We start from the raw sequence: 72,089 nt of genomic DNA on the forward strand, positions 1-72,089 counted from the left end.
GACAGAAGGGAAAGGAGCCATGGTGGTGTTGCTGTATATATCCATGATGACCTCACACGCCAGGTCTTACTGTCATACTCAAATTCAGTATGTGACACTCTAATTGTATACAAAAGACAACACAATATAGTCATATGCAATACATATTGTGCACCGGATGCTCCAAACCACACAGGCAAGTTTGAAGATTGCCTCACAAGAATTAAAGAAATCCTCATGAATCTGGAACACCACGTGACCATATTTCTTATGGGTGATTTCAACTCCCCCAACATCAAATGGCCTGAAGGCCTCATGCTCTCAGGAATGACTCATTGCAAACAAGCACAGGTGGAGTCCCTGCTCAACCTCACCAATGCCCTATTCATGGAGCAAGTTGTACTCAGACCAACTGGGGTGAATAACATTTTGGATCTCTGCTTCACGAACAATATGGACATCGTTCATGATGTGAAAGTGACACCGACATTAGTCTTGGATCACAACATAATAGAGCTGTCTTTGTTTTGGTCGAAAGTAGCCAGAGACATACAGCCTAAAAGAAGCAACCGAAACATCTCCAATCTGAACTTCCACAAAGCAGACTGGAATTTATCCAAAAAGAGATCCTCAGAGAGGACTGGCCGAAATGTCTCTCCACACCAGACATTGGCATGAAACTAGAATATTTCATGTCTGTTATGCAAGCCATATGCCAGAAATATGTCTCAGAGCACAAGACCAAAACAAATAGGAACAAGATTCCAAGGGAGAAGAAGATCCTCATGAGACAATGGACGAAGGTTGCAAATCGCCTCAACCAACATCCCAAAAGTAATTAAATGTCCCACCTAAAAACAACACTGATGGAGATTGAAAAAAGCCTGCAACAATCCTATTTGAGGGAGAGAGCAGACAAAGAAGCCTGGGTTATAAAAAACATTAAGTCAAACCTAAAGGCCTTCTTTCATTATGCTAAAGAAACAGCCTCAGTATGCTGCAAGACAGGACCTCTCTTCCAAAAGGATGACTCTCTCACAAATAGTCCAACTAGGATCAGTGAGGTACTGAATGACCAGTTCAAAAGTGTCTTTACCACCCCGTTGGAACACAGACAAGTGAACGAACCAGTGGACTTCTTTGCCACCTCACTTATAGCCAGTGAGGCAGTTACGATGGAATACATCAACATTAGAAAAAGAGGATATACTATTAACCATAGCTGAGGTGAATGCAAACTCAACTGCTGGTCCAGATGGTTTCCCAGCAATCCTACGTGCCCTGGAAAAACCCCTCCAGATTCTCTTCCAGAGCTTTCTTGCAAATGGCAGATTGCCAAGCAAGCTGAAGGCAGGAATATGTCCAATCCATAAAGGGGGAAGCAGAACAGATGCCAAAAACTATAGGCCTATCTCTCTGACTTTACATATCAGCAAAGTCACAGAACAGATAGTCAAGAGGGAAACTAATCGCATTCCTTGATGAAAATAACTTGCTAAGTGATACTCAGCATGGCTTTCGACCAGGTAGGAGCTGCCTGACCCAGCTCTTACAACATTATGACTGGGTGTTGAGACATTTACGCAAAAACTTAAATGTGGATGTAATATACCTTGATTTTGCAAAAGCTTTTGACAAGGTGGATCATGGTATGATATGCCACAAATTGTGTGATCTCGGCATAGTTGGAAAACTTGGAGAGTGGTTACATGACTTTCTGAAAGATAGAAGTCAGACAGTAGTGGCCAATGGAGCCACCTCAATGAAAACACAAATAGTGAGCGGTGTTCCACAGAGCACTGTCTTGGGACCACTGCTTTTCATAGTGGCCTTCTCAGATATGCCCTCAACTGCCCAGATAGCCACCCTTACTAGCTATTCAAATGATATGAAAGTCTCACAGAAAATATAGAACCCCAGCGATGTTGCAGCAGGAGTTGGGCTCTATTTACAGATGGGCTGAGAATAATAATATGCAGTTTAATGCTGAAAACTTCCAAGCCCTGCGCTACCAGTGTCCAAAACTGAATATGAAACTTACAGGGTACATTGGTCCACAGGGAATTACAATTCCAGAGCCTAAATCAGTGAGGGACCTGGGTATCGACATGAGTGATGATACAGTTATTTGAACTGAATGACTGATGGTGACAGTGTGAGATGCCATTGCAACTTCTGCGACTATTATTTTACATTTTTCATCTGTGTTTTTCTTGATCAAGAAGTTTATTTTACCGGCTTCTTTCGAAGTAGAGGCATTACTACTTTCGTGCTTTGCTGTTTCTCAGTGTTGCTTAGTATCAGACTTCCCGCCAATGTTCAATACTGAAAGTGCAATTACATGCACCATGGTTTCCTTTCTAAAGAGCTTCTGCTTTGTTTGACAAATGTCCTTTCGCTGGAATATTCATCACGAAATTTACAATTACGTTTTGGCATCATGGAATGGATGGATTACTGGGCTGTGACAAGTGGCAAGAAAAGTGGGCTCTGGCAAATAGTAACAACACATGTTGTTGACAGTATCAAGTTGCAAACAGATCCCACGTCGGTTTTGTGCAAACTTCTAGCAACAAGAGTTTCCTAGTTACATTTAGATTATTTTCTGCAAGAGAATATGAAAAAAGAAAGTATAATCTTTATATATAAAAGTGAGGTTGTGTGCTGTCTGTTTCCTACGATTTAGATTCCTAACTACTCCCACATTTTGCAGTGCAGTTTAACCAAAACCGGGTATCTTATAGTCGTGATTCATATCGAGCCCTTCTGGGTATTAGCGCGCGTCTACAATGAGTCTACGATTTAAAAAAAAAATTACCATCATTTTTTCCATTTTAATGCATTTTTTCGCTATTATATAAGGGAAGTAACTCTCTAAAAATCATTTTTTTTTTCCATTTTTGACGTATTTTTTTGCTATTTTTTGGCTATAACTCTCTAAAAATGCTTATATAGTTATTTCCCTTACAAACCTGAGCAACGCCGGGCGATACTGCTAGTTACTTATAAAGTTACAACTAAGAACCATAAAAAGGTAAGTAAAAATATTTTTTTTTATTACGAGATTTGAAAATGAACTAAATACGGGACATTTGGGGTGTCCCTGAAAAGTCAGTATGGGACAGGGGATAAAATTATCAAATATGGGACATGTCTCGTATATATAAGGGACGTCTGGCAACTCTAAGTTAAAGGTATGTTGCGTTTAAATAAGGGGACAGTCAAATCCTACGCTACGTCACTGATCTTTATTCAGATTAGATATAAACATTAATATCTTTATTCAATTCGAATATAAAGATGCAGTAGTAAATAATGAAATGTTAATTATGAGGATTTTGTTGTTTTTTAAAAATAATTTTTCAAGGGAAATAATTCCAGCACGTACATTCAATATCAGACTTATTTCCCTTTAACTGCTTATAATGGTTATCTAAATCCGATAGATTCGTTCCGTCCATCGGTTTTTTTTTTTAATGCTGGAATTGTTCCAATATATCACTTCTAAAATTTCCATGCAGTTCATTCCATGTGAGATAAGCATTAACATCGATAGATTAAAACCTATATAATGAAAGGAAATTCAGCTAAAATCTGTGTGAGTTTTCTTAAATCTTCAACATGGTCGATAAGATTTCCGTCGATCACGGTTAAACATATTTACTAGCAGTATCGCCCGGCGTTGCTCGGGTTTGTAAGGGAAATAACTATATAAGCATTTTTAGAGATGTAAAGTATAATAGCCATCTCAATATGGCTAACCACAAGGGGGGGGGCGTTACTGTAGCTTTTTACGTTCTGAGATTTAATAATAAATTTTTAGAGAGTTACTTCCCTTATATATGCCAAAAATGAATTAAAAATGGGAAAAATTGATGGTAAATTTTTTTTTAAATCGTAGACTCATCGTAGACGCGCGCTAATACCCAGAAGGGCTCGATATGAATCACAACTTTAGGCAAGAAGTTGAACATTTTTTTTTGCCCATGAAACTACATGGACCCTAAGTAAGGCATGTATAAAATTTGAATGAAATTGGTTGTGTAGTTCTCAAGTTTTAGGGAATCGTAGTGGAGAAGATATGATATTGCTGTGGGCTCGCCCTAGGCAAAAAGTTAAAAATTACCATATATATATATATTTTTTTTCTATAACCTCTGTTGTAGAAAACACAGTCCCGCCTGTGTGGCAAGAAGCCTGTTGCTTAGCTATATGGTTCTGGGTTTAGCACCACTGTGTGACACCAGATTTCTCCTACTATAGCTGCCCTCTGTGTGTGTGTGTGTGTGGGTGGGTGTGTGTGTGTGTGTGTGTGGTGTGTGTGTGTGTGTGCGCGCGTGTGTGTGTGTGTGCGCGTGTGTGTGTGTGTGTACGTGCATGCGTGTGTGGCTGTGTTTGTGCTTGTCCAAAAACCTGAATGGGTGTCATTGCAAAGAGATTATCTGTTTTGAACAAGAGAAAAAGAAATTGGATCTTTTCCTTTTGAACGGCACATGTCAACACAATTTCTAGTTAACTAAACACTTCGTATACTGGTAGAATGTGTTTATAAAACATCATTTTTTCTTGGCTTTATTGAGAAAATTCTATAGTTTGTAAGATATTTCATCTGAAATTTCGAGCAGTTCGGCAATTTTAACCAATCGCTGACCTCCATTTGGGGTGAAAACATTCCGTGCTGTATGAATATGTCCCTCGTTTAGGAAACAGATTGGGTTTATTTACATTTGCGAAGAAAAAAAGATACCCTTCCCCCGCCTCTAACTCTAACCCTAAATCTAAAATAGATTGAAATGCAATAGATCGATACTAGGGTTATAATTATGGGTGTCATTTTTATTTGACACCGCTAGAAAAAAATCCCATTTTCCGTAGCGGTGTCGTATGAAATTGTCACCCATAATTATAACCCTAGTATCGATCTATTGCATTTCAATCTATTTTAGATTAGGGTTAGGGTATCTTTTTTTCTTCGCAAATGTAAATAAACCCAATCTGTTTCTTAAACGAGGAACATATTCATACAGTACGGAATGTTTTCACCCAAAATGGAGGTCAGCGATTGGTTAAAATTGCCGAAATGCTTGAAATTAAAGTGGAAATATGTTACAACATATAGAATTTTCTCAATAAAGCCAAGAAAAAATGATGTTTTATAAACACATTCTACCAGTATACGAAGTTTAAAAGTGTTTAGTTAACTAGAAATTGTGTTGGCATGTGTCGTTCAAAAGGAAAAGATCCAAGAAATTTTATCTCACCTCCTCCATCTCTCTCTCTCTCTCTCCCACTGTATACACACACACACACACACACACACACACACACACACATGCGAGTGCGTCTGTGTATGTATACAATTCACGCACAAAAAAATACATATACGTACAATCATACACATACAAGCATAAACATACGCATACATTCACACAAAACCACTAGGAAAAATAATTAAACTTCTAACCTTTATTTAATTAACCATGTCTCTTTGACATAAATTCCTGTGGCCAAAATACTGAGCACCGAATTCTTTTACACATTTAGCCTTTTGACTTCATCACTTTTGTTTTATTTTTTGCTTTCTTTAACACACAAATAAAATACACTTTATTGAAATAAAAAAGTTTCCGCAAAATTAAACATATATAAAGTATATTTATTTATAGCAACTCACACACACACACATACATATATATTTGCATATATATATAAATCTTTATATATAAAAGTGAGGTTGTGTGCTGTCTGTCTCCTACGATTTAGATTCCTAACTACTCCCACATTTTGCGGTGCAGTTTAACCAAAAGTGGGTATCTTATAGTCGTGATTCATATCGAGCCCTTCTGGGTAATTAGCGCGCGTCTACGATGAGTCTATGATTTAAAAAAAAAATTACTATCAATTTTTCCCATTTTTAATGCATTTTTGGCATATATAAGGGAAGTAACTCTCTAAAAATTTATTATTAAATCTCAGAAAGTAAAAAGCTACAGTAACCCCCCCCCCTTGTGGTTAGCCATATTGAGATGGCTATTATACTTTACATCTCTAAAAATGCTTATATAGTTATTTCCCTTACAAACCCGAGCAACGCCGGGCGATACTGCTAGTATAATATATATACATACATACAATTCACCATACACTTACACAACCACACACACACACAAATATTTTACCTAAGCATTTACATTCCACAAGGTTGACACCCAAGCAATTTTTGATGAATAGATTTATGTTTTGGTATCTTGTGTCTCTAAAGTATAGAAAGTATGTGTTTTTTTTATAAGGAGCATTTTTATGTAGTTTTTTTAAAACTTCAGGAGATCACCTTCATGAAATTTCGCGGAGTGGTTGTGTGGTAAGTAGCTTGCTTACCAACCACATGGTTCCGGGTTCAATCCCACTGCGTGACACCGTGGACAAGTGTCTTCTACTATAGCCTCGGCCGACCAATGCCTTGTGAGTGGATTTGGTAGACGAAGACTGAAAGAAGCCCGTCGTATATATGTATATATATATAAAGTTAATCCAAACAAGAAAGCACAAAAAACACAACAACGCGAGGACGTGGAACAAATACAGTATTATTGGACGCTCAGGAAAGAAGGAGGGTTTAACGTTTCGAGCGGAGCTCTTCGTCGGAAACATAGGAGAAGGAAAGATCCAGAGAAGGGAAGACAGAGGGAAAAAAATCGCCAACGGTACACACGCGGTCACATTTTGAAAGACTGTTTGTGTGTCTGTGTTTGTCTCCCCTAACATCGCTTGATAACCGATGCTGATGAGTTTACGTCCCCGTAACTTAGCGGTTCGGCAAAATAGACCGATAGAGTAAGTAGTAGACTTACAAAGAATAAGTCCTGGGATCGATTTGCTCGACTAAAGGCGGTGCTCCAGTATGGCCGCAGTCAAATGACTGAAATAAGTAAAGAGTAATGAGTATAGGATGTGACCTCCTTGAGCGCAGGATCCGATTGGGAGCAATCGATCCAATTGGCTTAAGGCCAGCTCTGCTTGGCTGTTCCCACGCCTCAACCTCGTAATTATTTATGGTAATGCCGTCAGTATTTTGACGACAAAACTACAAGAGTGTGCACCATGGCCCCAACTTAGTTTCCCCATAACTTTCTGGGAAATTATATTTCCACCTCCCCGATAAAGTTTTTCGCAACAAATTTCGATATATTCGTAATCTACACCATCTGAAATTAAAAGATTTATTTAAAAATATCGAATATTGTTCCATCATAACTTCCTTCAGAAAGTTATGAGGGAACAATATCCGAAGAGGGAACACTTCTGAATTATGTCGACATCTCTTATTGTGGTGTAAAATTGAGAGAGAGGGTATAACTTTTTATTTCATCTATTTATTTACTGATTTCTTTTGTTAGTTGTAATTCTATTAATTGTTTACATACGTAAATTGTCTTATTTTCCTATGGACAAATGTGTTTTAATAGATTTAGCATTCAAATTACAGTCAACTGTAATGCTTATTTACTCAAATTATTTTTAATATGATGATGTGATTGTTTATTTTTAGGATGATATTGTAGGGTAGGTGTGAGAGCCCGGATCTGGCCAGTTTGGACACAAAAGAGGCAAAATATTTGAAGGTGACACGTCTGGTTTTAATGCTAAAGGCTTAAAAGAGAAAGGAAACCTGTCAGTTTACCCGGTCCAAATCGGAAGTGGATTATTTTCGGTCGACACCGGCCACCATTTTTCTGACTTTATTTTGACAATTTCAACCAAATCCTTCTGAATGAACATCTGTTTATTGTTGTGGCAAGTAAGTACACTTTATTTCATGTTTCCTTCTGTAGTTTCATCTTTCATCTGTCTGCTTCTATCCATATCTCACACAATTAATGGCTCTACAGAAAGAAAACGATTCCCCACACACAGAGACATAAAGTGGAGAAGTTGTGACATTTATGACTTTCTCAAGAACATTTGCAGGACGTTCGAACTCCCCGTTTGCTTTATTCCCTTAAATCTCAAGGCTGCAAATTTAACAATATAACTAACGAGGCAAGAAGTTACCTGCAGGTCTTTTTATAGTGTATGCAATGTTTTAGTTGACACATCTTTGTCCCGAAGATCCCCAAAAAATTTTAAAAAACGAAAGTATTCGCCTTGTCGGCGGGGGGGGGGGGCTTTCCAGGTCAAAGTGAAACTACTTTTACTTTTTGAAACAAGATGTGTCCTCCCATGGCAAATTGTTGTTGATTTGTCGGTGTGGACGAAAAGGCGAATACGACGAAGAAGATCGTAATTGTGCCTCGTGTCTTATATTTACTCTTCATCCTTCTCTCATCTGTTAAACATTCGATACACTTATTTATCGAAGTCAATAGCTTCGCTTTGCTTACGTTAATTATGGATATAATCAAAGTTGTCAAACATGTACGAAAACAGTGAAACGGTATACTACCATTCACACAAATTACAAATATTATTTTCCATAAGTAATTATTAAGGATTAATTAAACTGAGTTAATTACCGTTCTATAGTATATTTGTCGACAAATATTTAAACATATGCACAGTCTTTATTGAAAATAATAATCTAATATAGTTTAGCTAATTTAATAATTACATATATAACGCGCATATACGTGGTGTATGTATAACCTAATACAAAATCGCATTAAAACACAAATCCCAAACCAAAGAAAACATAAACAAGAGCAAAGAGGGGGGGGGGAAGAAAAAAGAAAGAAACATCAATAGTATATTTTATAGACGAAACACAATATAATTTTTGTAGACATTCTGGGATTCCGCACGTGTAATGTAAAACATACGGCGAAGGTAAAGAATACGAGTTAGGGTTACGCCGAAAATGGGTGGTGTGCGTATTCTTAACCTTCGCCAAAAATACTTTATGATTAGTAAGACTAATTGAACTAAACTGACTTATTTACCTGTTTTACCTTACCTTTATGGTAAATTTTTACATGAAATTTACCGATTGTATTAATAAAACACCATATTTTAAAATTGTTGTAGATATTCCATGATTTTCACATGTGCTGTGTACATAATACTTCATGACCCCGTGATTATTAAGTCTAATTAAATTGACTTTATTACCTGTTTTATAATATATTTTTATTGACAATAAAACACCATACTTTAGAATTTTTGTAGAAATTCCTGGTATTCCCTCATGTAGTATATGGCTCTTTCCATGTTGTATCGGAGGTCGTTGTTTACGTATACATTCGACTAGTTAGCTTATATATATATATATATATATATATATATATATATATATATTATATATATATATATATATATATATATATATATATATATATATCAACTTTAGTTACATCTTGTTGTATGCTTCATGGCCGACGGAGGGAGCTGATGTTGTAAAAAGTAGCGGGACAAATTGTTATTCAGAAAATTAAGATGGTTTTTAAATATGTCCAACACAAGGGCTTAAAGAAGAAAAAGAATTGAGAATTTCTCGTTTAAACAAAAAACGAAAGGATTAGCGTTTTGCTTTGTAACCTGAAATAACAGTGGTTTCACTTTCCGGATCGTAAAACAAAAGATTACTGAGGAATTTAATTACCCTATTTTGTTTTCTCGTTGATAAAGAATGAGTTACAGAGTTTTAAAAAAAAATCCTTAATGTTTTCTGGGGAGACTGAAATTTGCCATTTTGTGAAGCACTGCACTTATCTGAAATCAGTTTGACGAGGTAAATATCTTCATTCAGATAGGGTCCTGAAAACGAAATATGGATTTATTAGTTTTAATTCGGCCTATTTTATACATACAGGCTGGACTCTCTATTCAGCAACTCCACTCAAATCAATTCCAATACAATAAGTCCTGATGATAGAGTTGTGTTTTATTTTGGGACGGTCATTATACTAATAATAAACACTGCTTGGCACCTTGAGCAAGTGTCTTCCACTATAGCCTCAGGCCGACCAAAGCCTTGTGAGTAGACTTGGCAGACGGAAACTGAAAGAAGCCCGTCGTTTATATATATGTGTGTGTTTGTGTCTGTGTTTGTCCCTCCAACATCACTTGACAACCGATGCTGGTGTGTTTGCATCCCCGTAACTTAGCGGTTCGGCAAAAGAGACTGATAGAATAAGTACTAGGCTTACAAAGAATAAGTCCTGTGGTTGATTTGCTCGACTAAAGGTGGTGCTCCAGCATGGCCACAGTCAAATGACTGAAACAAGTAAAAGTGTAAAAGAATATATATACATACACACACACACACACACACATATATATATATATATATGTGTGTGTGTGTGTTATCAAGTGTTGCTGTAATTTCTGCCTCATATAAGACGGATTTAATCATGCACCCCTAGGTGGGTGGGTAGCTTCGTGAGTCTTTACAGTTACAACAGGTGTTTACCGGTAATGATGCTTTTTAAACTGAGCCAGCAGCTATAAGATAATTTTACTGATCACCCATTCAGTATACACCCACACATACATATATATAGATATTCACACATATATAAAGAGAATGTAGAGAGAGGTGAGAGACAGATATATATTTCTTTACTACCCACATGGGGCTTAACACAGAGGGGACAAACAAGGACAGACACACATATTAAGTTGATTACATCGATCCCAGTGCGTAACTGGTACTTAATTTATCGACCCCGAAAGGATGTAAGGCAAAGTCAACCTAGCGGAATTTGAACCCAGAACGTAATGGCAGACGAAATATGGCTACGCATTTCGCCTGGCATGCTAACATTTCTGCCAGCTCACCGCCTTAAGAGACAGATATATATTAATGCATATTGACAAACGTTTTTGCACATTTAAAGTAATCCCTCACCATATCACAGTTTGTTATTTAAGCTTACGTTGATTCCTCTGTGGTAGTCTGCATTTATCATCATCGTTTAACGTTCGTTTTCCATGCCAGGATGGATTGGACGGTTTGACTGAGGTCTAGAGAGCCAGCAGGCTGCACCAGGCTCCTGTCTGATCTGGCAATGTTTCTACGGCCAGATGCCCTTCCTAACGCCAACCACTCCAAGGGTGTAGTGGGTGCTTTTTACATGCCACTGGCACAGGAGCCAGTTAGGGGCCACTGGCATTGGCCACGTTTGGATGGTGCTTTTTACATACCATCAGCACAGGATCCAGTCAAGTGAACCTGGTATCGACCATGTTTGGATAGATATACAAATTATAAAAATAATTTTAAAAATGTATATGCAATACAGTACTGTTTCTACTTCATGGATTTTCACCTATTACGGAGGTGGGGTGGAACATAACACCTGCAATAGTCGAGGGATTACTGTGTGTGTATATATATACACACACACATGTATGTGCGCTTGTGAGTGTGCCTACCACATCAGGCCAGCCCCTTGCAGTATTTCTTTCAAACTCATAATATTGAGAGTTCCAGTTCCACCAAGGTCAACTTTGCCTTTCATCCTTTCCCTATTGATAAAATAAAGTAGCAGTCTGAAAGTTCGGGTCGTTGGTCTCGACCAATCGCCCCCCGCCCTCCAAAGTTCTGGTCTTCTGCCTAAATTACAACCCATTAATAAACAATCACATCATCGAAATCTCAAAGCTACAAGCTGTTGCATGATTAATTTAAATCAATGTGAATGAATAAGCTTTGCATTTGACAGAGTAATCTGAATGCCAAAGGGTTAATCAATTAAACAACCGACAAAAACTGCAGCTGCTCACCATATATATTAAAGATCTGTAGCAATTAGGCGTAGGAGTGGCTATGTGGTAAGTAGCTTGCTTACGAACCACATGGTACCGGGTTCAGTCCCACTGCATGGCGCCTTGAGTAAGTGTCTTCAACTATATAGCCTCGGGCCGACCAAAGCCTTGTGAGTGGATTTGGTAGACGGAAACTGAAAGAAACCCGTCATATATATGTGTGTGTATATATATATATATATATATATATATATATATGTATGTGTGTGTGTATATGTTTGCATGTCTGTGTTTGTCTCCCCCAATATCTCTTGACAACCGATGGTGGTGTGTTTACGTCTCCGTAACTTAGCGGTTCAGCAAAAGAGATCGATAGAATAAGTACTAGGCTTACAAAGAATAAGTCCTGGGGTCGATTTGCTCGACTAAAGGTGGTGCTCCAGCATGGCCAAAGTCAAATGCCTGAAACAAGTAAAAGAGTAATTCCAATGTCACTTGTTAACAATGAGATATCAATTTATTATAAGAGATTTTGCTTTTCAAAATCTATGTCAGAATTCATTTTTTATTACTGCTCTAAATAGTCACACCTTGTTTGACCTAAAAAAAATTATTCTTCTCAAAATCCTAATTTTCTTTTATTTCTCAATGAAAGCAATCAATATAGTTTACTTCCCACTCTGTCGAGTAATAATTATTTTTTGGAAGGTTTCCATGTTGTGGATGTTTAACCAAGTGCAATGACCTTGCTGCTTTGCATAAAATTTATCGGCCATAAGATCAAAAGCCTGTTGTTATATTTATAAACGATTTTGATTTGTTCTAAGAATAAAATATATTTGTGTAATTGTGAGTAGCAGAGATCAGAGTAATTCTTGTTTATTTGAGTCTTTGACCTAGTTTTGGTCTCCATTTTGCTAGAAGTCTTTTGAAAAGCATTGCTTATCACTTTTCCACCCTCTCTAAAAATCTTGGGCTTCGTACTTGCCTGGAAATAGAAAGAAGCCACTTACAGATATATATATATATATATATATATATATATAATCGGTGGCAAATAATAATAAGAATTAAAACTGCATACCAGTATATATATAAAACAGAATTATTAGTGATGGATTATCGATCCTGGCAAAATACTGATTATGAACTTTGCTAACAACATTGCTTAGATTAGTAAAGAACTACATATATGTATGTATGCATGTGTGTGTATGTATGTGTGTGTGTATGTATGTATGTGTGTGTGTATGTATATGTGTATGTATGTATATGTATATATATGTATGTATGTGTGTGTATGTGTATCTGTATGTATATGATGAGCATGGGAAGTGAACTTCAAAAGAATGCTAATGATTATATGATGGGCTTCTTTCAGTTTCCCTTTAGCAAATCCACATACAAGACTTTGATTAGCTTGGGGGCTACAATAGAAGACACTTACACAAGGTACCACGCAGTGGAACTGAACCTGAAACTATGTAACTAGGAAGCAGACTTCTTAACCACACAGCCATGTCTGCACTCCTCTCTAAAGCACAAACCATTGAACAATAAAACAGTAAACAGACAACATGGTTGATATTCTGCTCAACTTGGCTACAATTACTGTTCTGAATCTATTTTCATTCTGGACGCTATCCAATCTGTCCTGTAACTATATAATGGGTAATCAATATTTTTGTATTGATTCACCTTGGATCGGTTCTCTGGTGTTATAAATACGAGTGCAAACACCATTTTTGGCTTGTGGATGGCTCGTTTCATTTTGTTCATACGTAGGAATTGTGACGCTGGGGAAATGTGAGTCAGGTACGATTTGTCAGCTCTGTAATATGCATTGACATGAATGGTGGTGGGGGTGTAGTTTAGTTGGAAGTATTTCTTGGGTGTTGGCCAGTAGGTGCAGAAGAGGAAGCTATATTTCTAGCAGCGTTGTCGTAATCGTTTGCTTTAATGTCCACCTTTGTGTGCTTGCATGAGGCAGGTTTTCTACGACCAGGTTCTCTTTGTTGTGAATCCTTACCTGTTTCAAAACAAAGTAATATTTCTCCTTGATCGGACATATTTTCACAGAGATAGGAAACGAATGACACTGCTTGTATGACAGTGATGCTCATTTACAACAAATCGCACACTGTCAAGACAAGGAGGCAAAAATGCACGCATGGATGGGGATAGCTGTGTAAAGAAGTGCCAGTCTCTAAGTGTAGAGGGAACTTGTGGAAGAGGTAGATCCAGGAAGACATGGGATGAGGGGGTGAAGCATTTTCTTCGAAAGTGGGGTCTCACAGAGGTGATGACATGCGATTGTGACCTTTGGCGATTTGCTGTGCTTGAGAAAACTCATCAAACCAAATGAAATAGTTGTGGCCAGTGCCGGTGATTCAAACAGCATTCATGCAGATGACATATAAAAGCACCCGTGCTGGTGTCTCTTAGAAGGTGTCCACCCACTACACTCTACGGAGTGGTTGGCATTAGAAAGGGCATCCATCTGTAGAAACCAAGCTAAGTTCAGACTGGAGCCTGATGCAGATCTCTGGCTTAGCAGCTCCAGCCAAACCGTCTAATTCAAGCCAGCATGGACAATGGATGTTAAATGATGAGGAGAATGATATATGCTTGTACACACACACACACACACACACATATATATATATATATATATATATATATAAGAGGAGAAAATGGAGATTTGGAAGTTAATAATTGTTTATTATTAACGACTGAGGGTGAAGATGAACAATTATTAACTTCCCAGTCTCCATTTTCTCTTTTAAAGGAATATAAACCAAATGTTTTTTTTATAGATACCTATTATTTTAAGGAAATTCTTTCCCCTGAAATACTAGATATTGAACCAGTATTTCCTTGGATGAAACCATCCCTTCATGAGGTTAACACAACCTCTAATTAAATTCAAATATATCATCATCCATCATCATCCTCATTTAACGTCCGCTTTCCATGCTAGCATGGGTTGGACGGTTCAACTGGAGTCTGGGGAGCCCGAAGGCTGCACCAGGCCAGTCAGATCTGGCAATGTTTCTACAGCTGGATGCCCTTCCTAACGCCAACCACTCCGAGAGTGTAGTGGGTGATTTTATGTGCCACCGACACAGGTGCAAGACGAGGCTGGCGAACGGCCACGCTCGGATGGTGTTTTTTTTTATGTGCCACCGACACAGGTGCCAGACGAGGCTGGCAGGCGGCCACGCTCGGATGGTGTTTTTATGTGCCACCGACACAAGTGCCAGATGAGGCTGGCGAACGGCCACGATCGGATGGTGTTTGTTACGTGCCCACAGCACGGAGGCCAGTCGATGCGGTACTGGCTACGCCCACGTTCGGATGGTATTCTTGTGTGCCACCGGCACTGGTACCACAAAGATACAAATTCCATTGATGTTCATCTATTTTGATTTGGTTTGATTTTCACTTGCCTCAACAGGTCTTCACAACTGTCACACACTTGCCTCAACAGGTCTTCACAAGTGTCACATACTTGCCTCAACAGGTCTTCACAAGTGTCATAAGAAGGAAGGTATACACAGGTGGACTGACTACGTCCCAGGTAGGGGCCACGGGTTATGGCCTGACTAGTCTTGCCGGTCTTTGGATGGTGTTTTTATGTGCCACCAACACAGGTGCCAGATGAGGCTGGCGAACGGCCACGATCGGATGGTGTTTGTTACGTGCCCACAGCACGATGTGGTACTGGCTACCGCCACGTTCGGATGGTTTTCTTGTGTGCCACCGGCATTGGTACCACAAAGATACAAATTCCATTGATGTTCATCTATTTTGATTTGATTTGATTTGATTTGATTATGATTATGATTATCACTTGCCTCAACAGGTCTTCACAAGTGTCATTTGATTTGATTTGCACTTGCCTCAACAGGTCTTCACAAGTGTCATAAGAAGGAAGGTATGCACAGGTGGACTGACTACGTCCCAGGAAGGGGCCACGGGCTATGGCCTGACTAGTCTTGCCGGGTCTTCGGACAGGTGCCAGATGAGGCTGGCGAACGGCCACGATCGGATGGCGTATGTGCCCACAGCACAGGGGCCAGTCGATGCGGTACTGGCTACAGCCACGTTCGGATGGTTTTCTTGTGTGCCACCGGCACTGGTACCACAGAGATACAGATTCCATTGATGTTCATCTATTTTGATTTGTTTTGATTTTTTGATTTGTTGATTTTCACTTGCCTCAACAGGTCTTCACAAGTGTCACAAGAAGGAAGGTATGCACAGGTGGACTGACTACGTCCCAGGTAGGGGCCACCACGATCGGATGGTGTTTGTTATGTGCCCACATCACAGAGGCCAGTCGATGCGGTACTGGCTACGGCCACGTTCGGATGGTTTTCTTGTGTGCCACCGGTACTGGTACCACAAGATACAAATTCCATTGATGTTCATCTATTTTGATTTGGTTTGATTTTCACTTGTCTCAACAGGTCTTCACAAGTGTCACACACTTGCCTCTGCCTCAACAGGTCTTCTCAAGTGTCACACACTTGCCTCTGCCTCAACAGGTCTTCACAAGTGTCACACACTTGCCTCAACAGGTCTTCACAAGTGTCACACACTTGCCTCAACAGGTCTTCACAAGTGTCACACACTTGCCTCAACAGGTCTTCACAAGTGTCATAAGAAGGAAGGTATGCACAGGTGGACTGACTACGTCGCTGGGTCTTCGGATGGTGTTTTTATGTGCCACCGACACAGGTGCCAGATGAGGCTGGCGAACGGCCACGATCGGATGGTGTTTGTTGTGCCCACAGCACGGAGGCCAGTCGATGTGGTACTGGCTACGGCCACGTTCGGATGGTTTTCTTGTGTGCCACCGGTACTGGTACCACAAAGATACAAATTCCATTGATGTTCATCTATTTTGATTTGGTTTGATTTTTTGATTTTCACTTGCCTCAACAGGTCTTCACAAGTGTCACATATATAATATATATGTATGTATATATATGTATGTATATATGTATGTATATATATGTATGTATGTATTTATGTATATGTATGTATGTATATGTATGTATATATATGTATGTATATATATGTATGTATGTATATATATGTATGTATGTATATCTATGTATGTATATATATGTATATATTTCCGTTTTTGATTTTACTTTACTCTCCGCCTACCAAATCCATTCACTAAGCTTTGATTGACCTAGTGTGTAGGTGAACTTGTCCAAGGTACCATGCAGTGGATTTGAACCCCAAACCACCTGGTTAGGAAGGTGTGCATATCAAAATTAGCATTTGAATGACTTAGTGGTTAGAATGCTTGACTCACAAACCTAAGGCCGTGAGTTCCGTGTGCTGTGTCCTTGAGCAAGACGCTTTATTTCACATTGCTGCGTTCCACTCAGCTGGAAAAAATGAGTAAACCTGCGATGGACTGGCACCCCATCCAGGAGGGGAATATATATTCCATGGAGACCAGCAAACCAGCCCTTATGAGTCAGTGTCACTCAGGAAGGAAAACGTTGCGCCCCCCCCTTTTTTTTATTTTGAAAATTTTGTTGTTAGGTGTAGGAGTGGCTGTGTGGTAAGTAGCTTGCTTACGGACCTCATGGTTCCGGGTTCAGTCCCACTGTGTGGCACCTTGGACAAATGTCTTCTACTATAGCCTCGGGCCAACCAAAGCCTTGTGATTGGATTTGGTAGATGGAAACTGAAAGAAGGCCGTCGTATATATGTGTGTATATATGTATGTGTGTGTGTATATATATATGTTTGTGTGTCTGTGTTTGTCCCACAAACATTGCTTGACAACTGATGCTGGTGTATTTACATGCCTGTAATTTAGCGGTTCGGCAAAAAGACACCAATAGAATAAGTACTAGGCTTACAAAGAATAAGTCCTGAGGTCGATTTGCTTGACTAAAGGCCGTACTCCAGCATGGCCACAGTCAAATGACTGAAATGAGTAAAGGAGTAAAAGAGTTAATTAAATTTTTTTTTTTTAAATCAGTTTAAAATCTGGACTGTCCAAAGTTTTGTCTTCGATCTCAGCAACTGACCATTAAATGTGTTTATGGGGAGACAGATATTGAAAAACGTCAATAAGTCTGACTGACTAACAAAGAGAGTACAAGGTAGTCATGAGGTGTGCTAAAAATAACAGCTAATTAGCCTTTACATCATGCACCAAAAAAAGATTTTTTGTGGGGACAGGGTTTGCATAATTGTATGAATTCCCTTGTATATAACATAAATTTGCAAAAGTTTTGTGAAAATTCCCAAAAAGTAGAAAAGCTATGAGAAGGTTATATGGCATACTAAAAGCAAAATTCCACCATCCAGTTTGATCCTTGCTCACAATTTTCTCTCTCCATTAGAAATAATCACACCACTCATTTCTGTATTTGTTTTACTATCACCAGGTCATCTTTCTAGTGAACATCTATTCAGTGAAAACAGCATGTTTACGTGATCGAGCCCGGATAGTTCGCGAAATACTTCGCAAGGTAAGTCTTTTTTGAAAAATACTTGCTTCAGTTTGTGGTGAATTATGAACAGAAACGTACATCAGTATGGTTGTATGATTGTGATTAGTTACAGGGATGTCCACTGCTACATCATGGCTGGGGTAACATTGTCTACAGTTGTGATTAATTTCTGCAGTGTCTGCAGCTCAGGTGATTGGAGCACAACTCTGTACAATTGCAATTAGGCACTGCATTGTACAAACAGTCCTCAGAAAATTTCAAAGAAGCCATCATGCCCTTAGTGAGGTCAATGAAAATGTTGCATAAGACCAACATTTTTTCCTCACATTTCTCCTGAAACTGGTTATAAAATATGAAGTCCCTTTTATTGGGTTGGTGCATAAATATTGCAGCTTTTTTTTCAATAAATTTTATTCAACAAAACCAATAACAGCATTTAACAAAAACATCTTTAAATGATTATTCCAAGGTATATTCACCATCTCCTTCAATTTCTGCTTGGCGTTTTGTTTAAATTTTTTGTTGAATAAAATTTATTGGGGAAAAAAAGCCGCAATAATGCACCAACCTAATAAATGTGTCAGAACAAAGCTATTGGGTTGTCCAGAAAGTTCGTACCGATTTATAGTAGCTTACCTTTCGACTTATTTTAGAACATGGTTGAGTCCATAAAATAGGATTTGACTACGCGTCCATTTAGAGCACAGTTTAAGCTATCTTTTCGTGGAAGAAGGTTTATGTTCCTGTAACCTGTGTTAATTCTGTAACCCTTTAAAATGGAAGATAAAAAAGTTCATTTTCGGAACTTGATGCTTTGGGAACCAGACAAAAATTGCTGCAGCTTGGCTGAGATCTGTTACCCCACCCTCCATATTCACCAGATATTGCTCCTACGGATTTCCACTTATTCAGGTCTCTGCAGAATAGTCTTAATGGTAAAAAGTTCAATTCCTTGGATGACGTAAAAAGATACCTTGATGAATTCTTTGCCATGAAACCACCTCAATTCTGGGAAGAGGGTATTTTCAAGTTAAGGGAAAGATGGAGATGCATTGTGCAACAAAATGCTTCATATTTGGTTGATTAAAAATGTAATGGCAAGTATTTATTGACCTTTTTCTTTCCTTCAAAAATCGGCATGAACTTTCCGGACAACCCAATACATCCCCTGAGTCCTGCCAACATGGGAAAGTTAATGTGAAATGGCATTGCTGCTGATTGTGCATTAATATGTGGATGACCTTGTTGAACTGCTTGCATGTTGGACAAAATGCTTAACAGTTCTTCTGGCTCTTTATGTTCTGAGGTCAAACACTGCCAAAACCAACACTGTCCGTCATCCTCCTTCGGAGTTGATAAAATACGTAACAATCAAGATTTGTGGTCAATGTAATTGAGTTGCCCACTTCCCTCAACACTACTGATCTTGTGCTAAAATTATTATCATTATTATTATTATTATTAAGGTGGCAAGCTGGCAGAATTGTTAATGTGCTGGGCGAAATGCTTAGCAGTATTTCATCTGCCACTACGTTCTGAGCTCAAATTCTGCTGAGGTCCACTTTGCCTGTCATCCTTTCGGGGGCGATAAATAAATTACCAGTTGAGTACTGGAGTTGATGTAATCTCCCCCACCCCCCACCCAAATTCAAACCTTGTGCCTATAGCAGAAAGGATTATTATCATTATCATTATTATTATTAAGGCAGCAAGCTGGCAGAATCGTTAGCGTGCTGGACAAAGTGCTTAGTGGTATTTCTTCTGCCGCTATGTCCTGAGTTCAAATTCCGCTGAGGTCGACTTTGTCTTTCATCCTTTCAGAGACGATTAAATAAGTCCCAGTTATGCACTGGGTCGATGTAATCAACTTAATCCCTTCCCCCAAATTTGAGGCCTTGTGCCTATAATAGAAAGGATTATTATTATTAGTGAAAGGGGAATAGTGGTGATTGCTGTATTTTACCATATTGTTTCTTCTGCTTTCATTTTTCTTTTTCTTTTTTTTCCTCCAGAGAATCTTCAAATCTTTCAAAGACACCAAAGTTGACATGCCATATTCCTGCCCATTCACAGAAGAGCGAGATGTCTACATTATACAAGAACGGCAGAAATATATGAAGTCTTTAACCAAATGGCATTGCTCCTTCTGTGGCAAAGAATTCTATGGAGAAAACTATCTCGACAAACACTTTGATAACAGACACCCACAATATGTCCGAACGGCAAGTTATTTTCATTTTTTTGTTTCTTTACCATTTTTCCGTTTTAGAACTGATAAAAAATAATTCATGTATGACGACGGACTTGGTAAACACCCACAAAGTTATCAACCACCTCACCAACAACAACACTGAACACCTTTTTGATCTCCATGTGTCTAACACACGTGGACATGCCTACAAAGTCAGAAAACAACACAGCTCCCATGACTTTCGGAAACATTTTTTCACGCTCAGAGTTGCTGAAGCATGGAACAAACTGCCTGCGTCAGTTGTTGACTGCCATGACACTGCATCCTTTAAGGCCCTCATGCTTTCCGAAATCTGCCGAAACTACACCTGATTATATATACACTTTAGATGAGTTGTAGTGCACCTGAGCACTGTACACAATTATTATTATTATTTTATATAGGCAGAGGCATGGCTTCTGTGAGTAAGAAACTTGGATCTTTACCTTTTGACCGACAGATTTTTAAAATAACTACAACTTCAACGTGAAATATCTTCATAAATATAAGTTTTTCTCAAAAATGCTAAGAGTAAAATATGTTTTATATGACATGTATTACCAGTGTCTGAAGTTTGAAAGTGTTTAGTTACCAAAAATTATTTTTTAAATCTGTAGGTCAAAAATTAAAGATCCAGAAACTTGCTTTCAAAGCACATGGTTTTGGGTTCAGTCCCACTGAGTGTCACCTTGGATAAGTACTTTCTATTATAGCCTTGGGCTAACCGAAGCCTTTTGAGTGGATTTGGTAGAGCGAAACTGAAAGATGCCCATCATGTGTGTATCCTTAGTTTGAAGTCATGTGATAGTTGTAAATGATTATCACTGTCATACAATCGGTGTCATTCAGCGAGAATATGTCTGGTCATGGGACAATACTACCTTACTTGGAAAGGCTGCAAGCTGGCAGAATCGTTAGCATGCTAAACAAAACTCTTAACGACATTTCACCCGTTTTGTGTTCCATGGTCAAATTCTGTCAAGATCCATTTTGCCTGTCATCCTTTCGGTGTTGATAAAATGTCTACTAGTTAAACATTGGGGGTTTGATGTAATCGACCCCCCCCACCTCTGAAATTGTTGGCTTCGTGCTAAAATTTGAAATCAGCATTATCTTGCTTTGGACACAGGTAGGTACCCCCAAAATAAACTCTGTCCAACCCATGCAAGCACAGAAAAGTGGACATTGAAGATGATTAGGAAGAGCACTAGCATAGCTAGAGTGTGTGCCACCCGGGGCAGCCCTTGTTTGTTGACCCCAGACCCCACAAAAAGCACATATTCCCTACAGCAGACCCAAAAGTGGTGCCCCGTTAAAAGTGCCACCCAAGGCAGACTGCCCACCACTACCCCCAAGCTACGCTAGTGATGAGGAGGAATAGAACTGTAGTAATTAGTTATTCAGGTGTAGATGCAGCTTTGCGAACTTTGTAACCACATGGTTTCAGGTTCAGTCCTACAGTCTGACACCTTAGGCAAGTTTCCTTTTTTTTTTTATAGCCTGGATGAGGATGAATGATCGATGCTTTTCTGAGTGAAATTTTTGTTGACCAAATGTAGAATATTTTGTTCTTTTATCTTTTACTTATTTTGATCATTAGACTTTACTCACACTGGGACACCATCTTGGAGGGTTTAATCTAACAAATTCACCCCCAGTACTTATTTTTTAAGTCTGTAACTTATTCTATTGATCTCTTTTACTGAACAGCTAAATTACAGGGACATAAATAAACCAACACCATTCATTAAGCAGTGAGTGGAAACAAACACACAGTCATACACCAATGTGTGTGTGTGACCAATGCTGGACACCTTTTTGTTCCTCAATACTATGCCCCCCCATCTCCATCCACCCCAGTTGAGGGGGCGTGGTATGCAAGTTATTTGGTGACCTCACTGCTGCTGGTCCCACATAAAATGCACCCAGTTCACTCTGTAAAGCAGCTGACATTAGAAAGGGCACCCAGCCATAAAAGCCAAAACAGACAGCAGAGCTTGGTTTAGTCTTCTGTTCCTGTCAAACTGTCCAACCCATGCCAGTATGGGAAATTGAATTTAAATGATGAAGATGACTATAATATAATATATATAATAGGCACAGGTGTGGCTGTGTGACAAGAAGTTTGCTTTCCAATCTCGTGGTTCCTGGTTCAGTCCCACTGCATGGTACATTGGGCAAGTGTTTTTTACTATCACCTCAGGCTGACCAAAATCTTGTGAATGAATCTGGTAAATCGAAACTGAGAGAAGCCTGTCATATATGTGTATGTCTATATATACCAGTGTCACGCAAATGGCACTTCTGCTGGTGGAATGTAAAAGCACCCATTACACTCTCGGAGTGGTTGGTGTTAGGAAGGGCATCCAGCTGTAGAAAACCATGCCAAACCAGACTGGAGCCTGGTGCAACCTTCCAGCTTGCCATCTCTGGTCAAACCGTCCGACCCATGCTGGCATGGACAATGGACATTACTCTGTGTCTGTTTGTCCCCTACTACCACTTGACAACTGGTGTTGGTGTGTTTATGTCCCCGTAACTTTGCAGCTCAGCAAAAGAAACTGATAGAATAAGCACCGGGCTTAAACAAATAAGTGCTGGGGTTAATACATTCGACTAAAAGTCCTTCAAGGCGATGCTCCAGCATGGCTGCAATCTAACCAGTAAGAGGTAAAAGAGGAAAAAAAAAAAACCCCTAAAAGATGAAGAAACCAAAAGCTACATGTTTGTATTAAAGTGATGTCCCTGATAAGAGCCAGGATTTATTTTGCAGGGGAATGACTCGGTGTGTCTGGCAGACTATTGTGATGTCTTCCGTTGTGAAATCCTTTCTGGTGCTCTGGAACCAAATTATTGGGACATGGCATTGTGTCTTGAAGATGACATGTTTGAGCTTCAACAGAAATGTATGGTAAGTAACATTCTTGTATTGCAATTAGGCTGTTGTTTAACAAACATCAGGTCAGCCCTCCTTGAGCAGATTTTGGATCAGCCTTCCCAGCCATGACCATCCATTCTATGTTTAAGATTATTTATACCATAGGAATTAGAACTCAGTGTGCAAGCCACATTAATCTCCCTTATTCCTCTATTCTGATTAATCTCCCTTATCCCCCTGTCCTGATTAGTTTCCCTTATCCCCCCTGTCCTGATTGATCTCTCTTGTCCCCCTGTCCCGATTGATCTCCCTTGTCCCCCTGTCCCAATTGATCTCCCTTATTCCAGTGTTTCCCTCGGCTGTAAGACAGTTGGGGTTGGGCATGCAAGAGCGTGGGTTGTGAAAATTTTTGCAAGTGACTTGAGCGCACACTTGTCGACCCTAAGCCTATCTTTGGATATTGTAATGAAAAAAACATTGCCATGCAATATGTATTCTTAAGCCATTGGAATTGATGTAGCTACAACCAGTCAGTGTACTGAGTCCAGTGTCTGCATTTGTTAGGCATTTGTTTCTGTCTCAATATCTATTATCCAAGAGAATTATTGATTCTTTTTTCTTCGTCTTATCTGGTTGAATGTGGATTCAGTGCAATTGACAATTTGCTGGAAGCCAAGAGAAGCCGGCTTGGAATTACAAAACGTGGTGATTTACGGTTGAGGTTAACAAAATTGTCTCCTTGAATCAAAGAACTGTGCCGTATGCACCAGACACAGGGTTCTCACTAAATGAGCTGAGGTATCCATCAACCAGGTAGTTGAATTAAAAATCATGTTTCTATATTAAAAAAACAAAATTTATGGACACCAGAGTTTTTAATGTGGGGCACTGCAAAATTTGTTATTAAAATGTGGGGCACCGGAGAAAATGGTTGGGAAACACTGCTCTATTCCAATAAATCTCCCTTATTCCTCTATTCTAATCAATTTCCCTTATTCCTCTATTCCAATCAATCTCTTTTATTCTTCTATTCTGATCAACCCCCCCTTATTCCTCTATTCCGATCAATCTCCCTTATTCCTCTATTCCGATCAATCTCCCTTATTCTTCTATTCCAATTGACCTCCCTTATTCTTCTATTCCAATTGACCTCCCTTATTCTTCTATTCCAATTGACCTCCCTTATTCTTCTAGTCCGATCGCCCTCCCTTATTCTTCTATTCCGATCGCCCTCCCTTATTCCTCTATTCCGATCGTCCTCCCTTATTCCTCTATTCCGATCGTCCTCCCTTATTCCTCTATTCCGATCGACCTCCCTTTCAATTAATTTTCAAAAATCGTTTAGAATTTTGATAAATAACTTTGTTTCAATTAATTTTGAAAATAATCAAGAACTACAGAGAATAACTTGGCCCTTTTTAAGCTGGTGTTTGGAACATAACATGAAATTTTGATGAAAGATTTTGCTCCAACTGGCGCCTGTGCCAGTAGCATGTAAAAAGCACCATCCGAACGTGGGTGATGCCAGTGCTGCCTGACTGGCACCCGTGTAGGTGGTACGTAAAAAGCACCCACTACACTCTTGGAGTGGTTGGCGTTAGGAAGGGCACCCAGCTGTAGAAACATTACTAGATCAGATTGGAGCCTGGTGAGGCCTCCTGCCTTGCCCGTCCCCAGTCAAACCATCCAACCCATGTCAGCATGGAAAACGGACGTTAAGTGATGAGGATCATCATCACTTTAACCCTTTTGTTACCATATTTCTGTTGAAATACCTTGCTTTTACTTGAATTAATTTTTAAAATAATAATTTAGTAAAATAAATTGATATTATTAACCTCATGTTTGGACCACAAATTGACATGATTTTAAATCACTTTTAACCTTTTAGTATTTAAACCGGCCATATCCGGCCAAAATAGTTAATCTGTTTTATGTTCAAACTGACCAGATCCAGGCCCTCACACCTACCCTACAATGTTATTCTACATGAAGTAATTACACCATCAAGATCTTGAAGATATGAGATAATGCATGATTAATTCAAATCAATGGGAATCAATAGGCATTATATTTGATTGAATAATCTGAACACTAAAGGGTTAAACAGGGTCTTTGAGTCAAAGGACCATGAACTGCCTCATTAGGAAACCTCCATTTGTCAAAGCATTAAAATCCACTTCTGCGACATAAGTTTATTCAGTTCTATCAAATCTCTGAACCAATTTTCTACCATTCCACACAACACCAAATTTGATTTCTTCATTAACTGCTTTTCTGTTTTTTTGGCTTGTTTTTTGTTTTTCTCCATTTTATGATTATTATTTTTAAAATTCCAAGAAAAAATGCCCAGGATTTTTCTGTTTGACTTTTTACAATTATTTTATTTCCACTTCCAGGAAGTAATCAAAGAATGCATCCCCTCCACAGCATCTACAAATTCATCAAGACATATTCAAGGTAAATTTGTCGGGGGTTTTTTTTTGTGTGTTTTTTAAGTCAAAATGGCTTTGTTCATTAATGTTATTAACTTTAATTAACTTTATTAGAGAATTAGCATTAGTTAATGTTATTGAGGGGTTAAGCTGGCAAAATCATCCGCATACTGGACAACATACTTCACTGCATTTCTCGTGGCCTTACAAATGTGAGCTGAGTACTCCACAGACATATTGGGTTGTCCAGAAGGTTTGTGCTAATTTATAGTAGCTTACCTTTCGACTTGTTTTAGAACATGGTTGAGTTCATAAAATAGGATTTTACTACACCTCCATTTAGTGCACAGTTTAAGCTATCTTTTCCTTAAAATCCTTAAAAATCCTTAAAAATGTTTTAGCCCGAAGGCCGCGGCCATGCTGGGGCACCACCGCTGTAAGGTTTATGTTCCTATAACCTGTGTTAATTCTGTAACCCTTTAAAATGGACAATAAGAAAGTTCATTTTTGGCACTTGATGCTTTGGGAACCAGACGAAAATTGCTGCAGCTCGGCTGGGATGTGTTACCCAACCCTCCATATTCACCAGATATTGCTCCTTCGGATTTCCACTTATTCAGGTCTCTGCAGAATAGTCTTAATGGTAAAAATTTCAATTCTTTGGATGACATGAAAAGATACCTTGATGAATTCTTTGCCATGAAACCACCTCAATTCTGGGAAGAGGGTATTTTCAAGTTAAAGGAAAGATGGAGACGCATTGTGCAACAAAATGGTTCATATTTGGTTGATTAAAGGATTTTAAGGAAAAAATGTAAAGGCAAGTATTTATTGACCTTTTTCTTTCCTTTAAAAATCGGCACAAACTTTCCGGACAACCCAATATATACCCTTAACGTAGTTCTCAGGGAGATTCAGTATGACACAGAATGTGACAAAGCTGGCCCTTTTGAATTACTGGTACAACTCAATTTTGCCAGTTGAGTGAATTGGAGAAATGTGAAATAAAGTGTTGCTGGGAATCCAACTCCTGACCTTGCAACAGTAAACCAAATACCCTGACCACTAAGCTACGGGGCTTCACATAACGGTGACCATACAACTCCACCAGGAGTTAATGTACAAGGCAAGTTTACAAATATTAGCAGGAAGATATAAGGTGAGAAATAGTTCTGCCTGACTGGGGAACATTGAGCTCTCAATGGCCCAAGAAGAAACACTGACAGATCTTGTATCACAGGGACCCAGTGAATCGGGCAGAACAAAACTGATATAAAAGCAATGGTGATTAAAGAGGTGGAGAGCCATGACTGATGAGGATTCATTTATGTTTTCTATTTATTCCCAGATGTGTTTTCCAATGAAGTTTGCTCATTCTTAGATTGCCGCCGTTACTGGGAAGCACCATTTCCTCAAGTAAGTAATCCTGTTGTTGTTGTTATTATTATTGAAGGCAGCGAGCTGGCAGAATCATTAGCACGCCGGGCGAAATGCCTAGCGGTATTTCGTCTGTCTTTACGTTCTGAGTTCAAATTCCGCCGAGGTCGACTTTGCCTTTCATCCTTTCAGGGTCGATTAAATAAATACCAGTTACACACTGGGGTCGATGTAATCAGCTTAATCCGTGTGTCTGTCCTCTCTGTGTTTAGCCTTTTGTGGGTAGTAAAGAAATAGGTATTTCATCTGCCGTTACATTTTAAGTTCAAATTCCGCCAAGGTCGACTTTGCCTTTCATCCTTTCAGGGTCGATTTAATAAGTACCAGTTACGCACTGGGGTCGATGTAATCGACTTAATCCGTCGTTCTGTCCTTGTTTGTCCTTTCTGTGTTTAGCCCTTTGTGGGTAGTAAAGAAATAGGTATTCCATCTGCCATTACATTTTGAGTTCAAGTTCTGCCAAGGTCGACTTTGCCTTCATCCTTTTGGAGTCGATAAATTAAGTACCAGTTGCATACTGGGGTTGATCTAATCGACTGGCCCCCTCCCCCAAAATTTCAGGCCTTGTGCATATAGTAGAAAGGATTATTGTTATTATTCGTAAGGTGGCAAGCTAGTAGAAACGTTAGCACACTTAGCAGTATTTCGTCTGTCTTTACATTCTGAGTTCAAATACCGCCAAGGTTGACTTTGCCTTTCATCCTTTCAGGGTTAAGTAAGTACCAGTTGCGCACTGGGATTGATGTATTCGACTTAATCCCTCCCCCCCACCCAAAAAAAATTTCAAGCCGTGTGCCTACAGTAAAAAGATTTATTATTGGTGGTAAGCTGGTTGAATCATTACCCCAGCAGGCAAAATGCTTAGCAGCATTTCGTCCATTATACATTCTGAGTTCAAATTCGGCCAAGGTCAACTTTGCATTTCATCCTCTCAGGGTCAATAAAATAAGTATCAGTTGAACATTGGGGTTGATATAATTGACGCATCCCCTCCCTGAAATTGCTGGCCTTGTGCCAAAATTTGAAACCATTATTATTATTATTATTATTATTATTATAAGAAGGAGGAGGAGGAGGGGGCAAGCTGGCAGAATCGTTAGCACACCAGACAAGGTGCTTAGTGGCATTTCATCCATCTTTATATTCTGATTTCAAATTCCACCGAGGTCAGCTTTGCCTTTCATCCTTTTGGGGTGGATAAATTGAGTATCGGTCATGTACTGGGGACGATGTGATCCAAACTCCACTGAAACTTGCTGGCCTTGTGCCAAAATAAAAAAATTTTATTTATTTATTTTTGTTTGTTTAGCAGTTTCACGTTTACATTTTGTTACATTTGCAGGCTTTTACCTTATCTTGTACCTCATTACTTGCAAAGCAGGGTCAGTACTAACTAGCTTTATCTTCTTGTGTACTTCATTAATTTAATAATAATAACGAAATTATTGTATACAGTGCTCAGGTGCACCACAACTTGTCAGAAAGTACGTATAAAGTACATGCAGTAATGTACAAATGTCTGGAAAGCGAACAATGTATGAGTCAGATACATGCTTGTGTGTGTATGGAGGGGAGAAAATCAGGTGTAGTGTTGGCGAATCTCAGAAAGCATGGAAGTTTTGAAGGATGCAGTGCTCCGACAACTAACAACCGATGCCGGCAGTTTGTTCCATGCTTCAGCAACTCTCAGCGTGAAAAAATGTTTCCTAAAGTCATGGGAGCTGAGCTGTTTTCTGACTTTGTAAACATGTCCACGGGTGTTAGACGGGTGGAGTCTGCTTTAGAAAGCAGAAAAAGTTATAATTAACTTCAACTACAGGGTACAGCAAATAAAACCTCCAAAAATTAACTGTTCTTGACCAACACTTCAACAGCAAATATACATCGTGCCCCTGTTCTATTTATGATGCTAGCTACAAAAGGAGAGAATGGTAAAACATTAGCTCTATGAAGACTTCACTACCACCTGTCTATCTTCCATAGGGACTCATCAATGGCTGTGTAAAATATTGGAGATAATTCAGCCACATCCTATGAAAATAGCAGGAGAGGTACTTGCTAGATTATCTCCTCTTGTCCTTCATCAAATAGGAAATATGGAGGGTATTTTATCCTTCAAGGTGGCGAGCTGGCAGAAACGTTAGCACGCCGGGTGAAATGCTTAGCGGTATTTCGTCTGCCGTTGTGTTCTGAGTTCAAATTCCGCCAAGGTCGACTTCGCCTTTCATCCTTTCAGGTTCGATTAAATAAGTACCAGTTACACACTGGGGTCGATGTAATCGACTTAATACCTATGTCTGTCCTTGTTTGTCCCCTCTATGTTTAGCCCCTTGTGGGCAATAAAGAAGTAGGTATTTTATCCTTCAGATAGGTAAATTCTGTCACCTACGAACTTTATTTTGATGGTTGTTACACGATTTGAACTTACGACTGGTGGTTAATAGTGCAGCACCAAGGACTGGGATACACGTTTTTTAATGTCTCCAGAAATTCATCATCATTATCAAATTTGCTTCCCAACATGGTTCTGGGTTCAATCCCACTGCGTGGCACCTTGGGCAAGTGTCTTTTACTATAACTTCGAGCCGACTAAAGCCTTGTGAGTGGATTTGGTAGATGGAAACTGAAAGAAGCCCATTGCATATATATATATATATATATATATGTATACATATATATATGCTGTTTTTGTCTGTTTGTCGTCCCCCCCCCACTATCGCTTGACAACCAATGTTTGTGTGTTTACATCCCTGTAACGTAGCAGTTCAGCAAAAAGATACCAATAGAATAAGTACCAGGCTTAAAAAGAATAAGTCCTGGGGTCAATTTGTTCACCTAAAGGTGGTGCTCCTGCATGGCTGCTGTCAACTGACTGAAACAAGTAAAAGAATTATCATCCGTTTTCCTTGCTGGTATTTGGTGGATGGTTTGCCATGATCCAACGAGCCTGAGGACCACCTCAAGCTTCAATGTCAGCTATGACGTGGTTTCTATAGCTGGATTCCCTTCCTAATACCAACCACTTTACAGTGTGCCCCTGGGTACCTTTTTTTCCTGGCACCCACACTAGTGAGGTTGCCAAGTACCTCACAAGACAAGAAATTACCCTCTTCACTGTGTAGGAGCGGCTAATTGGCGTCCGTGCCAGTAGCACGTAAAAAGCACCATTCGAGCGTGATCGTTACCAGCGTCACCTTACTGGCACTTGTGCAGGTGGCACGTAAAAAAATACACTATTTGGGCGTGGCCATTGCCAGTACCGCCTTACTGGCCCTCATGTCGGTGGCACGTAAAAGCACCCACTACACTCATGGAATGGTTGGCGTTAGGAAGGGCATCCAGCTGTAGAAATTCTGCCAGATCAAGATTGGAGCCTGGTGCAGCCATCTGGTTTACTAGCCCTCAGTCAAATCGTCGACCCCATGCTAGCATGGAAAGCAGACGTTAAATGATGATGATACATTTGACAGGATAATCTGAACACTAAAGGAGGAAATACGTCTTTGATGTCATAGCAATTTATAAACTTTCAAAGGAACAGGAAATAGCTCTCTTTTTGGAACAGTGGATCTCAAAGCATGCATAAAGCTATAAATAATATGTAAATATTTGGATGGAAAACCATTTTGGATAGAAAAAGATGTGGGTTTCTGCCCAAAACCATTTTTCAATTCAACATTTCCATGCTATTATTTACATTCTTTGTGTGCTTCGAGATTCACTGTTCCTAAAAAGAAATATGTATGTTTTCTCTTACATTGTCTTAAAATTTCATTCAAAAGAGATCTTTTTTCTCTGCAGGGGGCCTCCATTGGAACAGCAGCGTACATTATAATGTCCGTGATTCTGGTGTTTTTCCTGAGTCTCTACTACTGCATAGCTTACCATTATTTTTAGTAAGTATTTCTCAACCTTTTTTTTTTGTTTTGTTTTGTTTTTTTGCATGCATGGTTGTGTGGTAAGAAGCCAGCTTTCTTCCCAACCACATAGTTCCCGGTTCGGTCCCACTGCATGGCACCTTAGGCAAATGTCTTCTTCTATAACTTTGGGCTGACCAAAGCCTTGTGAGTAGATTTGGTAGAAGGGAACTGAAAGAAGCCCACCATGTGTGTATGCATCTGTGTGTGTGTGTGTCTGTGTGTTTGTGTGTGTATATGTAAGTACATGGAAGCTGATACATAAATATTGGTGACCTGCAAGGACACAGTATTTCGTTGTGCAACTGTAATATACAACAAAGTATATTAAATGCTTTTATTAAGTCGATACTGTGTTCTACTGTGTTAGCAGTGCTATTAAATCACTTGTTAAGGTCATCTCTACAAATTTTCTATAGAAATTATAGCCACCACTGATTTTGTTAGGATGTTTCGTATCCAAGACGCCTGATATAAATGTGATAAAAGAAAAACGGGTAATGGGTATATGTGTCATGTTTCAGGAGTTTTTTGCTCTTTCGTCAGCACCCATCCAACCCATTAACTGTCCACAAACACATTGCTTAAATAGCCACAAAACATAGAAGCATAATGTATATTTTCCACTTAAAGGTGGCTAACTCCTAAGGGTGGATGCTACTGTAGCTTGTAGCCCCAGGAGGACACCTCCTCCAGCTGGCTATAGACACACTTTCTGTGCCCTGTCAGTATTTGCAAAGGGAAGCCATCCTTCCCCTCTTCAACCTGTATGATACACATGGACTCGAGTTTCTGGGTATTGACCCGTCATCAGCATGTGACAATTACTGGTTGCCGACGAAAAATAGGTTCCCGTTGCAAATATATATCCTTTTGTCTGCCTTTACGTTCTGAGTTCAAATTCCACTGAGGTCAACTCTATCTTTCATCCTTTCAGAGTCAATAAATTAAGTACCAGTTGCATACTGGGTCAAAATAATCAACTGCCAAATTTTCGGCCTTGTGTCTAGAGTAGAAAAGATGTGTATTTCCTGAAACAACTGACAGCATGCTTAATGCTATTCATTTTTTTATTTGTTTGTCATTTGACTGCAGCCATGCTGGAGCACCGCCTTTAATCGAAGAATTCAAACCCAGGTCTTATTCTTTGCAAACCTAGTACTTATTCTATCGGTCTCTTTTGCCAAACCGCTAGGTTACGGAGTCGCAAACACACCAACATCGGTTGCCAGGCGATGTTGGGGGACTAACACAGACACACAAACATACACACACATATATATATGACGGGCTTCTTTCAGTTTCCATCCACCAAATCCACTTAAAAGGCTTTGGTCAGCCCGAGACTATAGTAGAAGACACTTGCCCAAGGTGCCATGCAGGTGGACTGAACCAGGAAACATGTGGTTGGTAAGCAAGCTTCTTTACCACACAGCCACACCTGTACCTATTCTATATTTCTGAGATGAGTAATTATGTACATTATTTACAATGGACGGATAGGTATCCTCACCTGGTTTGTTATCACAACATTTTGGCTGATGTACTCCCCAGCCTTCATCAGGTGTTCTGGTGGGATTTCAAACCCAACCCTTTTATTTGACCAATGGGGTACACTGTTCTCATTCCATAATATGAAGAGAAAAATAACATCAGCAACATTACCTTAGGAATTAGAATAGAGTACCTCATTAGTTTGAAATTCCACCAGAACACCTGATGACGGGTGGAGAGTACACCAGCTGAAATGTTGTGGTAACAACAAACAAGATGAGGACACCTCTCCAGCCTTTGTAAATGATAGCATGTGTGTGTGTGTGTGTGTGTAGCAACAACCTTTTCCTACTCCCACTTTCTCGACTAACACAGACACACAAACATACACACACACATATATATATATACATCGTGATGTCGTGCAGCTATTGTTTACACTTCGCTCAGTGATTTATTATAGAGGTGTCGCATAACCATCGGTTAACGTCCGTTTTCCGTGCTCCAATTTTATAAAGTTTATTGTGAAGGCCTGTGAACTTGTAGCTAGAACATTGCCATCACAATCGCAGGTTTATGGTTTCAATTACCAGACCGGTAGTGCATTGTATTCTTGAGTGAAACTCTTTATTTCGTAGTGGTTGGGTTGACTCAGCGATAAATTGACAACCTTGCGATGAATAAGCGGCATGGTCGTTTGAGGCGGCGAGCTGGCAGAAATGTTAGCGTGCCGGGCGAAATGCTTAGCGGTATTTCGTCTGCTGCTACGTTCTGAGTTCAAATTCCGCCGAGGTCGACTTTGCCTTTCATCCTTTCGGGGTCGATTAAATAAGTACCAGTTACGCACTGGGGTCGATATAATCGACTTAATCCGTTTGTCTCCTCTGTGTTTAGCCCCTTGTGGGCAGTAAAGAAATAGGTCGTTTGAAAGCTACAACACTATGAGGAAGTACAGCATGACTAGTGATGTGTAACATCTGATAGTGCAGTTGATGCAGTAATACGATGATATGGTTTCTTATTACATTGGATATGTTGTATAGTTTGTCATACAACAGGTGCAGGAGTGGCCGTGTGGTAAGTAGCTTGCTTACCAACCGCATGGTTCCGGGTTCAGTCCCACTGCGTGACATCTTGGGCAAGTGTCTTCTACTATAGCCTCGGGCCGACCAAAGCCTTGTGAGTGGATTTGGCAGACGGAAACTGAAAGAAGCCCGTCGTATATATGTATGCATATGTGTGTGTGTGCCCCCCCCCCCAACATCGCTTGACAACTGATGGTGGTGTGTTTACGTCCCCGTAACTTAGCGGTTCGGCAAAAAGGACCAATAGAATAAGTACTAGGCTTACAAAGAATAAGTCCTGGGGTCGATTTGCTCGACTAAATGCAGTGCTCCAGCATGGCCACAGTCAAATGACTGAAACAAGTAAAAGAGTATTAGGTTGGGTGTAATGTTTTGCTAACATTCAGTGTTGATCCTATTAGGCTTGGAAGCAACGTCAGTTAAATATAATTCTGAGTAAGAATACGATTTGGTCGGCTGATTAATCACTTATGATCTGGAATTAGCACTACACTTCCAGAAACTTTTAATTAATGGTTTCTGAGTGAATTTTGTAGATGGAATCGATGTAGAAGCCGATTGTGGGTATGTGTGTTTTTAGATATATTTAAATATAAAAAGGCGCAGGAGTGGCTGTGTGGTGAGTAGCTTGCTCACCAACCACATGGTTCCGGGTTCAGTCCCACTGTGTGGCACCTTGGACAAATGTCTTCTACTATAGCCTCGGGCCGACCAAAGCCTTGTGAGTGGATTTGGTAGATGGAAACTGAAAGAAGCCCGTCATATGTGTGTTTATGTGTTTGTGTTTTCCCCTCAACATCACTTGACAACCGATGCTGGTGTGTTTACGTCCCCGTAACATAGCGGTTCGGCAAAAGAGACAAATAGAATAAGTACTAGGCTTACAAAGAATAAGTCCTGGGGTCAATTTGCTCGACTAAAGGCAGTGCTGCAGCATGGCTGCAGTCAAATGACTGAAACAAGTAAAAGAGTAAATATATTTTAAAGAAGATTGTTGTGTAAGTCCAGGAACAATGCAAGAAGGTACAAAGGAATCTACCAAAAGAGAAGAAAATAGAACAAGGTTGCAGTTTTACCTTGTGTTTCTATCTTTCAGGATGAAGACCCCTTCTTCAGGACATTCAGGAAAGTGGGAGTAGGAAAAGGTTGTTGCTACACACACACACACATGCTATCATTTGCAATGGCTGGAGAGGTGTCCTCATCTTGTTTGTTGTTACCACAACATTTCAGCTGGTGTACTCTCCACCCTTCATCAGGTGTTCTGGTGGAATTTCAAACTAATGGGGTACTCTGTTCTCATTCCTAAGGTAATGTTGCTGATGTTATTTTTCTCTTCATATTATGGAATGAGAACAGTGTACCCCATTAGTCAAATAAAAGGGTTGGGTTTGAAATCCCACCAGAACACCTGATGAAGGCTGGGGAGTACATCAGCCAAAATGTTGTGATAACAAACCAGGTGAGGATACCTATCCGTCCATTGTAAATAATGTACATAATTACTCATCTCAGAAATATAGAATAGGTACAGGTGTGGCTGTGTGGTAAAGAAGCTTGCTTACCAACCACATGGTTCCGGGTTCAGTCCACCTGCATGGCACCTTGGGCAAGTGTCTTCTACTATAGTCTCGGGCTGACCAAAGCCTTTTAAGTGGATTTGGTGGATGGAAACTGAAAGAAGCCCATCATATATATATGTATATATATATATATATATATGTTTGTGTGTCTGTGTTAGTCCCCCAACATCGCCTGGCAACCGATGTTGGTGTGTTTGCGACTCCGTAACCTAGCGGTTTGGCAAAAGAGACCGATAGAATAAGTACTAGGTTTGCAAAGAATAAGACCTGGGTTTGAATTCTTCGATTAAAGGCGGTGCTCCAGCATGGCTGCAGTCAAATGACTGAAACAAATAAAAAAAAGAATAGCATTAAGCATGCTGTCAGTTGTTTCAGGAAATACACATCTTTTCTACTCTAGACACAAGGCCGAAAATTTGGCAGTTGATTATTTTGACCCAGTATGCAACTGGTACTTAATTTATTGACCCTGAACGGATGAAAGATAGAGTTGACCTCAGTGGAATTTGAACTCAGAACGTAAAGACAGACAAAATACCTCTAAGCATTTCACCAAGCATGCTAACGTTTCTTATTTCTTTATTGTCCACAAGGGGCTAAACATAGAGGGGACAAACAAAAGGATTAATCGATTACCTCGACCCCAGTGTGTAACTGGTACTTTATTTATCGACCCCAAAAGGATGAAAGGCAAAGTCGACTTCGGCGAACTCAGAGCGTAAAGACAGACAAAATACTGCAAAGCATTTCGCCCAGCATCTTAACCATTCTGCCAGCTTGTCACCTGTTAGCATGCTAACGGTTCTGCCAGCTTGCCGCCTTAAAAAATACACACCTACTATGTCAGTATTTATGAATGTACAACTACTGTAGGTAGACCAGCCAGACCCAGTGAACCACACCACAGAGTCTGTGACTCCTCACCAAGCAGAGTCCTACCACTATCAAGTGACTGTAAAAATCTACTTAATTCTGCAGGCAATCCACTTGTGTGTGTTTGTACGAGCAAGTGTAAGGCGTAGGAGTGGCTGTGGGGTAAGTAGCTTGCTTACTAACCACATGATTCTGGGTTCAGTCCCACTGTGTGCCACCTTGGGCAAGTGTCAAATGACTGAAACATGTAAAAGAATATATACACAAGGAGGTGTTGAAATGTCCATGGCTTTAAGAGTATTGCGAAAGGCCTGGTTGGAGACCCCAGACTTCCGAGTTCTTTTGCAGGGCTTAGAAAAACTGAAGGGCTGCTGCCAATAAGTGTGTGAATCTGAGAGGAGAAGTAAATTCCCAATACTTGCTCAATCTACCAATCTCCTTCTGCAGTCTCATGAGACCTCCACTCACACTCTCTTCATCTTCGCCCACTCACTCTCACCTGAAGCAGCCATGTTTCCCTTTTAATGCAAGACTCCTTTTTCTGTCCCTCAATTCTACTCCCCACCACCTCAGATTAGGGATTTTGTCTCACAAGTTACTTGGTCACCTCACTGGTGCTGGTGCCACATAAAATACACCCAATTACACTCTCTAAAGAGGTGGGCATTTGGAAAGGCATTCAACCATGGAAACTACACTAAATCAGATAGTAGGGATTGGTTCAATATTTTGACTAGGCAGTTACTGAGGAAATGATGATATATATATATATATATATATATATGTGTGTATGTGTGTGTGTGACTGTGTCCGTGTCTCTTTGTCTTGACACTCTGTGATGTAAATGAAAGTCACTGTCACACAAGCAGTGTTGTGCATTTCCAATATTCTGCAAAAACATGTCTGGCCAAGGGGAAGATATTACCTTGCTTGGAAACAAGCAAGGGTCGGTGACAGGAAGGACATCCATCCATAGAAAATCTGCCTTAATAAACTCTATCCAACCCATGAAAGCATGGAAAAGTGAGCATTAAAAACGGTGATGTTCTTGAATGTAATTTCTTGGATTGTTTTTTTTTTACTTTATTTAATTAACCTCTCTTATTTCAAAAAACTTTTGGGGTTTTTTTTGTCTGTTCTTTCTGTCTCTCTTTAATCTTAACTAAATATTTTCTTCTTCTTCTTCCATTACATCAGCACTGACTCCTTTATCGACTACCAACCAATGGAATTTTCTAAAGGTGAACACGTTTACAACAACCCAACAACTTCCAATGTAAACATTCGCTACCGGCCGGCAACAAGGACTTTACAACATCCTCTTGTATGAAGAATACAAACTTAACAGACACACACACACACACACACACATTTTTTAAAAAGAAAAACAAAGAAATTGTTTTTGTTTTTTTTATCTAACACAAATACATAATTATTTTCACAGTAGAGAGACTGACTTCACCAAAGATTGCCAAAGTTTTGTTTTTTATACGTGTGAGTGATGCATACAAACATATATATATATATAGTTTCATCATTATCATTTTTCATCTCTGAGTTGGATGGGTCTCTATGGAACCACCAAGCTCTTGCCAGCATGGAAAAACAGATTTAAAATGATAATGTTCAATATATATATATATAATATATATATATATATCCACATATATATATCTCATTACTTTTATGCCCATGTCAGCATGTAAGGAGGATGTAAAAATGATGATGATCTATATATCGTTCATCCTTGTATTGTTCAGAGTTTCTGTCCTCCTTGGTGGATCAAGGACCATGTCTCATTTATACATTCCATTCTTGGGTTGCTTCTTTACCACGGATGCCCTGCTTATTACCAAACACTTTACAGAATGTACTGGGTGCATTTAGTCATGGCACCCACACTTGAGCTGTTACTTTTACCCCCAGGACAGCCTAAAGAGTCCTCTGTACTCCGTATTATTTCTGTTCATTTACCAAATGCTTCACAAAGTGTATTGGGTGCATTTTAATCTGATTCCAGCACCAGAGAGATTGTGTTGTCTGCAGCTAGACTAAGGAGTTCTCTGTATTGTATATTGTCTCCATTTGTTTGTTTGCCTGCATCTGGGGGTTGTCTTGTCCCTGGCAGATAGAATACAAAGAGTGTGATGAACTGGTGATAGGAGAGAGAGAGTGAAGGAAAGGAAAGGAAAAGAGTCATAGAAGAGAGGATGTGATAGGCAGCTACATAACAGTTGTTGGTAAGGAGATTGGATAGAAACAGAAAAAGTGGTGTGAAGTGAGAGGGAAGCTGGGTGATATGTATGTATTTTAGTGTCAGGGTATTGGTAATCACAGTAGGAAGTAACAGCTCAACCAAAAATCAAAGCTGTATCATAGACTTCCTTGGTTCACTAAGAATCAGAACGTCTTTCTCCAGTTCTTTTTCACACCTAAACCGATGGCTGATTTGCTGAGATACCAGGCTAAGTACATTGCAGCAGCATTTCCCAGGAACCCTAGGCTTCCTTTAGGTGTTTAAGACTTCCTCAAAAAATACCGATAAATAGGTTAGTCTTATGCAAATGTATTCTTGAGCTAATTTTGTGTTTAATTCAATGTTTGTAATTTTATTCTACTCTCACAGCATACCTTCTAAGGTAGGGGAAAATCTTGATATCTGTAGATGGTAAAGTAACCCTATGGGCAAAAGCAACCATTTAACCCTTTTGATACCAACCCACCCATGACCCCGTCCCCTGATTCCATGATACAAACTTTCTATTTCAAATTCTCTAAATTAAAACCTTTCTTCAAAATTTCATGTTAATTTATGTTCCAAACACCAGCTAAATAACGAGTTATATTAATGAATTCCTCGTTATTTTCAAAAGTTATATTAAATAATACAAAAAGGCAGTGTATATTTACAAGAAATATGGTAACAAAAGGATTAATAGAGAATTGTAGTGGGAGGGCAGTTTGATTTTTAAACTGGTTCTTGGTTAAGATGAAATTTTATAAAATTCCTTTGTGGTGTTCAATGGATTAATTTAGCAGTGCCAAATCTTTTAAAGATAGTTTTACAATTCACTTAATCTCTTACAAAATCTATGAAATTGAAAAGGGAAAATATTAACCCTTTTGATACTAAATCCACTTAAAGATCACTCTTGGTTCTGATACAAATTTCCAATTTTAAAGTCATATAAATTAAAATCTTCCATCAAAATTCCATGTTGATTTATATTCCAAACCCCAGCTAAATAATTACAAAGTTATTTTACTAAATTCTTCAATATTTTCACAATTTATTGAAACAGAGGCAGTGTATTTCAACAGACATGTTTTAGAAAAAAAGTCAATAACAAAGTTATTTTACTAAATTCTTCAATATTTTCACAATTTATTGAAACAATGGCAGTGTATATCAACAGAAATATGGTAACAGAAAAGTTAATAGTAATAGTTATTTTACTAAAGTTTTCACTATTTTCAAAATTAACTGAAACAACAGAGATATGGTAACGAAAGGGTTAATAAAGATTTATAATGATTTTTCATGTAGGGGTTCCTTGAGATATGGAATGTATTTTAAGGGTTCCTCAACCATAAAAAGGCTGGGAAACATCAACATTACAGAACCTAAATTATATTCCTCTCAATCCCAAACTCGAATCCTGCCATGTTTTACTCTTTGTTATAAGAGGAGGAGGAGAGAGGGCCAGTAACACAAATACCAGTAATATATTGAGGTAAGTGATGTGTCATCAGTTCTGTCAACAATAATCCTTCTCTGCAAAATTTGGTCTTGTGACTTGATTTGAAAGAGATTCTTTACAGACAAGGCAAGGATTTTAGGTAAACCTACAGCAAACTGAGTCTACAAACCTTCTTTTGATTGCTTGAATCCATTTCACTTCTTTTATATTTGTTAATATTATTGGCAAGGCATCTATGTCACAGCATCCTGTTGTCTCTTTGTAAATCCAAAACCAAAGAAAGTGAACATCATTTATATTAAAGGTCATCTATTATTTTAATACAGGTATGTTTCTCTCTTTCTATTTTATGTGTATGTTTAAGTTGCATTATATATGCATTCAAGTAATCCGGTGGTACTCCGAATAAAAATACTCCTTAATGTATCATTGTACAAACCATATACGAGAACAAAGGATAAGGGGTGTACGAAGAGTCATAAATGATAGACAAATATTTAGATGAATCTTTATTTAATGATAAAAACGTCTGAATATCACAACAAATTTGTTTCGTTACGCAAAAGCATGTTTTTGAATTATAAAACAAATTTGTCATGATATTAAGATTTTTTATTGTTAAAGATTCATCAAAATATTTGTCTGTCATTTATGACTAATATATGTATATCGTCATCATCGTTTAACGTCCATTTTCCGTACTAGCACGGGTTGGACGGTTTGACCGGGGTCTGGGAAGCCAGGAGGCTGCACCAGGCTCCAGTCTGATCTGGCAGTGTTTCTACAGCTGGATGCCCTTCCTAACACCAACCACTCCATAAGTGTAGTGGGTGCTTTTTACATTCCACCGACACAGAAGCCAGTCAAGGCGGCGCTGGTATCGGCCACGTTCGGATATATATATGTATATGTAGACAAAATACACACATGAATATATATCAACAAACCACATGTGATGCAAAAAGAGGCAGCCCTCAACGTCATTGGGACAAGAGGACTTTATTAAATGTTACAAGCAGGAAAACTTGCTTTCAGGACTAAAGTTTTTGTGTCAGCAATTCAGTGATCATTGTGCATCTTCAACTTATGCAATTCAGGTGCACCGTACTTTATTTTTCAATTGATACTGCTCTTTACCCTGGAATTACATAATCCAAAAATGTGCAACAACCAATTACACCATTTTCAAGTATTCCAGCAGCTTGAAACCCAGTTTCTCAATGGTTCCAACAGTGTGGATTGTCATATGTGGGCATGCATTGTCATGCATCAATAACGCTTGATTTGACAATAGATCCTGGCATTTGATGTAAATTACTGGTTTCACTCTAGCCTGCACTGGTGACTGTAGACCTCTTTTCCAGGTAGTGTTCCACTATACACCCTTTTGTGTTCCTAAAAACTATTGAGTCTTGAACTTCTTTGTTGCTGGCAATTCCAGGTGTTTCTACTCCATACTCTGCCTTTTGGATTCCAGCTTCAAGTGATGGATCCAGAGTCTCATCCCTCATGATAATTGTCTCCAAAAAACAAAGTTTCACCTTCATTGTTTTTGTGGTTGAGTAAGTGTTGACAGATCTCCAGACAGTTGCACTTAAGCACTTTGGTAAGCTCTCTTGGCACCCATCTTGCACAGACTTACCACACAGCCACTCCTGTGCCCAACTATCTTTGGGCTTGTCCAGGTTACTGATTTCTGTTTTTCTTTGGTGCACACTGCCAGCAGAGCCACCATGTTTACCTTGTGACACAAGAAAGAAAACTGGAACGGTTAAGGTCAAGCAAGTGCTGAAGATAGAACAGTGAACCTACAGAGTTTTGGCAAAAGTGCAAATAATTTTTCACTTCTTGTATTTTGTGTGTATATAATGGGAATGTACACATGCATATTGCAAGAGGGAGCATACCCATAAAATCAAGAGTTAATGAACAACTCCCCTGAGATGAACTAAAGGTAATAAAGAAGAGAAAGCAGCTCAGGCTAAAATTATACATCCAGCCAATTTTGAAAAGCTACTGTAAGAACTAGTAGTTCTGTATCAGTCTCAACAAAGCCACATCAGATGTAAATTAAATCAAACTAAAGTGCTAATGTACTGAGGCAAATTTACACACACACACACTCTTAACATTTCTCTTGATCATTTTCATGCTGAATACAATCTCATTAGAATTCCTTTCTCTCATAATGCACTGCTTTCATCCATGATAAACAATCTACTATGAAGTTTTTCCATCCGTTTTCTAACATTTAAACCTTCTTCAGTGTATTTTGAATGCAATCCTTATAGTTTGGTTAATGTTCACTCCCGGTCACCAAAACAAAACAAAAAAAAAAGTGTGTCTTAATTGAATTCGGAAAACAAATATTTGCGCCAACGAACTCGGGAGGTGGAGAGAGGACTTTCGGAAAATTCACAAGATAAGACTTTTCCCTCGTAACTTTTAGGAAAATGAATATCTTTTAATGAAATTTGATATAAATATCTTTCAAACGGCATAGATTACAATTATAACGAAATTTGTGAGGAAAATGTTTTCGGAGGTGGGCGGGGGGAGATTAGGAAAAAGTTTTTAAAAATATCCCAATTGTGTAGATGTGCTAAAATCAACAGCTAAATCACCTTTAACTTTTTTTTTTTCAAAGTGAAACATATTCGACACTGTATTTATGAATTTATTTCTCTCACCCTGATACATGGGATCTTTCTTAAAACCTTTTTCTATTATTCAGACGAAAAATAAATATATTTTTTACTGAAATAGATAACAAGTCTTATTTGCAACGAACAAGAAGCTGTTCATAGAATCTGGACGTTTAAACAAGATAGCTTCCTTAAAAGAAAATGTGACCAAGACAAGCTTTTTTTTTTAAAGCTGATTCTTGAAAGTGAATCAGTTACTCTAATTCTTTATTAGCTACTGAGGGCCCAACATAGTACATGTACAGGAAAACAAATGGGGGCATAGAGCATAAAAACAATGAATGAAAATGAATTATAAATAAATGAGGGGGCGATGGCTACTCAAACTTCTCTCTCGAGCAGAACCATTTAAGTGTTCTTCATCAAGATTTTCCTTTTTTTTTTCTCTCGTGGTAGCAAGTGTGTAGTCTTTCCGTCCTTTTTTTTTTTTTTTTAAATATTAAAACTTACATCGCTTTTGTACAAGAAGTGTGTGTTTTGCTGCTGCGAGAATATTTTGTTTTGTTAAATCGTAATATCTATAATGATGGTGCGGTTAATTTTTGACTTATCTGATACTTCTGTTCCCTCGTCGGACGAAGAAGAAATGATTGCTGAGGCAATGGAAAGAAAAATAACCGAACCCGGTCAAAACCGAACTAAAAATCGTTTTAGAAAGTACCAATTTTGCTGCAGCCGCCAGCGTGAATAAAAGAGACGTTTCTACGGGGAAAAAAAGAACTGGACAAATATAGGGGACTACTTCGAAGAGAGGGTTTCGACGTTAGAATAAACCCACTCAGCGAAGTAAAGCTTACCACCCAGAGGAAGATCGTGTTCTATAAGACATATATTATAAAGAACAAAAAAATTGAGATTGCTTCAAAGGAAGCCGTAGAAAAGTGCCTTCAGCCCATCTGGAAGGATATAACTTACATCACTCGAGGCAAAAAATTCGCCACTGTGGAGGTGAGATTTCCATCAGAGGAATTAGCCAGGCGACATTCAACCGCTCCAGTCAATTCGGTTGAACTAGTGCTCCCACCCATATAATTTGGGAGGCGTACTTGCAAGGTAGGAGACATTCAACCGGAGATTGATGTTGTCTCATGGCAGCTATTACACTGGGCTTGGAGGATAAAATAACCGTCCTCCAGGCCACACAATACCTGCAACAAAATTGACAGAGTCAACGACTCGAAATGTTGATTCAAGCGACCCCTGCAGATTTAAAAAAGTTATTGAGTCCATTTTAGTTGAGGAAGACACCAGCCTAGGGGTCATGGTGGAGGGACGAAGGCCGAGGTGTTACAAGTGTGGCCAAAAAGGCCACATAAGATCGGAATGCCCTCCACCATCGAAGCCCACCAACAAACTAACAACGTCAGAAGAATCACCAGAGAAAGAAAACCAGCCGCCTAAAGAAGCGACAAAAAGAACGGTAGAAGAGACGGAAATGCAGCCTCCACTCAAAGAAGACTTGGAGTAGAGTAAGGTCACCCGCAAAAAGAAAAGCTGAATAAGTAAGTTCCCACTGCACTCCCTCTGACACCAGCATTCCCACCACCTCAAATAACACCACAGACACACAACCCCCACTCCCAAATTCCCCAACAGTGCATGAACATTAATTCTATTAACACCAAAAATGAAAAACTCACACAAGTTATACAAAACTTTCCATCTGCTTCTCTGTTCCGTGCACCCGAGAATCCATTTATCCCATCCCACATACAGTTCATTCAAATTGAATGAATAGGCTATGCAGCTTTACAAAAAGACAATCAAAGAGGATGATGCTTCTTTCCAAAAACAACTTTTCGCTTCATTTACGTCAACCATTCATAAAAGCCCCCACCACCACCACCACAACGCAAGAAAAAAAGGAGGCGGGTTGACCATTCTCCCTTCATGAAAGGTAAGACTGTTTCATGTTCTCGCTCAGCGTAGGTTGCATAAATGTGCACGGCCTGGATCCGGATTGGAAACAAAAGCTGCCTCCTTGACGACCTCAGGTCGCTTAGTTTGGAATTAGTAGTTACTACCGAAACCAAACTGAGTGGGCTGCAGGCTTTTTCTCTTCTCCTAAACAGTTATGAGAAATTTATTTCTCCAAGCCAACCTGGAGGTGGGGGAGGAGTTGCAGTCCTACTCAGAAAAAAATCTAGGTTTAAAGAACTGTCTTTGTAGGGCTGGAGAGCAGGTTGATCGTCTTAGATGTGACGCACAACCGTGATTTTATGTCGAACAACAGTTGTCGCATCTGAGAAGAGTACAACTGTCAACCGAGTCTATAATTAAGATTGTTCCGTCGTCTTCCCTCAATAGGGAAGAACAGGCTTGTTTCCGCTGCGTAGTAGCTACTGCAAAGGAGGTAGTGTGGAAAACGAGAGTGAAAGGGATTGTGACAGGCACCTTCAACTCCAGCCGTGGATTGGTGAACTTTTTCCTTTTCCATATGAAAAGGAAAATAAGGAAAGAGAGGAGATACCTGTCGCACGGAATATTTCGGAAAAGATGGACGACTTTAGCAAGAGTGTTGAGAGTAAATGAACCTATTTAAGCGACAAGTTAAAGAGTCTACCTAAGGATTCAGTGTTGGAATGTGGTTTGTGGGGTTGGCCACATGCCTCACTTCATACTTATTTTTTTCATTCATTTTTGTTTTTCGTCCGAATTTTATACTTATTTGTCATCAATTTTATGTTCCATTCGTCCCCCGATCCTTTGTCTGTTCTTGTATCGTCCACTCTGTGTTTTGACCACAGCTTCAACTCGTCATAGTTCACGACTGGGGTAGGACATCATACACCCCCCCACTCCTAATGGGTCTATGTTTGCCCCGAACCAGTCCTTTAATTTAGCATATCTTTCCTTGTCTATTAGTATACATTTAGTGTTTCCTGTATATTCCTCAATTTCATTCTAATCACCATTTTGAACCCTGCTGGTTTTTTCGTTCCATTGCCGTGCTTTTTGTGTACGTCATAATATACGCTTTGTTTTTACGGACCCTTTTGAGGGACTCTGCGTTATGCTAATCCGTGTCTGTCTGTCTACCTGGATAACTCGGACTATCTGGGGCGGTTTCCTTTTTTCTTTTTGGTATAACTAACTCGAGCTAGTTATGCGGTATACAAAAATATTGCTAAAAAAAACTCAAGCCACATAATGATGATGAATTCGTGAAAGAATCTATCCTTACTGCTGTTGAGAATTATGCCCAGAAAAACACTTACTTTGTTTGGAAATACCAGCTTATTAAGAAGAACTGCTGTTTCTGATCGTATTAACGATATTAAAAATTCTCTACACCAACAACACTGAACACCTTTTTGATTTCCATGTGTCTAACACACGTGGACATGCCTACAAAGTCAGAAAACAACACAGCTCCCATGACTTTCGGAAACATTTTTTCACGCTCAGAGTTGCTGAAGCATGGAATAAACTGCCTGCGTCAGTTGTTGACTGCCATGACACTGCATCCTTTAAGGCCTTCATGCTTTCCGAAATCCGCCGAAACTACACCTGATTATATATACACTTTAGATGAGTTGTAGTGCACCTGAGCACTGTACACAATTATTATTATTATTATTATATTATTATTATTATCTGATTCAGCAGAATTCGTATTGTAGTCATTTTTTATTGATGATACGACTGATCTGTCCAATTACTGCTCAGATGGCAATATTTATACGTGGAATAACTGCAAAATTCAACGTTTGGGAAGAATTTCTTGCCTTGAAATTAACTAGAGGTGAAGATTTATTTCAAATTAAAGGATTTTGATTTACTGCATGAAAAAATGAAAAATTTAGCATATGGAAAAAATTTCAAAATTAAATTCGGTCTGTGGTTGACTTATGATTTCTCCAACATTAGGATAGTTACATTTTGAAAAACATAGAATACCTAATCTCTCTATATATAAAGCTGAAGTTGTCTGTGTATGGCAGGTTTGGTAGCCTTCAACTAACACTATCTCCTCTGAGACCCTGCGGCGCAAGTTGACCAAATTTGAGAGTATCATAGAAGAATGCTTGCTCTTCCTTTCGGAGAAGAAAAAATTCGGATCTTTTCGCTTTGACCGGCAGATTTTTAAAATAATTTCTTTGTAACTAAACATTTTAAAACTTCGTATACTGGTAGAATGTGTTTATAAAACATCTTTTTCTCTTGGCTTTCTTGAGAAAATTCTGTAGTTTGTAAGCTATTTGTTGTTTAATTTCTTGCATTTCGTCAATTTCAACCAATCAATGACGTCTATTGAGGTGAATTCAAATTGCCAAAGCCTTTTCTGAGACACCAGATGGTACCATGACATTAAATTCATGGTCCTTCTCATATGATTATGTAAATTGTGAAATTTATAATAAAAATTTAAATTTCATAATATATGATAAAAATCTAAAATTTTACTGTTTACCAGAATATAATGTTGAATTTTGAAAGAAGCTTGCTTCCCAACCTGATGGTTCTGGGTTCAGTTCCACTGTATGGCACCTTGGGTAAGTGTCTACTACTACAGCGTTGGGCCGACCAAAGCCTTGTGAGTGGATTTAGTAAATGGAAACTGAAAGAAGCCTGTTGTATATATGTGTGTGTGTGTATTTATGTTTGTCTGTCTGTGTTTGTCCCTCTGCCATCTCTTGACAACCGATGTTGGTGTGTTTACATCCCCGTAACTTAGTGGTTCAGCAAAAGAGACCAATAGAATAAGTACTAGGCTAACACAGAATGAATCCTGGGGTTGATTTCTTCGACTGAAATCCTTTGAGGTGGTGCTCAAGTAAATGACTGAAACAAGTAAAAGAATAAAAGAATAAATTGTATAGTAATTATCCTTTTTGATACCAACCCCTTTGTGCCATCCATAGTTCTGTGATACAAGCTTCCAGTCTTAAAATGATTTAACCCTTTCGTTACTGTATTTATTTTGAGATGCTCCATGTTTCTTTCAATTACTTTAAATATTACAAAGAATTTAGTAAAATAACTTAGTTATCATTAAGCTAGTATTGGGAACATAAATTGTGACTAAGGTTTGGTGGAAGATTTTCATTCAAAATTTTTGAAAACAAGACATTTGTACTCAGGGCCAGAGCCGGTTTCAGCCAGGTTGGTAACGAAAGGGTTAAGTTCAAACTTTCCATCAAAATTTCTTGTTTGATTATCTTCCAAACACCAGTTTCATAAGGACAAAGTTCTTTTGTTAAATTCTTCATTATTTCTAAAGTCAGTTGAAACAAAATCTGTGTATTTTGAAAGAAATATGGTAACAAAAGAGTTAATTTCTATGAAAAGGCCACATCCTAATTTGGGAATGAATTCAAGTTCTTCTTCCTTTCCTTTCTCGGATCCTCAACCCCTCACAGAGTGTGCCATTGTGGAATACAGCATCTCTTGGATTATAAAGAGATGTAAACTGAACATCATAAGAGATTTTATCCCTCCCTCCACCGATTCTTCAACACATGACTCTTCAATACATAATAATTAATAAGAAATTATTACAAATACGGGCAATTAATTAGTCTGCCAGAGTAAGCAAACTGACAACCTCATGTTCCCAAGCAGTCAAAGAATTTCAATAAATTCTTAAGCAAGATTTGAAAGCTGTTCATCATAATATTGAGGGAATGGAGCAGGTAAAATGCTTGTATATGCTTCTGAAGCTAATGATGTACACTCTACTAAAATGCCACACTTTGGCACACACACAAACACACTTAGAAAGTCTGTTATGTCCATTTGATTATACAAAAGGATTGTCTTGGTTCTCTTCATCTGTGAATTTGTTGAGAGGATTTCTTCAGTGCCAGCCATTTCTTTTGGTGAGAATCGTAACTCATCTGTAAGTCAAAATATAGAAATAAAAAAATAAGTGAAATTGGACATAAATATCATCATCATCATCATCATTTAACATCTGTTTTCCATGCCGGCATGGGTTGGACAATTTGTCATGAGCTGGCAAGCCAGAAAAGTTCAGCAAGCTTCAATTGTCTATTTTGGCATGGTTTCTAGAGCTGGATGCCCTTCCTAACACCAACCACTTTACAGAGGGTGCTGGGTTCTTTTTATGTGACACCAGCACAAGTGCTTTACATGTGACACTGGCACAGGTGCATCTTATGTGGCACTAGCATTGGAGCTTTTTACATGGCGCCAGCACAGCATATATATCATCATCATCGTTTAACGTCCGTTTTCCATGCTAGCACGGGTTGGACGGTTCAACCAGGGTCTGGGAAGCCAGGAGACTGCACCAGGCTCCAGTCTGATCTGGCAGTGTTTCTACAGCTGGATGCCCTTCCTAACGCCAACAGCTCCGTGAGTGTAGTGGGTGCTTTTTACGTGCCACTGGCACAGAAGCCAGTCAAGGCAGCGCTGGCATCGGCCACGTTCGGATGGTGCTTTTTATGTGCCACCAGCACATATATATATATACACATGCACACACACACAGATATACACTGTACTAGTGCCATATCAAAAGTAACCATATATTGGCCTTCTCACCTAGCCAGTGGTGTAATGTCATTTGATGGCTAAAACAATGCAAAGTGCATTGTGAATAGTGATGTGTAACAGCATCTGATAGCCTGGTCAGTCATGTGGTATATATATATATATATACCACATGACTGACCAGGCTATCAGTCATCCTCGGAGGAATTTGAACTCAGAACGTCGCAACAGGTAAAATACTGCTAAGCATTTCATCCTGTGTACTAAAGATTCTGCCAGCTCTCCACCTTATTAATAACTATTATTATGGTTTCAGCATAGCCTTACTGGTACTTGTGCCCCGTGCTAGCAGGGTGCTAAGAGCACCATCTGAGCATGATCATTGCCAGAGTGGCTAACTGGCTTCCGTGCCGGTGGCAAGTAAAAGGCACCATTCGAGCACGATCGTTACTGGCACGTGTAAAAACATTCAAGAAAGGTCGTTGCCAGTACCACCTGACTGGCCCTGTGCTGGTGGCACATAAAAGCACCCAATACACTCTCAGAGTGGTTGGCGTTAGGAAGAGCATCCAACTGTAGAAACTCTGACAGATCAAAATTGGAGCCTGGTGCTGCCATCCGGTTCGCCAGCCCTCAGTCAAATCATCCAACCCATGCTAGCATGGAAAGCGGATGTTAAACGATGATAATGATGATGATGTTTCAAATTTTGGCACAAAGCTAGCAATTTCAGAGTAGGGGGTATGTTGATTACATCGACCCCCCAGTGCTCAACTTGTACTTATTTTATTGTCCCTGAAAGAATGAAAGCCAAAGTCAACTTTGGGTGAATTTGAACACTGAACATAAAGGCAACAAAAATCGCATGAAACACTTTGCCTGGCATGCTAACGATTCTGCCAGTTTGCCACCTTAATAATAGTAATAATAATAATGATGATGACGATGACGACGACGACGACGGTGCAAGGCCTGAAATTTGGGGAGGGGGGGGTTAGTCGATTATATCAACCCAATGTTTCACTGCTACTTAATTTATTGACCCTGAAAGGATGAAAGGGGAAGTCAACCTCAGCAGAATTTGAACTCAGAGTGTAAAGACACACAGAATGCCATGAGGCATTTCATTAGGTGTGCTAACAATTCTGCCAGCTTGCTACCTTAATAATAATACTAATAATAATAATAATAATAATCATCCTTTCTACTATAGTCACAAAGCCTGAAATTTTGGGGGAGGGGACTAGTCGATTACATTGACCCTGAAAGAATGAAAGGCAAAGTCGACCTTGGTGAAATTTGAACTCGGAGCATTAAAACGGACGAAATGCCAGCAAGCATTTTGTCAGCCATGCTATCAATTCTGGCAGTTGACTGCCTTAATAACGATGATAATAATAGCAGGATTACGGATCTCACTATAGCTTCTAAAAATAAATGACAATCATGTCAAACTGTTTTAGATGCATTCATTATATGCAGATCATATCTCTAATACCACCCTCATAATAAATAGGTCACTTCCTTTTTCCCCATACCCCAACCATTAACCTGATAATGTTGCTCTTATTCTGGTTTGTGACTCAACTACAAAATAAAATTTATGCTTGTTATCAATTCAATAGACTAAAGCAGGTGTTGTGACCCATGGTAGCTGAATGGTGTTTACTTGTTAACGCTGTGTTGTTGTTGTTCTCCATATAAAACCAAATCACAATATTTAGTTTTCAGTCGTCACAAAGTTTACTGACACCTGTTAAGCTGAATGTCAGGGGTGTTGTTATGTATTTGTGAACCTGTGGAAGAGGTAGACCCAGGAAGACCTGGGATGACATAGTGAAGCATGACCTTCGAACATTGGGCTTCACCGAGGCAATGACTAGTGACTGGGACCTTTGGAAATATGCTGTGCTTGAGAAAACTCAGCAAGCCCAAGTGAGACCATAACTTCGTGGCCTATGCCAGGGGTGTAACCAGCCCAGTTATGCATACCTTTCCTTCATTGTTGAGGCAAGTGAAATTGAAATCGAAATCAAATTCAATGACTGGTATCCGTGCAAGTGGAGCACTAAGAGTACCATACAAGTGTGATCGTTGCCAGAGCAACAAACTGGCCTCTGTGCTGGTGGCATGTAAAAAGCACCATTCGAGCATGATCGTTACCTGTGTCACCTTCCTGGCACTTGTGCTGGTGGCATGTGAAAAAAGATTCAAGCGAACCCACTGCCAGTGCTACTGGACTTGTTCCTGTGCAGGTGACACATAAGAAGCACCATTTGAGCGTGGTTGTTGCCAGTACTGACTGGCCCTCATGCCGGTGGCACATAAAAGCACCCACTACACTCTCAGAGTGGTTGGTGTTAGGAAGGGCATCCAGCTGTAGAAACTCTGCCAGATCAGATTGGAGTCTGGTGCAGCCATCTGGTTCGCCAGACCTCAGTCAAATGGTCCAACCCATGCATTTCCAAATTTGAAAGGCGGACGTTAAACGATGATTTTAGAGAGACGACTGCATTGGTATGGTCATGTATTGCATATGGATGATGATAGTTGTGTGAAAAAGTGTCACACACTTAACAGTGGAGGGAACATATGGAAGAGGTAGACCCAAGAAGACTTTTGATGAAGTGTTGAAATGTGACCTTCACATGTTGGGCCTCACTGAGGCAATGACAAGTAACCGAAACCTTTGGAGATATGCTGTATTTGAGAAGACCCAGCAAGCCATGTGAGACCATAACTGTGGCCCATGCCAGTGCAGCATAACCGACCCATTTAAGAGTACCCTTCAATCATTGGACAATAAACTGTGCTTGCAAAGACCTGTTGAGCAAGTGAAGTCTTCGTCATGGCTGATGATAGTACCGTCTGACTAGTCCCATGCTAGTGGCACGTAAAAAGCACAATTCGAACATGGTTGTTGGCAGTGTTGCCTGGCTGGCTCCTGTGCTGGTGGCATGTAAAAAGCACCATTCAAGCATGGCCAATGTCAGTACTACCCGAATGGCACTCATGCTGGTGGCACGTAAAAAGCACCCACTACACTCTCGGAGTGATTGGCATTAGGAAAGACATCTAGAAACATTGCCAGATCGGATTGGTGCCTGGTGCAGCCTTCTGGCTCACCAGCCCTCAGTCAAACCGTGAAACCCATCCAAGCATGGAAAACGGATGTTAAACGATGATGATGATGATGATGATGCTCGAGAAACATGGAAACAACTACATTGGAAAAGAACCAACCCCTGTTTTCTACCAGCACCTTTTACATTACCACAATGGCTCTATAGGTAGAATTATCTTGTCTACACATGCCTCTGATGCCATACTGAGTCAAGACACTGAGTCTACCTGTGTACATGAATACAAACCCAGCCTCAATTTCAAGTCCAAACGGGGTAACACCCCCCCCCCCGTTCCTTACAAAAATAACTCATCTTAACACCTTCTCGTTTTCCGGGGTTTTTTTTCTCTTTTTTACTTGATTATTTTTCAACGTATTTTTCTATTTATCTACATCTCGGTGCTATTCATGTAAGTGGGGAGGGTGAATTCATTTACAGAGAAAAAAAACTATTTCAATTACCTACTTTTAACTCAACCAAGTATTTAATTATATTTAATTAGTTGCAATATTATTCCATTTATTGTTAATTATTTTTGCTTTTTTAATGTCCGCGAACTTGCCACTTGGATTATCATCCTAGTTATTTTCATTATTGTTAATATCCTCGTATTTACTGGTATTAGTAGTACATAGACATACAGTCATATTACTAGCATCACCATGACTACTACTACTACTACCACCACCACTTCTACTACTGCAATTACTACTAGTACTGGCACTTCTGCCACCAACACTGCTACTACAACAACAACAACAGGTACCACTACTGCTACCATGACCACAACTACTACTACTACTACACCTCCCTCACAATCCCCTGGGGTAATACCTTTTCTATTTTGTCTACGGACGCCATAAAAAAATGTTTATATTAGGTTGTCCCAAAAGTTCGTAAACACTTGCAAAAATTGAATTTTTACTCGCCAAGTACTAACAAAAACAACAAAAATTATTCCTCAAAATAAAGACCATTATTTTCCAAGACTTCTACGAACTTTTGGGACAACCTTATATTTTGTGAGAGGCAAGCATCTCCTGTTAGGCTTTCATCATATTTGATGGGTGAACCATCACCTATTGGCATAACTGCAGACAGATGCTGGACATACTCACAAGGAATGGGGATCAGAATATAAATGAGATGGTTGAGTAAAAGAAAAGAGAGCCATGGATGGTGGAAAGTGCCAGGGCATACCCTTGAGGTTTAAATGCCAATATAGATGGCAGGATATTGTGAAGGGAGTGTCATTAAAGAGTGCGAGTAAGTGGTGAAAGACCTGGGTATATACAGAGTTGGAAGGGCTACCGGATAGCAATGATACAGAGGTGTGAGGACAGGATTGTGCAGTGAGAGCTAGGCATAGTGTATTTTTTTATTTATGCGCCCTTTTCAAGCCTAGCCAGACTTATGTGCCTGTTTTCCCGGTTTCTGTGGTGTATGTGTTCCCCTCAGCTGGATGGGACGCCAGCCCATCGCAGCGTTCCTCAAGAAACAGGAAGAGAGAGTGAGAGAAAGTTGTGGCGAAAGAGTACAACAGGGGTCACCACCACCCCCTGCCGGAGCCTCTTGGGGCTTTTAGGTGTTTTCGCCCAATAAACACACAACGCCCAGTCTGGGAATCGAAAATGCAATCTTCCGACCGCGAGTCCGCTGCCCTAACCACTGGGCCATTGTGCCGCCTTAGGCATAGTGTATGAAGGAGGAAATGTGAGAAAGAGACGTAGATTGGTTTGTTGAGGTAGGGTGAGGGAAAAGTTTTCTTACGTGTGGGTGGAACATGCAGGTCAGGGGGGTGGGCTAGGGGCTAGCAGACAGTAATAATAGAGTGAGGGGTAGAACACACAGGGAGCAAGCAGAGAGCAATGATACAAGAGGACAGGATTGGGGCGTGGGAAGTAATCAGGGTACATGAAGTGAAAATGTAAGGAAGAAAAGAGATTTCGAGATGTAGTTTGGTTTGTTGTGGTGGGGTGTGAGAAGGTTTCTTGTTTGTTTCTAAATGGCTAAATTGTGTTGTCCATATGACAAATGCTTAACCCTTTAGCATTTAAACCAGTCATATCTGGCCAAAATATTCTATTTGTTTTATGTTTATACTGGCCAGATCTGGTCCCTCAAACCTACCCCACAATGTCATATTTGCCGACGATATCAAACTGGTCGCTCCTCGCGGTGATATAGAGGATCTTCGTCGATGCCTCCACCAAATTTGGAAGTGGTCTAACAAATGGGACCTGTGTCTGAACGTGTCAAAGTGCTGTCATCTGTCTGTTGGCTCTCCTCCTGCAACTCAACTTGATTTCGAGCCAGGTCGTCTGCTGCTGGAGAGGACCGATCAGGTAAAGGACCTGGGTATCTTGGTGGATTCCTCCTTTTCGCCTTCGGCCCAGTGCGTCCATGCTGCCAACAAAGCACGCGGAATTCTGTTCTTGATTCGACGGTCATTCGGAATGCTCACAGCAGCCATATTCCTACCACTCTATGTCACGCTGGTGAGACCCATATTGGAGTACAGGATTCAAGCCTCTTCTGCTTATCTCCTCAAAGACATACAGCATCTCGAAAGAGTCCAGAAGCTGGCTACCCGCATGGTTCATGGTCTCAAAAATTTGTCCTACGAAGAAAGGCTGAGGACGCTCGACCTTTACTCTCTTGAAAAACGACGACGCCGTGGTGATCTCATTCTCGCCCACAACATCATAAGCGGAAAGTGTAACCTCTCGAAAGAGCTGTTCTTCACTCCTGCTCCAGAGCGTCGGCTGCGGAGTCATTCCGAAAAGCTCTGCCTGCGACGATTTCATCTCAATCGAAGGAGAGGAGCTTTCTCCGTCCGGGTTGCGGATCCGTGGAACAAGCTGCCAGACGAGATGGTGAAGATGCCGACGACCGCTTTGTTCAAAGCCTCCCTTGACCTCAAGTGGCCTGAACTCTTTACATGAACACCACCCTGTACATAACTCCATGTCCCCCTACATGGCCTTGCTATTTGCTTTTGAGCCAAATTAGCTAACTAACTAACATACTAAAAGTAAACAAAATAAAAAAATCTCAAATCTATGTTTTCCAATCCCCTTTCTTGCCTTCACTGCCCTGTACCCTGTATCGCTGCTCTCCACACCCCCAACACCTACATCCTACTTTCTAACCAGGTTCAATGCTCATATTCTTGTTACTTGTGAGTATACCCTAGCACTACACCATCTCTCTTCTGCTCTCTCTTACACTTTTGCTGTTTCTGATTCTCTCTCTCTCTTTCCTTTTTGTCACTCTGTCTCTCCTCTTGTTTTCCCTCAGCCAAGGTAACCAAGTACCTCCTTTACATCTGCACACTTGCTTCTGGCCTCTTTCTTGTACCCTCCTCTCTCTCTCTCACTGGGTAACCATCCGCCTCCTCTACAGCAAGACACCTATTTCTGCCTCTCTATTTCTCTGTTACACTCTAACCTTTCATCATCTGATACTGCATCACCTCCTCTAATGACCCCCACCACCACCACCACCCTGTTGTGGCAAGACACCTGCTTCTGTCTCTCTGTCACACTCTAACTTTTCATCCTCCGACACAAGTTCCTGTCCTCAAATGCCCCTGACCCTTCTCGTAATTCCTTGTCTTGTGAGTTACTTGGTTACCCTGTCAGTGCTGGTGCCATGTTAAAAGCATCCAATCCCCACTTTAACGTGGTTGGCATTTGGAAGGGCATCCAGCTGTAAAAATCTTGCCAAAGCTAATCTCGCCTGTGCTAGTGCCACGTAAAAAACCCTGAATCCACTCTGTGTAGTGGTTGGTGTTAGGAAGGGCAGCCGGCCATAAAATCCTGCCAAAACAGACACAGTAGCCTAGGGTAGTTTTTCTACCTGGTTGGTTCCTGTCATCCATCCTACCCATGCATGCATGGAAGATGGACATTAAACAATGATGATGATAAGATAATGCTTGATTGCCCCAAATCAACCTGACTAAATAAGTTTTATACTTGACAGAATAATTTGAATGCCAAAGGGTTCAGTTTCAACACACAATTACACCTGGAAAACACTTGTGATGTAATTACATCTCCAATCACATGGTTCCAGGTTCAGTCCCACTGTGTGGCACCTTGGGCAAGTGTCTCTTCTACTATAGCCTTGGGCTGACCAAAACTTTGTGAGTGGATTTGGTAGATGAAAACTGAAAGAAGCCCATTATGAGTATCTGTGTGTTCGTTGTGTTTACATCTCTGTAACCTAGCAGTTCAGCAAAAGAGACCATGAGAATATGTACCAGTTGAATGGTTTCACCAGAGGTGGCAAGCTGGAAAGCTGCACCAGGTTCCAGTCTGATTTGGTTTGGTTTCTACAGTTAGAAGCCCCTCCTAATGCCAACCACCGTACAGGGCTTAACTATGTCAGGGGGTGTACAAGGTTAGTAAAGATATGCTTCATCTATGATGTCATCATCATCATCATCATCGTTTAACGTCCGTTCTCCATGCTAGCATGGGTTGGACGGTTCGACCGGGGTCTGGGAAGCCAGGGGCTGCACCAGGCTCCAGTCTGATCTGGCAGAGTATCTACAGCTGGATGCCCTTCCTAACGCCAACCACTCTGCGAGTGTAGTGGGTGCTTTTTATGTGCCACCTGCACAGGTGCCAGGGGGGTCCGGCATCGGCCACGATCGGTTGGAGCTTTTAACGTGCCACCGGCACAGAAGCCAGCCAAGGCAGTGCTGGCAACGGCCTATTCCACTCATTATACTACAGATATAAAAATATTGCTTACTTTAATAATTTCAACTTTTCTCTGCCAAGTTGTCTTCATTTTCTGCAGTTCTCTCAGTTTAGCAGACTCGGTGACGAAATCCATGACAGCTGGAACCTGATAGTCCGATAAATGTTCCTTTAAATTTTCGTTTGTCTTCTCTGCTTGTAGTTTTTGCTGGAATATGAATGACAGCATGATAATAACAACAATAATAAGAACAACTGCAGCAGTCTTTTCTACAATAAGCACAAAGCCTGAAATTTTTAAGAATCCCATACTTTTCCTCTAGGTTGAATTTTCTCATTAGTAGAGACAGAATCCCCTCCAAAAAGGCAAAAATTGCCTGATTCCAATGAATATGTTTGCTGAAACTTGCATCCACCACATAACAACCTCCCACAATTCAAGGCTGGGATTTTTTATCATTTGAGCTTCCCTCCTCTTGGTATGTTCAGTCTAGGACTCTTTACTCTTTTACTTCTTTCAGTCATTTGACTGCGGCCATGCTGGAGCACCGCCTTTAGTCGAGCAAATCGACGCCAGGACTTATTCTTTGTAAGCTTAGTACTTGTTCTATCGGTCTCTTTTGCCGAACTGCTAAGTGATGGGGACATGAACACACCAGCATCAGTTGTCAAGCGATGTTGGGAGGACAAACACACACACACATATATATAGACGACAGGCTTCTTTCAGTTTCCGTCTACCAAATCCACTCACAAGGCTTTGGTCGGCCCGAGGCTATAGTAGAAGACACTTGCCCAAAGTGCCACGCAGTGGGACTGAACCCGGAACCATGTGGTTGGTAAGCAAGCTACTTACCACACAGCCACTCCTGCGCCTATGTTCATTTTTATATTCACAGCTAGCCTTCATATCTGAAGGCCCTTCCACTATTCACTGCCTGGGGCCCAGGTGGATGGCTCAAATAATGGCTGAGCCAAACTTCTACAATACTCGTTCTATAGTAGCATTCTTTTTGTGCACAGAGCATATCTTTCTGCTGGTTTCCGCTGTTTTCTTGTCTTTTTTAAAATAAAAACGCATTCGGTGTTAATGATATTTATTTTGGTTCTTCATTCTCGGAATGATCCCAAGTACACAAAATACAACTTGTGTCTTCACAAATTCATGTCAAACTATAGTGAAGTGTCAAGTATCTAATACAGTGGTTCCCAAAGTGGGTAGTATTGCTCCCCCTCTTGGGGTAGTGGAAAGTTCCAAGGGGGCATTGAAGAAAAGTAGGGCGATAATGGGATAGCAATTCATATAAAAACAATATAAAGGATTCGTTATGTCATGTTTGAGAAGGAGACCCATCAAGCTGAGCTAAATCACAGTCGTGGCAGATACTGGTGTCATGCAAATGTCACCTGTGCCAGTGGAATGTAAAATCACCCATTACACTCTTGGAGTGGTTGGCATTAGGAAGGGCATTCAGACATAGAAACTTTGCTAAATCAGACTGGAACCAGGTGCAGCACCCCAGCTTACCAATTTCATTTATGAAATACAGTTGCTTTGAATTTGCTTCAGAAAGAGGTCTATGTTTGCGATGGCTTGTTGGGGTAGGGACTCTAAGAATGTGGCCTGGGTGACAAGGGAGCAGCAGCCAGAAAAAAAAGTTTGGGAACCACTGGTCTAATGAGTGCATATGCAGAAGGGATTGACCAAATATAGTTACAATAGAGTGGTTGAAATTTTTGCGTCAACAAACACCAAATGACCGTTTAGCCAACCCAATATTTGCACAGAGCAGTTTAAACAAACAGCGTGACACATAACCAGCATTCCCATTCACGTGTCGTAATTATATCCCCTCGTTAAGAAACCCCGAGTTACAGTGTAATGGAAAGTATATTTTGAAAACAAACAAAACACAAGAGATTGTTTACATTTATAAGGTACTAGCAGTATCGCCCGGCGTTGCTCGGGTTTGTAAGGGAAATAACTATATAAGCATTTTTAGAGATGTAAAGTATAATAGCCATCTCAATATGGCTAACCACAAAAGGTGGGGAGTGTTACTGTAGCTTTTTACGTTCTGAGATTTAATAATAATAATTTTTTTAGAGAGTTACTTCCCTTATATATGCTAAAAATGCATTAAAAATGGGAAAAATTGATGGTAAATTTTTTATTAAAATCGTAGACTCATCGTAGACACACGCTAATACCCAGAAGGGCTCGATATGAATCACGACTATGTGATACCCAGTTTTGGTTAAACTGCACCGCAAAATGTGGGAGTAGTTAGGAATCTAAATCGTAGGAGACAGACAGCACACAACCTCACTTTTATATATAAAGAAGATTTTAGCACTAAAACATCTTATGAACAACCATGTTTTGTTTTGTTTTGTTTTATATCTCTTATTATAAAAGGCAGATTTTATCTGCCTCCCTTTGTAACTTATAGAAATCTACAATATAGGATTTCTTCAATTACAATTTACCTAGCATTTTTAAGAGTAGAATGCATCGGGTCATGCCAGGTCCAGTTTTTAAAATTTAAACTCCAATTAAGCAAAATTTACAGAAAACTCACATTCTGGTGTGTATGTCAAATGCTTTTCTTAATGTGGTTTACACCACACGCACATGCACACACACAGTGTGCAACAAATAAAATGAAAGTAAATAGCGACAGAGTGATTTGAGGAAGACTAAACTGAAAGTATTTAAACCACTACTTAAAAATAAAAAAACACAGCAAACAGAAACAAATAAATACATAACAATTTACTCCTCACACAATTTCTTCAATTAGAGTTTACCTAAGATTTTTCAAAGTACTCCATTCGGTCATGCCATAACAAATTTCTTTCAATTTCACCCCCAATTAAGACAAAATTCGAGAAAACTCAATATTTTAACATTTCACTCCGAAAGCATTGATGTACATGTGTGCGTGCGTGAGTGTGTGTGTGTGTGTGTGTGTGTTTGATGGGTTGTGCAACACAGAAAGTGTGGTGTGTAAGTGAAGTGCTTTTGTTAGTGTGTGTAAAGAGACAGACAGAGTGAAAGACAGAAATAACTGAACTTTTTTTATTCACTTTTTGTAGTGAGTGACTGAGAGAGAAAAGAGAGAGAGAGGTTATGTATGTATATATGTATGTATGGCTTCAGTGACACACACACACAAAAACACATACCTACGTACACCTAAAGCACGCACACACACACACACAAGCGGAGCGCGAACTTCAAAATTTTGGTAGTATTAATTTGCGAGCGTACTTCTAAGCGCGTGTAATTGAAATTTTTCACTATGATATCATCACGTGCGAAAAAATTCGAAGGGTTTTGAACAATTGAGATACAGATGTCACGCCTGTATTGAAACCATTGCTAAGCTGCCGTAATTGCTTAATTAAGACTTTGTTTAAATTGAAAGGGGCAAATATGTGACGAGGTTGAAAAAAAATACCCCAGAAAAAAAAATGTACTGCTGGTATTTATATAATTCACTACTATTTTGCTACAATGTCATGAAAAAGAAAAAATTTAGGTATGTAAATCGAATTCGCCACCCCCTTTTCCCCGTTCGCGTTTGTGTAAAAAAAATTATTATTTAAGTTTTAAAAATTATTTACTTTGTTCAAAAAATATTAATATTAATTAATTTTCAAGAATTATTTAATTTTATTCTGTAAAATAGTAATTAATTCATTTATCTGTAAATCCGCGAGGTTGTTACTCAGGCACCTAGAATGGTAACCTTCAACTAACACTATCTCCTCCGAGACCCTGCGGCGCAAGTTGACCAAAATTGAGAGTATGGTAGAAGAAGGGTTGCTCTTCCTTCCGTAGAACATAAAATTCAAATCGGACCATGTTAACACCAAAAATTATTTACATCAAAAAGATGCTTTTTTCTATGAAAATCCCTATTTTTTACGATTTTTTCACTGCTGTGTCGCCACTTTTCGGTGTATTTCGATCAGAAAAATGTTCACAAAATTTTTACTTTTCAAAATTACAATTCCAGCGGGTTGAAACAAACCCGAGCAACATCATTTAACGTCCATTGTCCATGTTGTATGTGCTGGACAGTTTGACCAGGGCTGACAAGCTGGAAGGTTGCACCAGACGCCAGTCTGATTTGGCATGGTTTTCTTTGGCTGGATGCCCTTCCTAACACCAACCACTCCAAGAGTGTAACGGGTGTTTTTACGTGCCACTGGCACGGGTGCCATTTGTGTGACACCAGTATCTGCCATGACTGCGATTTTGCTCAGCTTGATGGGTCTTCTTCTCAAGCATGACATAATGCCAAAGGTCATTGCCTCCATGAGGCCCAACACTTGAAAGGAACTCAACGACTTGGCCTCCGTGAAGCCCAGCGCTTGAATGGATCTTGCCTCTATGAGGCCCAATGCTTGAAAAGAACTCAGCCACTTTGCTTCTGTGAAGCTCAACGCTCAAAAGTTGCTCTTTACGCACCACCAGCACGGGAGCCAGTTACATGACACCACCATCAGCCATGACTACGATTTCACTTGGCTTCGTGGGTCTTCTCAAACACAACATATTGCCAAAGGTCTTGATCACCGGTCATTGCCTCTGCGAGCCTCAAAGTTCAAAGATCATGCTTCACCACCTCGTTCCTCGTCTTCCTGGGTCTACCTCTACCACAGGTTCCCTCCACAGTTAGAGATCGGCACTTCTTCACACCACTGTCCTCATCCATATGCATCACATAACCATACGAGCGCAGTCGTCTCTCTTGCATACCACTTCATAAGTTCTGGGAACGTAAACACCAACACCGGCTGTCAAGGGTGATGGGGGACAAATAAACACAAGGACACACACACACATATATGTTAGAAAAAATGAGGTACTCAGAAATCTGGATGGTTTTATATATACATAATAATAACTAAAATAATATTATAATCCAATTTAAAGTAAAAACTATGCTATTTCCTAATATATAATAAGTGGCCTAAATGGGTATTATACATTAGAATCATATATTTGGCAAAAGTTGGAAAAGATTTAGACAAAACTTTCGATAGAAATAGAAAGTATCAGGAGTGGCTGTGTGGTAAGTAGCTTGCAAACCAACCACATGGTTCCGGGTTCAGTCCCACTGCATGGCATCTTGGGCAAGTGTCTTCTGCTATAGCCCCAGGCCAACCAATGCCTTGTGAGTGGATTTGGTAGACGGAAACTGAAAGAAGCTTGTCGTATATATGTATATATATATATATGTGTGTGTGTGTTCGTCCCCCTAGCATTGCTTGACAACCGATGCTGGTGTGTTTACGTCCCCATCACTTAGCAGTTCGGCAAAAGAGATCGATAGAATAAGTACTGGGCTTACAAAGAATAAGTCCCGGGGTTGATTTGCTCGACTAAAGGCGGTGATCCAGCATGGCCGCAGTCAAATGACTGAAACAAGTAAAAGAGTATATATGTATGTATGTGTGTATCTATGTACATATACATATCTATGTGTACGTGTGTGTGCGCGCATGTATGTATGTATGTATGTATATGTATCTTAATCAACCAACTGTAACTAAGACAATGAAATTCAAATGTGTCAACCAATTGGAATTAGCTTGGGATTGTAAATAATCTCTCCCCTACCCCCCACCCGCCATAAGATTTCCAACCACTGAAATATTATATTAATAATAACGTAAGCATAGCTCGTAACGGCCCATCCCTTATCTCTTGATCTCTGAACTCTATGTATGTACATGCATATATCTTTTGTATGATGTAAAAGGATAAAATCTCTTTATATATGTATTAGTGGATGTTTATGCGCATGTATGTATATGTATATGCATGTGTTTGTTACCTGTGTATATATATATATATATATATATATATATATATGTATGTATGCAGAATAAGACTGAAGTTTCGATTTTGACTGTATGATATATGAATATAATGACATTATTTGTTGAATTAATGTGCTTGCATCTTTCATAAGCATCTGTCTATATATTATGTTATACTATATTATATTATGTTATACTATATTATATTATGTTATACTATATTATATTATACTATATTCTATGTGGTATTTTCCATTTACTATGTATTGTGAATAGCAGAATGCACATAATCTAATATTAGCATTATTAATAATAATATTAATAGTTTTGGTAATGTAATGAACATTGTATATGTACCCATTGATGTGGATGTATATGTATACTCCAGTATATATATTTGATTATCTGTAAACTTATGTGTATGTATATTATTATATATATACTTATATATATGTATATACACTTATGTGTATATACATATTCTTGTGTATGTGTATTTTGTTTCATATTTATATTTGCATTTTTATAATTGTACTTTATAATCTCTGATGAGGCCTTGAGATATATATATAAGTAACTCATTTTTAACTGCATATTACCTCAATACATCTGACTAATATAGGCAAAATGAGATACCTTTATCTACAGGCTGAAACAGCTGTAAGATCCATTTTATGTGTATTTTTCTTATGGTATTATTTACATATTGATGTATATTGTTTTATTGGATTTGGATGTTCCTATTTATGTAGTTAATAAATAATATGAATTGGTAATATCTGTAAGTTGATGATTGAAATGAATTTGTTCCTCCATTTTCTTATTTGTATATATATATATATATATATATATACAACAGGCTTCTTTCAGTTTCCGTCTACCAAATCCACTCACAAGGCTTTGGTCAGGCCGAGGCTATAGTAGAAGGCACTTGCGCAAAGTGCCACGCAGTGGGACTGAACCCAGAACCATGTGGTTGGTGAGCAATAAATTTATTATTTTATATTTCTGCTGATGTTGAAAAACAGATGCACAAACTATTCAACATCAACCCCTATAAATCTCAGCAGATGGAGACAAGATACAAAGAGTCAGGGTTATTAACTGCTCCTTCTTTTCTCCCTACAACAACATGAAAAGGCACCAACATACTTCTGTGACCTGCTCAAATTCAGCATCAATTTTAGCTTGAAGATCTTCTTGGATCTTGATTTCTGTTTCAAGTTTCTTTGATTCTGTCATCAATTCTTGAAGTTTTCTCTGCAAAATATTCATGAGAACAACAAGCAAAATGGCAAGTTAAAAGATAAGAGATGAAAGTATTAACTCTACTGACAAGTGATGTTTGCTGTCACTTCAACATGGCTGTTCAGTACAAACCGACATTACTACTGAGAGGAGGCTTCCTCTAACTGGTTATCGATGCAATCTGCACCTAACATATATTACAAGTAGGGGAGCGAACCCCTATCATCTTTTAACAACTGGACAGGATGATGTGGCATCTAATTAAGTTTTAGTAATTATTTATTATATATTTATAGGGAGACAAACTAGAAGTAGTTGATAGCTTCCGCTACCTTGGAGACCAAGTTAGTAGCGGGGGTGGGTGTGCTGAAAGTGTAACTGCTAGAGTAAGAATAGCCTGGGCAAAGTTTAGGGAGCTCTTACCCCTGCTGGTGACAAAAGGCCTCTCGCTCAGAGTAAAAGGCAGACTTTATGATGCATGTGTACGTACAGCCATGCTACATGGTAGTGAAACATGGGCCGTGACTGCTGAGGATATGCGTAAGCTCGCAAGAAATGAAGCCAGTATGCTCCGATGGATGTGTAATGTCAGTGTTCATAATCGTCAGAGTGTAAGTACCTTGAGAGAAAAGTTGAACCTAAGAAGCGTCAGTTGTGGTGTGCAAGAGAGACGGCTGCGCTGGTATGGTCATATGACGAGAATGGCTGAAGATAGTTGTGTGCAAAAGTGCTACACCCTAGCAGTTGAGGGAACCTGTGGAAGAGGTAGACCCAGGAAAACCTGGGACGAGGTGGTGAAGCACGACCTACGAACTTTAGGTCTCACCAAGGAAATGACTAGAGACCGAGACCTATGGAAGTATGCTGTGCGTGAGAAGACCCGGCAAGACTAGTCAGGCCATAACCCGTGGCCCCTACCTAGGACGTAGTCAGTCCACCTGTGCATACCTTCCTTCTTGTGACACTTGTGAAGACCTGTTGAGGCAAGTGAAAATCAAACAAAATCAAAATAGATGAACATCAATGGAATTTGTATCTTTGTGGTACCAGTGCCGGTGGCACACAAGAATACCATCCGAACGTGGGCGTAGCCAGTACCGCACCGACTGGCCTCCATGCTGTGGGCACGTAACAATCACCATCCAATCGTGGCCGATTGCCAGCCTAATATGGCTCCTGTGTCGGTGGCACATAAAAAAACACCATCCGAGCGTGGTCGTCTGCTAGCCTTGTCTGGCACCTGTGTCGGTGGCACATAAAAACACCATCCGAGCGTGGCCGTTCGCCAGCCTCGTCTGGCACCTGTGTCGGTGGCACATAAAAACACCATCCGAGCGTGGTCGTCTGCTAGCCTTGTCTGGCACCTGTGTCGGTGGCACATAAAAACACCATCCGAGCGTGGCCATTCGCCAGCCTCGTCTGGCACCTGTGTCGGTGGCACATAAAAACACCATCCGAGCGTGGCCGTTCGCCAGCCTCGTCTGGCACCTGTGTCGGTGGCACATAAAAAACACCATCCGAGCGTGGTCGTCTGCTAGCCTTGTCTGGCACCTGTGTCGGTGGCACATAAAAACACCATCCGAGCGTGGCCATTCGCCAGCCTCGTCTGGCACCTGTGTCGGTGGCACATAAAAACACCATCCGAGCGTGGCCATTCGCCAGCCTCGTCTGGCACCTGTGTCGGTGGCACATAAAAACACCATCCGAGCGTGGTCGTCTGCTAGCCTTGTCTGGCACCTGTGTCGGTGGCACATAAAAACCATCCGAGCGTGGCCGTTTGCCAGCCTCATCTGGCACCTGTGTCGGTGGCACATAAAAAACACATCCGAGCGTGGTCGTCTGCCAGCCTTGTCTGGCACCTGTGTCGGTGGCACATAAAAAACACATCCGAGCGTGGCCGTTCGCCAGCCTCATCTGGCACCTGTGTCGGTGGCACATAAAAAACACCATCCGAGCGTGGTCGTCTGCCAGCCTTGTCTGGCACCTGTGTCGGTGGCACATAAAATCACCCACTACACTCTCGGAGTGGTTGGCGTTAGGAAGGGCATCCAGCTGTAGAAACACTGCCAGATCTGACTGGCCTGGTGCAGCCTTCGGGCTCCCCAGACACCAGTTGAACCGTCCAACCCATGCTAGCATGGAGAGCGGACGTTAAATGATGATGATGATGATGATGATGATTCTGGATGAATGAATTAACCTTTGTTTACCATTAACATGGAAAATTCAATAAACAGTTACCAGGGTAACAAAATTCACGCAAGTAACAAGGATGTAGCGACCTATTCAAAGGTAGAAACTCCGGGTTAATGTGCAATAATTTGTATAGTATAAGTAAATAAATGGAGTTGAACACAGGTGTTATTCAAATTCTTTTACTTTCGACATATGTTTCGAAGACAACATTGATTTTATTCCAAAGGAATTATTTACTTTTATATATATATATATATATATATATATATATACGCGCAGGCTGTGTGGTAAGTAGCTTGCTTACCAACCACATGGTTCCGGGTTCAGTCTCACTGCGTGGCACCTTGGGCAAGTGTCTTCTACTATAGCCTCGGGCCGACCAAAGCCTTGTGAGTGGAAGAAGTTCGTAGTATATATGTATGTGTATATATATGTGTGTGTGTGTGTGTTTGTGCGTCTGTGTTTGTCCCCCCCCCCAACACCACTTGACAACCAATGCTGGTGTGTTTACATCCCCGTAGCTTAGCGATTTGGCAAAAGAGACTGATAGAATAAGTACTAGGCTTACAAAGAATAAGTCCTGTGATCGATTTGCTTGACTAAAGGCAGTACTCCAGCATGGCCACAGTCAAATGACTGAAGCAAGTAACAGAATATATATATAAGTATATATGTCGGGTGCAGACTGCATCAATAACCAGCCAGGGGAAGCTTCCTGTTGGGGTTAAAAAATGCTAAGTAATATCAGTTCGTACAGAATAGCCATATTGAAGCAGCAAAAAACATTCAGGAGAATGTTGTTTTGTCATTCCTTTCCTTAGTAACTCTAACAGTTGATTATCTAAAAAAAAAAGTTGTAGCAAATAAACGTTAGATAAATCAAGCCTTCTTCATATAGGCTGCATATTGTGGTGAACTACGTCTATTAACATTATGATGGATCTCCAAGCCCCCCCCACCACCACCACCACCACAGAAACAACTGTTGGACTTATAATACCATTCTTCCTCCCCTTTAATTTTCTCTGTTGTTTTGTACTTTGTGTAAATTTGATCAATGAGTCATCAACATCAAAAAATCAAATGGAAATTGTAGTTGTGATACCTGTGCTGGTGGCACGTAAAAAGCACCATCCAGACGTGGCTGATGCCAGCACCACCTTGACTGGCTTCCGTGCCGGTGGCACGTAAAAAGCACCAACCAATCATGGCCGTTGCCAGCCTCCCCTGGCAAGTAAAAAGCACCCGCTACACTCACGGAGTGGTTGGCTTTAGGAAGGGCATCCAGCTGTAGAAACACTGCCAGATCAGACTGAAGCCTGATGCAGCCTCCTGGTGGGTAGGGTATCATTGGACACGGATTTTCGAAGGCCAATGATACCCTACACACCTATTTGATTATGAAGATTTACAAACATACTTTCTCAGTGAAACTCAATACACCCACCATAATAGATAATACCAAATGTACATTTTCGGATTTTTCATAATGTGATGGAAGTCTTTGGCATAGCAATTGCATGCAGCTGAAGAGAGCTTTAAACCATCTGTTATGTCGATTATACATTGATGTAAGAATAGGTTGTTTTATAAAGCTTGAAACACGTGTACCGTGACATCCTTTGTGTTCTGTTTTTTATTTCATTTGATGCATATGTGTGTGTGTGTGTGTGTGTGTGTGTGTGTGTGTGTGTGTGTGTGTGTGTGTGTGTGTGTGTGTGTGTGTGTGTGTGTGTGTATATTCGCCATGCTAGATCGCTAGCCACTAAACCTTTTTTTATTTTCTCTCTCTGTTTATTTCTGTCAAAGAGCATAGACTCGAAACGTAAAAGACTATCTCACTTCCCAAGCATTAAACTAATACATCTGTTTGTTGTTTACACACCCATCTTTGTCTTTTGTTTTTTTGTAAATTCTCACTATATATATATATATATATATTATATATATATATATATATATATATACACATACATATATAGAGAGAGAGGTTGTAGTCCCTTTCACCCCACCATATAAAAGAATTTTAATTTAATTTAATACTTACTACTCGTTTCTCAGCTACACTTGTTTCTTGAGGATCTTTTACATTTTAAGAAAGGTTCCTGTAAAACACTGCATGTTTAAGGAGCCGTAAAAGAACTTCAAGAAACACGTGTAGCTGAGAAATGAGTAGTAAGTATTAAATTAGAATTCTTTTATATGGTGGGGTGAAGGGGACTACTATCCCTAAATAACATATATATTTCCTCATTGAGAATAATTTGAACCCCTGTTATGCCGGAATTTTTATTCCCTAACAAATAAAATTAAATATATACATACATACATATATATATATATATAATATATATATATATATATGATGATGATGATGATATATATATATATAATATATATATATATATATATATATAATAAGCAAGAAGATGAAGCAACAAGAATGGATAGGTTTTTAGTACAATCGTTTCATACAAGGACAGGCTTTATTAAAAGTTGTAAAAATTACAGCATATAAACGTGTCCCGTACTCATCAGCTAAAATACATGTGAGTTCTCTAGATATCCTAGTGGTTGAGGCTATACTCATGAAGTAATGTAGATAATTAAGTAACATAAACAGATTTCCAAAGTTCATTAAAGTTCTTTAAAGATGATGTACAGTCTTATCACAGAATTTTAAAAAAGTTCTAATAGCATCACAGAGAAGGTGACCTAATCCATAGAGCACATATGAATTTCCAGAGATATGATGAGGGATTACATACTCACAGAAGACAATTTATCCATTGTTAATCACAACGAGGTGGGTCTCAATTCCTGCTTATTAGCATTACAGAGAGGGTGAATTAATCCTTTGTATAGATGCACAATTTCCAATGGTGTAGATGTAAGTTCCAGAGAAATGAAGAGGAATTTCATATTCACAGGTGATAAATTTATCAATGGTTGAACACAATGAGGTAGGTATCAATTCTTGTTATATGATTAGGTATTTGCCACATTAATCACATTACTGCTATTTACAAGAGGCTGTAGCTATTTAACTTTTAAAGGCTGAAGGGCTTTCTAGAGAGGCCAAGAATAGAAAGGGAAGGGAATAGAAGAAAAGAGAGAAAATAAAGGAGGAGGGAGCAAAAAAGGGGGGGGGACTAAAAGAGAAGAGAAAAGGAAAAAGAGAATAAGAAGAAGAAACAGAAAAAAGAGAAAAGAGAAAGAAATAGGGAAAGAAGGGAAAAAATAAAAATAAAAAAGAGGGTTCTAGTTATACAGCCGAATTAGTAGACGGCAAGTCTGGTTTTAATTTACAGGCATCTAGGAACTAGAGGAGAATATTATTCTTTGGCCAGTAAAACAGCTAATTTATTGCTGTTGAAATCAGCTATGAATTTAAAGAGAATCTAAAGAGATAACACAGTCAGGGGTTTAGGGGTCAGATGCTAAAATCAAAAGAAAATACATTAGGAAAGTCTAAGTATAATCTTATCAAAAAGTCAATAAAACTTACTTATTTAATTTATTCATTTTATTGTCTTAAGGAGTTGCCGTTATTATTCATACATTGACGGACTACAGGTCAAATCTTAGAAGATCATTTACAAGGTGTTAGGGGATTGTCTATCATAATGAAGATAATCATATTATCACCGAGGGGGTAGCCTTATTTATTTAATTTTGAAATAGAATTATGGGGCTATAGTATCTCATTTTATTTTATTAGAGTTATGCTACTTAAATTAGATTAAGTTAGGAATTAAAATTAAAAATTACAATTAAGATTTAAAATTAAGAATTTAAAAATTATGAGTTTGAAATTAAATAAAGCCTCAATTAAGCAGCGTATAAGTACTATTCATTTCCCTGTTCTCAAAAAACTGATGCAGATATAAGGAAAAAGATAACTGTAGTGTGAGAACTCTTAGTTATCTACTTAAAGCAGTGCTATACTAGTAGAAATCAAGTTATATCTATCTATCTAGTTACGGATATTCTAATCATTTAAAATATTTTAAAGTCTTCAATTTAGCGTGGACACAAACTTGACCTAGTTCGATATGATTATTCAATAAGTTTCTATGTTTTCTATGCTTTAGAATTTCATACGTCTCCATGGAGCATAGTTGGCAACCAATCCTACTATTTTTATACGGAATTGCTCTCCTAACTATTTCCCAATTAAGGTTATAATTTTTATTATTATTTTTGAGTTCCCAGATTTTGTTTGAAAGTGTGGTGGCACCAGCTTTATGACGTAATTTAAAAGACGAGATGTGATTTCTAACTCTGGCTAGAAAATTAATTGTACATCCAACGTAAAGATATTTGTTATTCTCCGTGGATATGGTACATTTATAGATTACATTATTTTCCCCACAGAGACCAGGTGCCGGGCATTTTGATTTTATTCTACACTTACACACAGGAGGAGCAACTTCAGGCTTTGGATATATCTTGGGTAGGTAGATGTCTTAGGTTCCTATTATTTTGATTATCATTTCTATAGTTGGTGCTGATATCTAAAGTATTGCTATTATTTATTGATCCTTCAGCTTCATCATTTAGGTTTAAAGTCCTACCATGATTTCTTATATTATTGGTAATGTTACTATTATTGTTAGTCTTTTTATCCGACTGCATATTGCTGTTATAAATATCACTGATATTTTCATTCTCCTTATTCTCCATTAGCCTTATATCTATTATTTCTATTATTAACATTATTACTTCCATTAATATCGGCATTGTTATTATTACTATTAATGTTAATGTTATTAGTCATTCTGTGGTTACTAATTTCACCTATGTTTTGATAGTTACTATTGTTGTTTTTATTGTTGGTAGTATTATTATAATTGCTATTGGTATTCATGCTGATATTATTATTTTTATTTCTATCTTTCCTGGCTAGTTTAATGTTTTTATTATTAATCTTAGCTATTAAAGTGGACATATTTGGGAGGGTTGAATAAGAAATCCTAACTGTTTTCCTAGATATAATTCTATGATATCTATGGGAGATAGGGAAATTTTTTTCCAGAATTACTTTGAATTTGTTCTGTATATCCGATTGTATCGCACAGTTGAAAGGGATATTCAGCCATAATATATCTTTTTTATTAAATTTAGGGTTCGTAGAATTACTACTATTCATCTCACCGGAGTTATTGTATTTATTACCATTATTTTTATTTTTATTTGTGTGCATCTTAGGTTTATCTACTTCAATACTATCCGAGTTACCTATGTTCTGGTCAATGCTTCTATTTGAATTGTTGGGCCTGTACGCTAGATTAGCGTTTACCATTAATTTAATTCTACTTTTATTTCGGGCTTGGTCTGTATTGCTGCTTACGTGATTACTGATAACTTCATTATTAGGAATACGTGAGTTCCCCTTATCAACGAATGTAATCTTTTGGTTGTATCCAGCCTTAGTTAACGCCTCATTATAATGCTCAGAATGGGAGTTAAATATATCCTTATTGGATGATAATTTTGAAATTCTTAATGAAATATTTCTTACTAAAGATTCAATTATATTTGGGGGATGATTTGATAATTTATTTACGTAATTCGTGATTTCGCCTTCCTTTCTAAATGGGTAATGTAGCTTGGAGTTAAGGTCTAGCGTAATATCTAGGAAGTTAACTATTTTAGTGCCCGGTTCATACGTTATACCGAGGTTGAAATCCTTAAAGAACTTATTAATTTTCTTTCTAATCCTTTCTATAACAGATTTATTATTACTAGGGATAACAAACAGAGCATCATCCCTATATAGACCCCCTGTATTTCTGGTATATCCTTGCTTATGCATTTTATAGATATGCGCCCACTAGGTTGGTTACCTCAGCCGAATCACTGGAACCCATTGGTATATCAAAAAAATTAGGTGTATCTGCTCTAGTCCATAATTTATCTTCAAATTCTATAAATGTCTTCCTAGCTAGTAGCACAATATTGATTTCTTCTCTAGATATGAGGGAGCGATTCATGGCA

General features: G+C 39.3%; 2 protein-coding genes across 3 annotated transcripts in view; one reads left to right on the top strand and one right to left on the bottom strand.

The window, feature by feature from the left end:
- The first annotated feature begins 7,623 nt into the window (after positions 1-7,623).
- LOC115220710 lies at positions 7,624-37,485 on the top strand. Its single transcript, XM_029790860.2, has 8 exons — positions 7,624-7,777; positions 18,108-18,191; positions 20,186-20,395; positions 23,177-23,314; positions 25,681-25,741; positions 27,065-27,132; positions 30,955-31,049; positions 37,303-37,485. Exons 1-8 carry the CDS (start codon positions 7,751-7,753, stop codon positions 37,433-37,435), a joined length of 816 nt encoding a protein of 271 aa, XP_029646720.1. The 5' UTR covers positions 7,624-7,750; the 3' UTR covers positions 37,436-37,485.
- A 10,116-nt stretch (positions 37,486-47,601) lies between these two features.
- Positions 47,602-72,089, bottom strand: part of LOC115220915 (coiled-coil domain-containing protein 113-like) — a 52,066-nt gene continuing 27,578 nt past the window's right edge. For both annotated transcript variants that reach the window (XM_029791115.2, XM_036510273.1), the window contains exons 6-8: positions 63,798-63,905; positions 56,860-57,015; positions 47,602-48,351 (exon numbers count right to left, since the gene is read on the bottom strand). In XM_029791115.2, coding sequence (XP_029646975.2) covers positions 48,283-48,351; positions 56,860-57,015; positions 63,798-63,905 — 333 coding nt within the window. In that variant the 3' untranslated portion in view covers positions 47,602-48,282. The remainder of the gene's footprint in view (positions 48,352-56,859; positions 57,016-63,797; positions 63,906-72,089) is intronic.

The sequence above is a fragment of the Octopus sinensis genome, linkage group LG17, assembly GCF_006345805.1.
Source record: "Octopus sinensis linkage group LG17, ASM634580v1, whole genome shotgun sequence".
Lineage (NCBI taxonomy): Eukaryota > Metazoa > Mollusca > Cephalopoda > Octopoda > Octopodidae > Octopus > Octopus sinensis.

Bases quoted from the DNA above. Each gene is read 5' to 3' on its own strand.
- LOC115220710 (XM_029790860.2), top strand. From the start codon at position 7,751: ATGAACATCTGTTTATTGTTGTGGCAA. The intron at 18,192-20,185 runs GTAAGTCTTTTT...TTTTTCCTCCAG, and splicing joins TTCGCGAAATACTTCGCAAG to AGAATCTTCAAATCTTTCAA. The intron at 25,742-27,064 runs GTAAATTTGTCG...ATTTATTCCCAG, and splicing joins TTCATCAAGACATATTCAAG to ATGTGTTTTCCAATGAAGTT.